Source organism: Oncorhynchus clarkii, chromosome 3, assembly GCF_045791955.1.
Source record: "Oncorhynchus clarkii lewisi isolate Uvic-CL-2024 chromosome 3, UVic_Ocla_1.0, whole genome shotgun sequence".
Lineage (NCBI taxonomy): Eukaryota > Metazoa > Chordata > Actinopteri > Salmoniformes > Salmonidae > Oncorhynchus > Oncorhynchus clarkii.
In genome coordinates, this window is record NC_092149.1 from 77679634 (window position 1) to 77751722 (window position 72089).

Consider the following 72089-nt stretch of genomic DNA (forward strand, 5'->3'; position numbering starts at 1 on the left):
AGAGCTTCTGGATATCAGGACAGTGATCACTCACCTCGGATTAGACAAAGAGCTTCTGGATATCAGGACAGAGATCACTCACCTCGGATTAGACTAAGAGCTTCTAGATATCAGGACAGAGATCACTCACCTTGGATTAGACTAAGAGCTTCTGGATATCAGGACAGAGATCACTCACCTCGGATTAGACAAAGAGCTTCTGGATATCAGGACAGAGATCACTCACCTCGGATTAGACTAAGAGCTTCTAGATATCAGGACAGAGATCACTCACCTCGGATTAGACTAAGAGCTTCTGGATATCAGGACAGTGATCACTCACCTCGGATTAGACTAAGAGCTTCTGGATATCAGGACAGAGATCACTCACCTCGGATTAGACTAAGAGCTTCTGGATATCAGGACAGAGATCACTCACCTCGGATTAGACTAAGAGCTTCTGGATATCAGGACAGTGATCACTCACCTCGGATTAGACTAAGAGCTTCTGGATATCAGGACAGTGATCACTCACCTCGGATTAGACTAAGAGCTTCTGGATATCAGGACAGAGATCACTCACCTCGGATTAGACTAAGAGCTTCTGGATATCAGGACAGAGATCACTCACCTCGGATTAGACTAAGAGCTTCTGGATATCAGGACAGCGATCACTCACCTCGGATTAGACTAAGATTTTTTCACCAACAAGCAAGACGCACTATCGCTCTCTGTATTTTTTTCTGTGCCTTTGTCCGTAGCATTTCTCCATCCTCCTTTTCGTTTCAGCCTACTTCTCCAGCCTACTTCTCCTCCTTTCTGAAGCCTATTCTTCTTCTGTGATGTATCCTCCCTTTTGAACTGACCTGAGTGTTCTTCCTGCTCATTTGCATTTGAGCTTCTGGCCCTGGCAGGATCTAAGTCACACGCTTCAATCACAGCAGTCAGCTACAGGTGACAGGCAAGTTGGGCACACAGGTTTGACAGTGATTGTCTGTCTGACTGTGTGTCTCTGTTCATTCAACAGATGTGGCTCAGTTGGTAGTGGGTTGCTGACTGAGGCTGGAGTTGGTGCTAAAGGGAGAGGACACTCCAAAATCTACAATTGATGAGCTCTCCTTGAGCACCGAAAACCGCCTCATGTCAAATTGGACCACAGACAAGCAGATGAAATGGACTCTAAAGCCGTTAGAGGAGGCCTCAGTGTTGTGAGCAGAGCTATGATTCTCAAGGCCAGAAATAAAGTGTGCAGAGGGATATTAGAAAAATAATGTAATAAGAGAGAGGGTGATGGTTGTTTCACCATAGTCACACCTTCTGAGAGAGAAAGAGGCACTCATGACATCGGGTGAGAAAATGGGGGGGAGAGCAACGTGTGTGTGTGTGTGTGTGTGTGTGTGTGTGTGTGTGTGTGTGTGTGTGTGTGTGTGTGTGTGTGTGTGTGTGTGTGTGTGTGTGTGTGTGTGTGTGTGTGTGTGTGTGTGTGTGTGTGTGTGTGTGTGTGTGTGTGTGTGTGTGTGTGTGTGAAAGAAATCAATTGTTCTAGACGTGTGTGTGTGTGTGTTCGGGACAAAGAGACCAAGGAGGGTGAAAGAATATGTAGTCAGCTTAAGGAACCACCAATCTCCCACATACACTGTTATATAGGGTGGGGCCTGATGTACATCTCCCTGTGTCCATCACTAATTACAATACAAGCCTAATTAGTGTACAAAGCTGGCTGATCGATCGTCTGCAAACCTGATAACACATACACAGCGTTACATAGACTCATAGAGACCACTAAAATATCTCCTCTCTCTCTCCTCCAGGTGTCCCTCAGTATGAGTGGAGATGGACGGAGGAAGAGAGACGTTGATGACAACGGTTGGGCTTCCAGGGTGAGTAACTTCCATTCTCCGTTGCAGTGGAGACGCATGAGCGTGGCACTGTCTGTTACATTGCACCATTTGCTCCCTTTAGCTCAGTGGGATAATATGGTCTTGGAATTGTGCAAACAACCCAGATTCCATACTTGTCAAATCAAATTTGACTGGTTGCACACACATATATTTAGCAGATGTTATTGCGGGTGTTGTGAAATGCTTGTGTTTCTTAGCTCCAACAGTGCAGTTATATCTAACAACAATACACACAAATCTAAAAGTAAAATAATTAAGAACTAACTATAGCTGTTTTAGGATGAGCGATGTCTGACTCCGGAGTATAAATATATATGTGTGTGTTCGGGACAAAGAGACCAAGGAGGGTGAAAGAATATGTAGTCAGCTTAAGGAAACACCAATCTCCCACATACACTGTTATAAAGGTGAGGTCGGGCACTGATGTTGGGCGATTAGGCCTGGCTCGCAGTTGGCATTCCAATTCATCCCAAAGGTGTTCGATGGGGTTGAGGTCAGGGCTCTGTGCAGGCCAGTCAAGTTCTTCCACAGCGATCTTGAAAAAACATTTCTGTATGGACCTCGCTTTGTGCATGTGGGCATTGTCATGCTGAAACAGGAAAGGACCTTCGCCAAACTGTTGCCACAAAGTTGGAAGCACAGAATCGTCTAGAATGTCATTGTATGCTGTAGCATTAAGATTTCCCTTCACTGGAACTAAGCGGCCTAGCCCAAACCATAAAAAACAGCCCCAGACCATTATTCCTCCTCCACCAAACTTTACAGTTGCACAATGCATTGGGGGCAGGTAGCGTTCTCCTGGCATCCTCCAAACCCAGAGTCGTCCGTTGGACTGCCAGATGTTGAATCATGATTCATCACTCCAGAGAACGCGTTTCCACTGCTCCAGAGTCCAATGGCGGTGAGCTTTACACCACTCTGAGTGTTGCAACCAAGGACAGACTATTTTTACGTCCTTCAGCAATTCTGTGAGCTTGTGTGGCCTACCACTTTGCGGCTGAGCCGTTGTTGCTCCTAGATGTTTCCACTTCACAATAACAACACTTACAGTTGACTGGGGCAGGTGTAGCAGGGAAGAAATTTGACAAACTGACTGAACTCTTCAGTAAGGTCATTCTACTGCCAATCTTTGTCTATGGAGATTGCATGGCTGTGCGCTCTAATTTATACACCTGTCAGCAATGGGTGTGGTTGAAATAACCAAATACACTAATTTGAAGGCGTGTCCACATACTTTTGTATATATAGTTTACATAGTGCAGCAGCCTCTTAAGGTGCAGGGTTGAGACACCGGGTGGTAGCCAGGGTGGTAGCCAGCTAGTGACAGTGACTAAGTTCAGGGCAGGGAGCTGTGTGGAGGCCGGCTAGTGATGGCTATTTAACAATCTGATGGCCTTGAGATAGAACCTGTTTTTAAGTCTCTCTGTCCCAGCTTTGATGCACCTGTCCTGTACTGACCTCGCCTTCTGGATGATAGCAGGGTGAACAGGCCGTGGCTCGGGTGGCTGAGGTCCTTTGATCTTTTTGGCATTCCTCTGACATCGGTTGCTGTAGATGTCCTGGAGGGCAGGCAGTGTACCCCAGGTGGTGATACAGCCCGACAGGATGCTCTCAATGGTGCATCTGTAAATGTTTGTGGGACAAGCCAAAGGGACAAACCAAATTTCTTCAGCCTCCTGAGGTTGAAGAAGTGCTGTTGCACCTTCTTCACCTCACGGTCTGTGTGGGTGGACCATTTCAGATCATCAGTGATGTGTACACTGAGGAACTTGAAGCTTTTCACCTTCTCCACTGCGGTCCCGTCGATGTGAATGAGGACATGATCTCTCTTGTCTCCTGAAGTCCACAATCAGCTTATTTTGTTGTGTTGAGGGAGAGGTTATTTTCCTGGCACCACTCCACCAGGGCCCTCACCTCCTTCCCGTAGACTGTCTCGTCGTTGTTGGTAATCAGAACCACTGTTGTGTCGTCTGCAAACTTGATGATTGAGTTGGAGGCGTGCCTGGCCACGCAGTCATGGGCGAACAGGGAGTACAGGAGGGGGCTGAGAACGCACCCTTGTGGAGTCCCAGTGTTGAGGATCAGCGTAGTGGAGGTGTTGTTTCCTACCTTCACCGCCTGGGGGTGGCCCATCAGGAAGTCCAGGACCCAGTTGCACAGGTGGGATTCAGACCCTGGGCCTCCAACTTAATGATTCGTTTGGAGGGTACTATGGTGTTGAATGCTGAGCTGTAGTCAATGAACAGCATTCTTACATAGGTATTCCTCTTGTCCAGATGGGATAGGGCAGTGTGCAGTGCGATGGCATCATCCGTGGATCTATTGGGGTGGTAAGCAAATTGAAGTGGGTCTAGGGTGTCAGGTAGGGTGGAGGTGATATGATCCTTGACTAGTCTCTCAAAGCACTTCATGATGACAGCAGTGAGTGCTACGGGGCGGTAGTCAGTTACTTCAGTTACTTGTGTGATTATATACACTGATGAGGAAGGATAGGTTAATACTATAAAGCAAGAGAGGACGTGCTCTGTGTGTCGGACATGATGAGAGGACGTGCTCTGTGTGTCGGACATGATGAGAGGACGTGCTCTGTGTGTCGGACATGATGAGAGGACGTGCTCTGTGTTTCGGACATGAGAGGACGTGCTCTGTGTGTCGGACATGATGAGAGGACGTGCTCTGTGTGTCGGACATGATGAGAGGACGTGCTCTGTGTCGGACATAATGAGAGGACGTGCTCTGTGTTTCGGACATGAGAGGACGTGCTCTGTGTGTCGGACATGAGAGGACGTGCTCTGTGTTTCGGACATGAGAGGACGTGCTCTGTGTGTCGGACATGATGAGAGGACGTGCTCTGTGTGTCGGACATAATGAGAGGACGTGCTCTGTGTGTCGGACATGATGAGAGGACGTGCTCTGTGTTTCGGACATGAGAGGACGTGCTCTGTGTGTCGGACATGATGAGAGGACGTGCTCTGTGTGTTGGACATGATGAGAGGACGTGCTCTGTGTCGGACATAATGAGAGGACGTGCTCTGTGTTTCGGACATGAGAGGACGTGCTCTGTGTGTCGGACATGAGAGGACGTGCTTTGTGTTTCGGACATGAGAGGACGTGCTCTGTGTGTCGGACATGATGAGAGGACGTCCTCTGTGTGTCGGACATGATGAGAGGACTCTGTGTTTCGGACATGATGAGAGGACTCTCTGTGTTTCGGACATGATGAGAGGACTCTGTGTGTCGGGCATGATGAGAGGACGTGCTCTGTGTGTCGGACATGATGAGAGGACGTGCTCTGTGTGTCGGACATGATGAGAGGATGTGCTCTGTGTGTCGGACATGATGAGAGGATGTGCTCTGTGTGTCGGACATAATGAGAGGACGTGCTCTGTGTGTCGGACATGATGAGAGGACGTGCTCTGTGTGTCGGACATGATGAGAGGATGTGCTCTGTGTGTCAGACATGATGAGAGGATGTGCTCTGTGTGTCGGACATGATAAGAGGACGTGCTCTGTGTGTTGGACATGATGAGAGAACGTGCTCTGTGTTTCGGACATGAGAGGACTCTCTGTGTCAGACATGATGAGAGGACTCTCGGTGTGTCGGACATGATGAGAGAACTTGCTCTGTGTTTCGGACATGATGAGAGGACGTGCTCTGTGTTTCGGACATGAGAGGACGTGCTCTGTGTGTCGGACATGATGAGAGGACGTGTTCTGTGTGTCGGACATGATGAGAGGACGTGTTCTGTGTGTCGGACATGATGATAGGACGTGTTCTGTGTGTCGGACATGAGAGGACGTGCTCTGTGTGTCGGACATGAGAGGACGTGTTCTGTGTGTCGGACATGAGAGGACGTGCTCTGTGTGTCGGACATGAGAGGACGTGTTCTGTGTGTCGGACATGAGAGGACGTGCTCTGTGTCAGACATGATGAGAGGACTCTCTGTGTCAGACATGATGAGAGGACTCTCTGTGTCGGACATGATGAGGGGACTCTCTGTGTCAGACATGATGAGAGGACGTGCTCTCTGTGTCGGACATGATGAGAGGACGTGCTCTGTGTGTCGGACATGATGAGAGGACGTGCTCTGTGTGTCGGACATGATGAGAGGATGTGCTCTGTGTGTCGGACATGATGAGAGGATGTGCTCTGTGTGTCGGACATGATGAGAGGACGTGCTCTGTATGTCGGACATGATGAGAGGACGTGCTCTGTGTGTCGGACATAATGAGAGGATGTGCTCTGTGTGTCGGACATAATGAGAGGACGTGCTCTGTGTGTCGGACATGATGAGAGGATGTGCTCTGTGTGTCGGACATGATGAGAGGACGTGCTCTGTGTGTCGGACATGATGAGAGGATGTGCTCTGTGTGTCGGAAATGATGAGAGGATGTGCTCTGTGTGTCGGACATGATGAGAGGATGTGCTCTGTGTGTCGGACATGATGAGAGGACGTGCTCTGTGTGTCGGACATGATAAGAGGACGTGCTCTGTGTGTTGGACATGATGAGAGAACGTGCTCTGTGTTTCGGACATGAGAGGACTCTGTGTCAGACATGATGAGAGGACTCTCTGTGTGTCGGACATGATGAGAGAACGTGCTCTGTGTTTCGGACATGATGAGAGGACGTGCTCTGTGTTTCGGACATGAGAGGATGTGCTCTGTGTGTCGGACATGATGAGAGGATGTGCTCTGTGTGTCGGACATGATGAGAGGACGTGCTCTGTGTGTCGGACATGATAAGAGGACGTGCTCTGTGTGTTGGACATGAGAGGACTCTCTGTGTCAGACATGATGAGAGGACTCTCTGTGTGTCGGACATGATGAGAGAACGTGCTCTGTGTTTCGGACATGATGAGAGGACGTGCTCTGTGTTTCGGACATGAGAGGACGTGCTCTGTGTGTCGGACATGATGAGAGGACGTGTTCTGTGTGTCGGACATGATGAGAGGACGTGTTCCGTGTGTCGGACATGATGAGAGGACGTGTTCTGTGTGTCGGACATGATGAGAGGATGTGCTCTGTGTGTCGGACATGATGAGAGGATGTGCTCTGTGTGTCGGACATGATGAGAGGACGTGCTCTGTATGTCGGACATGATGAGAGGACGTGCTCTGTGTGTCGGACATAATGAGAGGATGTGCTCTGTGTGTCGGACATAATGAGAGGATGTGCTCTGTGTGTCGGACATAATGAGAGGATGTGCTCTGTGTGTCGGACATGATGCGAGGATGTGCTCTGTGTGTCGGACATGATGAGAGGACGTGCTCTGTGTGTCGGACATGATGAGAGGATGTGCTCTGTGTGTCGGACATAATGAGAGGACGTGCTCTGTGTGTCGGACATGATGAGAGGACGTGCTCTGTGTGTCGGACATGATGAGAGGATGTGCTCTGTGTGTCAGACATGATGAGAGGATGTGCTCTGTGTGTCGGACATGATAAGAGGACGTGCTCTGTGTGTTGGACATGATGAGAGAACGTGCTCTGTGTTTCGGACATGAGAGGACTCTCTGTGTCAGACATGATGAGAGGACTCTCTGTGTGTCGGACATGATGAGAGAACGTGCTCTGTGTTTCGGACATGATGAGAGGACGTGCTCTGTGTTTCGGACATGAGAGGACGTGCTCTGTGTGTCGGACATGATGAGACGACGTGTTCTGTGTGTCGGACATGATGAGAGGACGTGTTCTGTGTGTCGGACATGATGAGAGGACGTGTTCTGTGTGTCGGACATGAGAGGACGTGCTCTGTGTGTCGGACATGAGAGGACGTGTTCTGTGTGTCGGACATGAGAGGACGTGCTCTGTGTGTCGGACATGAGAGGACGTGTTCTGTGTGTCGGACATGAGAGGACGTGCTCTGTGTCAGACATGATGAGAGGACTCTCTGTGTCAGACATGATGAGAGGACTCTCTGTGTCAGACATGATGAGAGGACTCTCTGTGTCAGACATGATGAGGGGACTCTCTGTGTCAGACATGATGAGAGGACATGCTCTGTGTGTCGGACATGATGAGAGGACTCTCTGTGTCAGACATGATGAGAGGACTCTCTGTGTCAGACATGATGAGAGGACGTCCTCTGTGTGTTGGACATGATAAGAGGACCCGTAGTTGTGCATGTTCATATCAGTCTGAAATGTGGGGCTGAGTATTCTTGCCAGAACAAATTCTAAGGTTGTTGTGTTTGGGTGTGTGTGCGCAGGGTGGATACATGGCTTCCAAGGTGTCCAAGCTGGATGAGCAGTTTAAGCTGGACGCCCCGAGAGAGAAGCTGAAAGATGGAGCCTGCTCCAGCATCTTCACTGGGGTGGCCATCTATGTCAAAGGGTACACAGGTGAGACAAATGGGCGTTAACCTATACCCCACCCTTACCCCACTGATCCTAGCGTGAGCCCTCATAAATTGCAATGTCTGTACTTTGAGATGCCTAAGACAGCGCTACATGGAGACAGGACGGACAGCTGATCGTCCTTTCAGTGGTAGACCACATGTAACAACACCTGCACAGGATCGGAACGCACAATCCCTCCAGACTGTCCGCAATAGGCTAAGAAAGGCTGGGGGCGTGTAGGCCTGTTGTCTGGTGAGGACCTGCCTTACATCACCGGCAACAACGTCGTCTATGGGCACAAACCCACCATCGCTGGACCAGACAGGACTGGCAAAAAGTGCTCTTCACTGACGAGTCGCGGTTTTGTCTCACCATGGATGATAGTCGGATTTGCGTTTATCATCGAAGGAATGAGCGTTACACCGAGGCCTATACTCTGGAGCAGGATCGGAGGATTTGGAGGTGAAGGGTCTGTCATGGTCTGGGGCGGTGTGTCACAGCATCATTGGACTGAGCTTGTTGTCATAGCAGGCAATCTCAACAGACCTCCACATCTGTCTTTTTCACCTGCGGGATAGTCAAATCAATGTTTATTTGTCACGTGCACCGAATACCACAGGTGGAGGTAGACCTTACAGTGAAATGCTTACTTACAGGTGGTATTAGGTGAACAACAGGTAAGTAGAGAAATAAAAACAACAGTAAAAAGACAGTGCGGCTATAACAGTAGTGAGGTTATATACAGTAGTGAGGTTATATACAGTAGTGAGGTTATATACAGTAGTGAGGTTATATACAGTAGTGAGGTTATATACAGTAGTGAGGTTATATACAGTAGTGAGGTTAAATACAGTAGTGAGGTTATAACAGTAGTGAGGTTATATACAGTAGTGAGGTTATAACAGTAGTGAGGTTGTAACAGTAGTGAGGTTATAACAGTAGTGAGTTTATAACAGTAGTGAGGCTATAACAGTAGTGAGGTTGTAACAGTAGTGAGGTTATAACAGTAGTGGGGTTGTAACAGTAGTGAGGTTATATACAGTAGTGAGGCTATAACAGTAGTGAGGTTATATACAGTAGAGAGGTTATATACAGTAGTGAGGTTATAACAGTAGTGAGGTTATATACAGTAGCGAGGTTATAACAGTAGTGAGTCTATAACAGTAGTGAGACTATATACAGTAGTGAGGCTATATACAGTAGTGAGGCTATAACAGTAGTGAGGCTATATACAGTAGTGAGGCTATATACAGTAGTGAGGTTATATACAGTAGTGAGGCTATATACAGTAGTGAGGTTATAAACAGTAGTGAGGTTATAACAGTAGTGAGGTTATATACAGTAGTGAGGTTATATACAGTAGTGCGGTTATATACAGTAGTGAGGTTATAACAGTAGAGCGGTTATATACAGTAGTGAGGCTATAACAGTAGAGAGTCTATAACAGTAGTGAGGCTATAACAGTAGAGAGTCTATAACAGTAGTGAGGCTATAACAGTAGTGAGGTTATATACAGTAGCGAGATTATATACAGTAGTGAGGCTATAACAGTAGTGAGGTATAACAGTAGTGAGGTTATATACAGTAGCGAGATTATATACAGTAGTGAGGCTATAACAGTAGTGAGGTTATAACAGTAGTGAGGCTATAACAGTAGTGAGGTTATATAAAGACACCGGTTAGTCAGGCTGATTGAGGTAGTATGTACATGTAGATATGGTTAAAGTGATTATGCATATATGATAAACGGAGAGTAGCAGTAGCGTAAAAGAGGGGGTGGCGAGACACAATGCAGATAGTCCAGGTTAAATGGCACCAGAAGAAATGGCAGCAGCTTTACAGGCGCCCACCAATTGTGCTATTATGTTTTTTTTGCGTTATTTGTAATTTATTTTGCACATAATGTTTCTGCAACCGTATCTTATGGAAAAAAAGAGCTTCTGGATATCAGGACAAAGATCACTCACCTCGGATTAGACTAAGAGCTTCTGGATATCAGGACAGAGATCACGCACCTCGGATTAGACGGATTAGACTAAGAGCTTCTGGACATCAGGACAGAGATCACTCACCTCGGATTAGACTAAGAGCTTCTGGATATCAGGACAGAGATCACTCACCTCGGATTAGACTAAGAGCTTCTGGACATCAAGACAGAGATCACTCACCTCGGATTAGACTAAGAGCTTCTGGATATCAGGACAGAGATCACTCACCTCGGATTAGACTAAGAGCTTCTGGATATCAGGACAGAGATCACTCACCTCGGATTAGACAAAGAGCTTCTGGATATCAGGACAGAGATCACTCACCTCGGATTAGACTAAGAGCTTCTGGATATCAGGACAGAGATCACTCACCTCGGATTAGACAAAGAGCTTCTGGATATCAGGACAGAGATCACTCACCTCGGATTAGACTAAGAGCTTCTGGACATCAGGACAGAGATCACTCACCTCGGATTAGACTAAGAGCTTCTGGATATCAGGACAGAGATCACTCACCTCGGATTAGACTAAGAGCTTCTGGATATCAGGACAGTGATCACTCACCTCGGATTAGACAAAGAGCTTCTGGATATCAGGACAGAGATCACTCACCTCGGATTAGACAAAGAGCTTCTGGATATCAGGACAGAGATCACTCACCTCGGATTAGACTAAGAGCTTCTGGACATCAGGACAGAGATCACTCACCTCGGATTAGACAAAGAGCTTCTGGATATCAGGACAGAGATCACTCACCTCGGATTAGACTAAGAGCTTCTGGATATCAGGACAGAGATCACTCACCTCGGATTAGACTAAGAGCTTCTGGATATCAGGACAGTGATCACTCACCTCGGATTAGACAAAGAGCTTCTGGATATCAGGACAGAGATCACTCACCTCGGATTAGACTAAGAGCTTCTAGATATCAGGACAGAGATCACTCACCTTGGATTAGACTAAGAGCTTCTGGATATCAGGACAGAGATCACTCACCTCGGATTAGACAAAGAGCTTCTGGATATCAGGACAGAGATCACTCACCTCGGATTAGACTAAGAGCTTCTAGATATCAGGACAGAGATCACTCACCTCGGATTAGACTAAGAGCTTCTGGATATCAGGACAGTGATCACTCACCTCGGATTAGACTAAGAGCTTCTGGATATCAGGACAGAGATCACTCACCTCGGATTAGACTAAGAGCTTCTGGATATCAGGACAGAGATCACTCACCTCGGATTAGACTAAGAGCTTCTGGATATCAGGACAGTGATCACTCACCTCGGATTAGACTAAGAGCTTCTGGATATCAGGACAGTGATCACTCACCTCGGATTAGACTAAGAGCTTCTGGATATCAGGACAGAGATCACTCACCTCGGATTAGACTAAGAGCTTCTGGATATCAGGACAGAGATCACTCACCTCGGATTAGACTAAGAGCTTCTGGATATCAGGACAGCGATCACTCACCTCGGATTAGACTAAGATTTTTTCACCAACAAGCAAGACGCACTATCGCTCTCTGTATTTTTTTCTGTGCCTTTGTCCGTAGCATTTCTCCATCCTCCTTTTCGTTTCAGCCTACTTCTCCAGCCTACTTCTCCTCCTTTCTGAAGCCTATTCTTCTTCTGTGATGTATCCTCCCTTTTGAACTGACCTGAGTGTTCTTCCTGCTCATTTGCATTTGAGCTTCTGGCCCTGGCAGGATCTAAGTCACACGCTTCAATCACAGCAGTCAGCTACAGGTGACAGGCAAGTTGGGCACACAGGTTTGACAGTGATTGTCTGTCTGACTGTGTGTCTCTGTTCATTCAACAGATGTGGCTCAGTTGGTAGTGGGTTGCTGACTGAGGCTGGAGTTGGTGCTAAAGGGAGAGGACACTCCAAAATCTACAATTGATGAGCTCTCCTTGAGCACCGAAAACCGCCTCATGTCAAATTGGACCACAGACAAGCAGATGAAATGGACTCTAAAGCCGTTAGAGGAGGCCTCAGTGTTGTGAGCAGAGCTATGATTCTCAAGGCCAGAAATAAAGTGTGCAGAGGGATATTAGAAAAATAATGTAATAAGAGAGAGGGTGATGGTTGTTTCACCATAGTCACACCTTCTGAGAGAGAAAGAGGCACTCATGACATCGGGTGAGAAAATGGGGGGGAGAGCAACGTGTGTGTGTGTGTGTGTGTGTGTGTGTGTGTGTGTGTGTGTGTGTGTGTGTGTGTGTGTGTGTGTGTGTGTGTGTGTGTGTGTGTGTGTGTGTGTGTGTGTGTGTGTGTGTGTGTGTGTGTGTGTGTGTGTGTGTGTGTGTGTGTGTGTGTGTGAAAGAAATCAATTGTTCTAGACGTGTGTGTGTGTGTGTTCGGGACAAAGAGACCAAGGAGGGTGAAAGAATATGTAGTCAGCTTAAGGAACCACCAATCTCCCACATACACTGTTATATAGGGTGGGGCCTGATGTACATCTCCCTGTGTCCATCACTAATTACAATACAAGCCTAATTAGTGTACAAAGCTGGCTGATCGATCGTCTGCAAACCTGATAACACATACACAGCGTTACATAGACTCATAGAGACCACTAAAATATCTCCTCTCTCTCTCCTCCAGGTGTCCCTCAGTATGAGTGGAGATGGACGGAGGAAGAGAGACGTTGATGACAACGGTTGGGCTTCCAGGGTGAGTAACTTCCATTCTCCGTTGCAGTGGAGACGCATGAGCGTGGCACTGTCTGTTACATTGCACCATTTGCTCCCTTTAGCTCAGTGGGATAATATGGTCTTGGAATTGTGCAAACAACCCAGATTCCATACTTGTCAAATCAAATTTGACTGGTTGCACACACATATATTTAGCAGATGTTATTGCGGGTGTTGTGAAATGCTTGTGTTTCTTAGCTCCAACAGTGCAGTTATATCTAACAACAATACACACAAATCTAAAAGTAAAATAATTAAGAACTAACTATAGCTGTTTTAGGATGAGCGATGTCTGACTCCGGAGTATAAATATATATGTGTGTGTTCGGGACAAAGAGACCAAGGAGGGTGAAAGAATATGTAGTCAGCTTAAGGAAACACCAATCTCCCACATACACTGTTATAAAGGTGAGGTCGGGCACTGATGTTGGGCGATTAGGCCTGGCTCGCAGTTGGCATTCCAATTCATCCCAAAGGTGTTCGATGGGGTTGAGGTCAGGGCTCTGTGCAGGCCAGTCAAGTTCTTCCACAGCGATCTTGAAAAAACATTTCTGTATGGACCTCGCTTTGTGCATGTGGGCATTGTCATGCTGAAACAGGAAAGGACCTTCGCCAAACTGTTGCCACAAAGTTGGAAGCACAGAATCGTCTAGAATGTCATTGTATGCTGTAGCATTAAGATTTCCCTTCACTGGAACTAAGCGGCCTAGCCCAAACCATAAAAAACAGCCCCAGACCATTATTCCTCCTCCACCAAACTTTACAGTTGCACAATGCATTGGGGGCAGGTAGCGTTCTCCTGGCATCCTCCAAACCCAGAGTCGTCCGTTGGACTGCCAGATGTTGAATCATGATTCATCACTCCAGAGAACGCGTTTCCACTGCTCCAGAGTCCAATGGCGGTGAGCTTTACACCACTCTGAGTGTTGCAACCAAGGACAGACTATTTTTACGTCCTTCAGCAATTCTGTGAGCTTGTGTGGCCTACCACTTTGCGGCTGAGCCGTTGTTGCTCCTAGATGTTTCCACTTCACAATAACAACACTTACAGTTGACTGGGGCAGGTGTAGCAGGGAAGAAATTTGACAAACTGACTGAACTCTTCAGTAAGGTCATTCTACTGCCAATCTTTGTCTATGGAGATTGCATGGCTGTGCGCTCTAATTTATACACCTGTCAGCAATGGGTGTGGTTGAAATAACCAAATACACTAATTTGAAGGCGTGTCCACATACTTTTGTATATATAGTTTACATAGTGCAGCAGCCTCTTAAGGTGCAGGGTTGAGACACCGGGTGGTAGCCAGGGTGGTAGCCAGCTAGTGACAGTGACTAAGTTCAGGGCAGGGAGCTGTGTGGAGGCCGGCTAGTGATGGCTATTTAACAATCTGATGGCCTTGAGATAGAACCTGTTTTTAAGTCTCTCTGTCCCAGCTTTGATGCACCTGTCCTGTACTGACCTCGCCTTCTGGATGATAGCAGGGTGAACAGGCCGTGGCTCGGGTGGCTGAGGTCCTTTGATCTTTTTGGCATTCCTCTGACATCGGTTGCTGTAGATGTCCTGGAGGGCAGGCAGTGTACCCCAGGTGGTGATACAGCCCGACAGGATGCTCTCAATGGTGCATCTGTAAATGTTTGTGGGACAAGCCAAAGGGACAAACCAAATTTCTTCAGCCTCCTGAGGTTGAAGAAGTGCTGTTGCACCTTCTTCACCTCACGGTCTGTGTGGGTGGACCATTTCAGATCATCAGTGATGTGTACACTGAGGAACTTGAAGCTTTTCACCTTCTCCACTGCGGTCCCGTCGATGTGAATGAGGACATGATCTCTCTTGTCTCCTGAAGTCCACAATCAGCTTATTTTGTTGTGTTGAGGGAGAGGTTATTTTCCTGGCACCACTCCACCAGGGCCCTCACCTCCTTCCCGTAGACTGTCTCGTCGTTGTTGGTAATCAGAACCACTGTTGTGTCGTCTGCAAACTTGATGATTGAGTTGGAGGCGTGCCTGGCCACGCAGTCATGGGCGAACAGGGAGTACAGGAGGGGGCTGAGAACGCACCCTTGTGGAGTCCCAGTGTTGAGGATCAGCGTAGTGGAGGTGTTGTTTCCTACCTTCACCGCCTGGGGGTGGCCCATCAGGAAGTCCAGGACCCAGTTGCACAGGTGGGATTCAGACCCTGGGCCTCCAACTTAATGATTCGTTTGGAGGGTACTATGGTGTTGAATGCTGAGCTGTAGTCAATGAACAGCATTCTTACATAGGTATTCCTCTTGTCCAGATGGGATAGGGCAGTGTGCAGTGCGATGGCATCATCCGTGGATCTATTGGGGTGGTAAGCAAATTGAAGTGGGTCTAGGGTGTCAGGTAGGGTGGAGGTGATATGATCCTTGACTAGTCTCTCAAAGCACTTCATGATGACAGCAGTGAGTGCTACGGGGCGGTAGTCAGTTACTTCAGTTACTTGTGTGATTATATACACTGATGAGGAAGGATAGGTTAATACTATAAAGCAAGAGAGGACGTGCTCTGTGTGTCGGACATGATGAGAGGACGTGCTCTGTGTGTCGGACATGATGAGAGGACGTGCTCTGTGTGTCGGACATGATGAGAGGACGTGCTCTGTGTTTCGGACATGAGAGGACGTGCTCTGTGTGTCGGACATGATGAGAGGACGTGCTCTGTGTGTCGGACATGATGAGAGGACGTGCTCTGTGTCGGACATAATGAGAGGACGTGCTCTGTGTTTCGGACATGAGAGGACGTGCTCTGTGTGTCGGACATGAGAGGACGTGCTCTGTGTTTCGGACATGAGAGGACGTGCTCTGTGTGTCGGACATGATGAGAGGACGTGCTCTGTGTGTCGGACATAATGAGAGGACGTGCTCTGTGTGTCGGACATGATGAGAGGACGTGCTCTGTGTTTCGGACATGAGAGGACGTGCTCTGTGTGTCGGACATGATGAGAGGACGTGCTCTGTGTGTTGGACATGATGAGAGGACGTGCTCTGTGTCGGACATAATGAGAGGACGTGCTCTGTGTTTCGGACATGAGAGGACGTGCTCTGTGTGTCGGACATGAGAGGACGTGCTTTGTGTTTCGGACATGAGAGGACGTGCTCTGTGTGTCGGACATGATGAGAGGACGTCCTCTGTGTGTCGGACATGATGAGAGGACTCTGTGTTTCGGACATGATGAGAGGACTCTCTGTGTTTCGGACATGATGAGAGGACTCTGTGTGTCGGGCATGATGAGAGGACGTGCTCTGTGTGTCGGACATGATGAGAGGACGTGCTCTGTGTGTCGGACATGATGAGAGGATGTGCTCTGTGTGTCGGACATGATGAGAGGATGTGCTCTGTGTGTCGGACATAATGAGAGGACGTGCTCTGTGTGTCGGACATGATGAGAGGACGTGCTCTGTGTGTCGGACATGATGAGAGGATGTGCTCTGTGTGTCAGACATGATGAGAGGATGTGCTCTGTGTGTCGGACATGATAAGAGGACGTGCTCTGTGTGTTGGACATGATGAGAGAACGTGCTCTGTGTTTCGGACATGAGAGGACTCTCTGTGTCAGACATGATGAGAGGACTCTCGGTGTGTCGGACATGATGAGAGAACTTGCTCTGTGTTTCGGACATGATGAGAGGACGTGCTCTGTGTTTCGGACATGAGAGGACGTGCTCTGTGTGTCGGACATGATGAGAGGACGTGTTCTGTGTGTCGGACATGATGAGAGGACGTGTTCTGTGTGTCGGACATGATGATAGGACGTGTTCTGTGTGTCGGACATGAGAGGACGTGCTCTGTGTGTCGGACATGAGAGGACGTGTTCTGTGTGTCGGACATGAGAGGACGTGCTCTGTGTGTCGGACATGAGAGGACGTGTTCTGTGTGTCGGACATGAGAGGACGTGCTCTGTGTCAGACACTCTCTGTGTCGGACATGATGAGAGGACTCTCTGTGTCAGACATGATGAGAGGACTCTCTGTGTCGGACATGATGAGGAGGACGTCTCTGTGTCAGACATGATGAGAGGACGTGACTCTCTGTGTCGGACATGATGAGAGGACGTGCTCTGTGTGTCGGACATGATGAGAGGACGTGCTCTGTGTGTCGGACATGATGAGAGGATGTGCTCTGTGTGTCGGACATGATGAGAGGATGTGCTCTGTGTGTCGGACATGATGAGAGGACGTGCTCTGTATGTCGGACATGATGAGAGGACGTGCTCTGTGTGTCGGACATAATGAGAGGATGTGCTCTGTGTGTCGGACATAATGAGAGGACGTGCTCTGTGTGTCGGACATGATGAGAGGATGTGCTCTGTGTGTCGGACATGATGAGAGGACGTGCTCTGTGTGTCGGACATGATGAGAGGATGTGCTCTGTGTGTCGGAAATGATGAGAGGATGTGCTCTGTGTGTCGGACATGATGAGAGGATGTGCTCTGTGTGTCGGACATGATGAGAGGACGTGCTCTGTGTGTCGGACATGATAAGAGGACGTGCTCTGTGTGTTGGACATGATGAGAGAACGTGCTCTGTGTTTCGGACATGAGAGGACTCTGTGTCAGACATGATGAGAGGACTCTCTGTGTGTCGGACATGATGAGAGAACGTGCTCTGTGTTTCGGACATGATGAGAGGACGTGCTCTGTGTTTCGGACATGAGAGGATGTGCTCTGTGTGTCGGACATGATGAGAGGATGTGCTCTGTGTGTCGGACATGATGAGAGGACGTGCTCTGTGTGTCGGACATGATAAGAGGACGTGCTCTGTGTGTTGGACATGAGAGGACTCTCTGTGTCAGACATGATGAGAGGACTCTCTGTGTGTCGGACATGATGAGAGAACGTGCATGATGAGAGGACTCTGTGTGTCGGACATGATGAGAGAACGTGCTCTGTGTTTCGGACATGATGAGAGGACGTGCTCTGTGTGTTGGACATGAGAGGACTCTCTGTGTCAGACATGATGACTCTCTGTGTGTCGGACATGATGAGAGAACGTGCTCTGTGTTTCGGACATGATGAGAGGACGTGCTCTGTGTTTCGGACATGAGAGGACGTGCTCTGTGTGTCGGACATGATGAGAGGACGTGTTCTGTGTGTCGGACATGATGAGAGGACGTGTTCCGTGTGTCGGACATGATGAGAGGACGTGTTCTGTGTGTCGGACATGATGAGAGGATGTGCTCTGTGTGTCGGACATGATGAGAGGATGTGCTCTGTGTGTCGGACATGATGAGAGGACGTGCTCTGTATGTCGGACATGATGAGAGGACGTGCTCTGTGTGTCGGACATAATGAGAGGATGTGCTCTGTGTGTCGGACATAATGAGAGGATGTGCTCTGTGTGTCGGACATAATGAGAGGATGTGCTCTGTGTGTCGGACATGATGCGAGGATGTGCTCTGTGTGTCGGACATGATGAGAGGACGTGCTCTGTGTGTCGGACATGATGAGAGGATGTGCTCTGTGTGTCGGACATAATGAGAGGACGTGCTCTGTGTGTCGGACATGATGAGAGGACGTGCTCTGTGTGTCGGACATGATGAGAGGATGTGCTCTGTGTGTCAGACATGATGAGAGGATGTGCTCTGTGTGTCGGACATGATAAGAGGACGTGCTCTGTGTGTTGGACATGATGAGAGAACGTGCTCTGTGTTTCGGACATGAGAGGACTCTCTGTGTCAGACATGATGAGAGGACTCTCTGTGTGTCGGACATGATGAGAGAACGTGCTCTGTGTTTCGGACATGATGAGAGGACGTGCTCTGTGTTTCGGACATGAGAGGACGTGCTCTGTGTGTCGGACATGATGAGACGACGTGTTCTGTGTGTCGGACATGATGAGAGGACGTGTTCTGTGTGTCGGACATGATGAGATAAGAGGACGTGTTCTGTGTGTCTCTGTGTCAGACATGATGAGAGGACTCTCTGTGTGTCGGACAGAGGACGTGCTCTGTGTGTCGGACATGAGAGGACGTGCTCTGTGTGTCGGACAGAGGACGTGTTCTGTGTGTCGGACGTGTTCTGTGTGTCGGACATGATGAGAGGACGTGTTCTGTGTGTCGGACAGGACGTGCTCGTGTGTGTGTCGGACGGACATGAGAGGACGTGTTCTGTGTGTCGGACATGAGAGGACGTGCTCTGTGTCAGACATGATGAGAGGACTCTCTGTGTCAGACATGATGAGAGGACTCTCTGTGTCAGACATGATGAGAGGACTCTCTGTGTCAGACATGATGAGGGGACTCTCTGTGTCAGACATGATGAGAGGACATGCTCTGTGTGTCGGACATGATGAGAGGACTCTCTGTGTCAGACATGATGAGAGGACTCTCTGTGTCAGACATGATGAGAGGACGTCCTCTGTGTGTTGGACATGATAAGAGGACCCGTAGTTGTGCATGTTCATATCAGTCTGAAATGTGGGGCTGAGTATTCTTGCCAGAACAAATTCTAAGGTTGTTGTGTTTGGGTGTGTGTGCGCAGGGTGGATACATGGCTTCCAAGGTGTCCAAGCTGGATGAGCAGTTTAAGCTGGACGCCCCGAGAGAGAAGCTGAAAGATGGAGCCTGCTCCAGCATCTTCACTGGGGTGGCCATCTATGTCAAAGGGTACACAGGTGAGACAAATGGGCGTTAACCTATACCCCACCCTTACCCCACTGATCCTAGCGTGAGCCCTCATAAATTGCAATGTCTGTACTTTGAGATGCCTAAGACAGCGCTACATGGAGACAGGACGGACAGCTGATCGTCCTTTCAGTGGTAGACCACATGTAACAACACCTGCACAGGATCGGAACGCACAATCCCTCCAGACTGTCCGCAATAGGCTAAGAAAGGCTGGGGGCGTGTAGGCCTGTTGTCTGGTGAGGACCTGCCTTACATCACCGGCAACAACGTCGTCTATGGGCACAAACCCACCATCGCTGGACCAGACAGGACTGGCAAAAAGTGCTCTTCACTGACGAGTCGCGGTTTTGTCTCACCATGGATGATAGTCGGATTTGCGTTTATCATCGAAGGAATGAGCGTTACACCGAGGCCTATACTCTGGAGCAGGATCGGAGGATTTGGAGGTGAAGGGTCTGTCATGGTCTGGGGCGGTGTGTCACAGCATCATTGGACTGAGCTTGTTGTCATAGCAGGCAATCTCAACCCTGTGCGTTACAGGGAAGGCATTCTCCTCCCTCATGTGGTACACTTCCTGCAGGCTCATCCTGACATGACCCTCCAGCATGATAATGCCACCAGCCATATTGCTCATTCTGTGTGTGATTTCCTGCAAGACAGGAATGTCAGTGTTCTGCCATGGCCAGCGAAGAGCCCGGATCTCAATCCCATTGAGCACGTCTGTGACCTGTTGGATCGGCGGGTGAGGGCTAGGGCCATTCCCCCCAGAAATGTCCGGGAACTTGCAGGTGCCTTGGTGGAAGAGTGGGGTAACGTCTGGCTAATCTGATGCAGTCCATGAGGAGGAAATGCACTGCAGTACTTAATGCAGCTGGTGGCCACACCAGATACTGACTGTTACTTTTGATTTTGACCCCCCCCCCCTCTTTGTTCAGGGACACATTATTCCATTTCTGTTAGTCACATGCCAGTGGAACTTGTTCAGTTTATGTCTCAGTTTTTGAATTTTGTTATGTTCATACAAATATTTACACATGTTAAGTTTGCTGAAAATAAACGCAGTTGACAGTGAGAGGACGTTTCTTTTTTTGCTGAGTTTACTTTGAACTCGCGAAAAGTGGAAGATGCTGTCAAGAAACACTGGCATGTTATATCATCAGACCCAGCTTTGCCTGCTGAAACCACCACTCATTGTATATAGGAGAAGTCGCAATTTACGCAATAAATTGGTCCATAGCCAACTGCCACAAAAGAAAATCAGCCAGGCTCTTTTACGCCCTCTCTTTTACGCCCTCCACCCACATACAGGAAAATGGTTCTAACTAAATGACATCAGTACGCCCTCCACCCACATACAGGAAAATGGTTCTAACTAAATGACATCAGTACGCCCTCCACCACCCATGTTATCTCCAATATTAAATGTCCATATGGGCTGTGCCATGTAGGTTCAACCTCTCGTTCTCTCAAACAGAGAATCGGTGAACGTAAAAGTTCAATTAGGAGAAACGACAGGGATTATCCAGTCGCAATACATTTTAATGACCTAAAGCATGACATTTCTACCTTTTAGATTTTGTGGCAGAGAGAAAGTTAAGATATCAGACAGGGGAGGTGATATAAATAATTATCTGAGTAAAAGAGAATGTTTTGGGATTTTCACCCTCCAGACATTATTTCCTAAAGGTCTTAATGATGAAATTCCTATGTATGTTATGTTGAAAATTTTAACATGAATTATGCCCCTATTCCAGATTACTCTGACATTTTTTTTGCACTGTACCCAATGATTTATGAAAACTTGCTTGTTAGGTCGATGTCCTCATTGTGATTTTACAGACGTGTTTAATACGTTTTATGTACACACTTAATTTGAATATTTATAAAATGCATATTGTTATATTTGGTAGCACTTATTTGTTTTTCCTTCGCCTCCAACCCCATTCGACGGTGGAACAGATGTGGGTGGGGCTAGGTCTATATAAGGGTGCTAATTAAAAAAACTCACAAAAACTCTGACGAAGGCCGTGAGGCCGATACGTAAGCTTATTAAAGATCAGTGATACTATCAAGATCAGTGATACTATCAAGATCAGTGATACTATTAGTGATACTATCAAGATCAGTGATACTATCAAGATCAGTGATACTATCAAGATCAGTCATACTATCAAGAGCAGTGATACTATCAAGATCAGTGATACTATCAAGATCAGTGATACTATCAAGTCAAGATCAGTGATACTATCAAGATCAGTGATACTATCAGTGATACTATCAAGATCAGTGATACTATCAAGATCAGTGATACTATCAAGAGCAGTGATACTATCAAGAGCAGTGATACTATCAAGAGCAGTGTGCAGGTTCCTTATTTTTTCTCCTCTTATTCAACTGTTTCCATGCACCTGCAAAAAAGAGCTTGGATGTGCGAGTGCCTTTAGAATTCTGAGATACTTACAGTAAGTATATTAAAAATCAAATACTTTTACTCAAGTAGTAGTTTACTGGGTGACTTTTACTTGAGTCATTTTCTATTAAGGTATCTTTACTTTTACTACAGTATGACAACTGGGTACTTTTTCCACCACTGCTCCTTGCCTTCCTCCTCCTTTCTCGCTCCTGCCTTCCTCCCTCCCCCTCTCCCTCCTCTCCTTCCTCCTCCTTTCTTCCTCCTCCTTTCTCCCTCCTTGCCTTCCTCCTCCTTTCTCCCTCCTGCCTTCCTCCCTCCCCCTCTCCCTCCTCTCCCTCCTGCCTTCCTCATCCTTTCTCCCTCCTGCCTTCCTCCTCCTTTCTTCCTCCTCCTTTCTCCCTCCTTGCCTTCCTCCTCCTTTCTCCCTCCTGCCTTCCTCCTCCTTTCTCCCTCCTGCCTTCCTCCCTCCCCCTCTCCCTCCTCTCCCTCCTGCCTTCCTCCTCCTTTCTCCCTCCTTGCCTTCCTCCTCCTTTCTCCCTCCTGCCTTCCTCCTCCTTTCTTCCTCCTGCCTTCCTCCCTCCCCCTCTCCCTCCTCTCCCTCCTGCCTTCCTCCTCCTTTCTCCCTCCTTGCCTTCCTCCTCCTTTCTCCCTCCCCCTCTCCCTCCTCTCCCTCCTGCCTTTCTCCTCCTTTCTCCCCCCTGCCTTCCTCCTCCTTTCTCCCTCCTGCCTTCCTCCCTCCCCCTCTCCCTCCTGCCTTCCTTCCTCCCTCCTCCTCCTCTCCCTCCTGCCTTCCTCCTCCTTTCTCCTTCCTCCCTCCCCCTCTCCCTCCTGCCTTCCTCCTTCCCCCTCTCCCTCCTCTCCCTCCTGCCTTCCTCCCTCCCCCTCTCCCTCCTCTCCCTCCTGCCTTCATCATCCTTTCTCTTTTTTTTATCCCATTTCTTTCCTCCTCTTCTGTCGAATCTCTCTTTGACCCACAGGAAAGATACAGTGGATATGTAAATTAACTTAAAAAATATCACAGGGAGTATTCTCTCTCTCTCTCTCTGTTGCACGCGTTAGGCTTGGTTATATCACATTACTCCTTAATCTCTCCTCGTCTCTTCTCCGTGGTGACCTCTGCTCTTAAAGAAGTATATCTGTAAAACCAATATGGATATACATCATGAATATTGGCCAGAAGACACGGCTGGATTCAGTGATAATATGTCCAGACGTAGATATGTCTGTCCCTGTTCTTACTCTCGACCCTGCTTGTGTGTGTGTGTTTGCACAGAGCCACAGACCCATAGGATTACAATGTGTAGAATCCGCATTTCAGATTTAGTTTTATTCATTCTAATTCTATGCCCAGAGCCCAGTGTGGAAGAGCTGCGCAGGCTGATGATGCTGCATGGGGGTCAGTTCCACGTGTACTACTCCCACTCTCACACCACCCACATCATCGCTAACAACCTGCCCAACAGTAAGATACAGGAGCTGAGGGACCAGAAGGTGGTCCGGCCAGAGTGGATCACTGACAGGTGTGTGTGTGTGTGTGTGTGTGTGTGTGTGTGTGTGTGTGTGTGTGTGTGTGTGTGTGTGTGTGTGTGTGTGTGTGTGTGTGTGTGTGTGTGTGTGTGTGTGTGTGTGTGTGTGTGGTGTCTAAGTGTAGTGTAATCTACATTATACTTAGTGTTTGAACATACCTCTTTCCCTCCAACAGTATCAAGGCTGGCCATCTCCTGTCCTACCTGCAGTACCAGCTCTATGCCAAGCAGAAAGGCCTGAGCTTCCCCAGTGTGTCTGTTCACCAGGGCCAAGAGCCTGCAGGACCCCTCCATGGGCGGCACCTACCCAGCCACAGCCTCAATAACCACAACCCAGCCCCTAGCCTTGGGCAGCCCCTATCCAGGCACCACACTCCTACATCCAGCCACAGTCATCTACACACAGACAATCTACACCCCGAACCCAACCACTATAACCACCTAGCTAGCCACCACAGCCCCCAGCCCAGTCACTCTCTCCCCAGCCACCTCAACCCCCAGCCCAGCCACTCTCTCCTCGGCCCCCAGCCCAGCCACTCTCTCCCCAGCCACCTCGGCCCCCAGCCCAGCCACTTTCTCCCCAGCCACCTCGGCCCCCAGCCCAGCCAATCTCTCCCCAGCCACCTCAACCCCCAGCCCAGCCACTCTCTCCTCGGCCCCGAGCCTAGCCACTCTCTCCCCAGCCACCCTCTCCCCAGCCACCTCGGCCCCCAGCCCAGCCACTCTCACCTCGGCCCCCAGCCCAGCCACTCTCTCCCCAGCCACCTCGGCCCCCAGCCCAGCCACTCTCACCTCGGCCCCCAGCCCAGCCACTCTCACCTCGGCCCCCAGCCCAGCCACTCTCTCCCCAGCCACCTCGGCCCCCAGCCCAGCCACCTCAGCCCCCAGCCCAGGCACCTCACTCTACGACCCAGCCTCCTCGGTCCCTTTTCCTCAAACCACTTTTACTCTGACCCAGGGCACATCACCCACGACCCACCCAGCCACGGGCAACCCAAGTTAGGCTGCATCCAGCCTCCTCCTTCAGCCTACACCCACCCACAGACCCCTGGTCCCGTCCCTGCAAACCCCAGCCACGAGCACTCTAAACCTGGACAGGCACAACCTCCTTCCATCCTCTGCATCTCCAGTCACCTCCAGCACAGCTACCGGGAGCTGGACTTCAGACTGTGAGTGTGTTTTAGGAGTATTTTGATATTTGCACAATGCCCTCCACTAATATTGGCACCCTTGGTAAATATGAGCATTACGGGCTGCTGAATTTTTTTTATTTGCTGTTTATCTTCTTGGTCTTTAATTCAAAATATTCACAAAAATCGAACCTTTAATTTAAGTAAAATTCTTGAAAAAATAAATGTGAATTAAATATTTTTCTACAAAACATGTATGCCACAATTATTGGCACCTCTAGAAATTCTTATGTGGAAAATATAACTGAATTCTATTTTTACCCATTCATATTTTACGGTTTTAAGTTCACCGGAGTAATTAGGAACACTTAAGTAGTAAGCCATGACTTCCTGTTTCACTGGGGTATAAATATGAGGTGACACACAGGCCCAGTTCCCATAGTCATCCATCACTGTGGGAAAGATCTGAGAAAACAGTAATGATGTGCGACAAAAGGTTATTGAGCTGCACAAGTCAGGAAATGGCTATAAGAAAATAGATCAATGGTTGAAAATGCCCATTTCCACTATCAGGGCAATAACTAAGAAGTTTAAAGCAACTAGAGATGTTAACAATCAGCATGGAAGAGGACGTGTGTCTATATTGACCCCACGCACAGTGAGGAGGATGGTTAGAGTGGCCAAAAAATCTCCAAGGATCACAGCTGGAGAATTGCAGAAGTTAGTTGTGTCTTGCGGTCAGAAAATCTCAAACTACAATCAGACGCCACCTATATAACCACGAGTTATTTGGGATGGTTGCCATAAAAAAGCCTTTGCTGTCATCAAACAACAAACACAAGCGCCTACAGTTCGCCAAACTTTACTGGAACTTTCAATGGGACCGGGTTCTATGGTCAAATGAGACCAAAATAGAGCTTCAATGGGACCGGGTTCTATGGTCAAATGAGACCAAAATAGAGCTTCGATGGGACCGGGTTCTATGGTCAAATGAGACCAAAATAGAGCTTCAATGGGACCGGGTTCTATGGTCAAATGAGACCAAAATAGAGTTTCAATGGGACCGGGTTCTATGGTCAAATGAGACCAAAATAGAGTTTCAATGGGACCGGGTTCTATGGTCAAATGAGACCAAAATAGAGCTTCAATGGGACCGGGTTCTATGGTCAAATGAGACCAAAATAGAGCTTCAATGGGACCGGGTTCTATGGTCAAATGAGACCAAAATAGAGCTTCAATGGGACCGGGTTCTATGGTCAAATGAGACCAAAATAGAGTTTCAATGGGACCGGGTTCTATGGTCAAATGAGACCAAAATAGAGTTTCAATGGGACCGGGTTCTATGGTCAAATGAGACCAAAATAGAGTTTCAATGGGACCGGGTTCTATGGTCAAATGAGACCAAAATAGAGTTTCAATGGGACCGGGTTCTATGGTCAAATGAGACCAAAATAGAGCTTCAATGGGACCGGGTTCTATGGTCAAATGAGACCAAAATAGAGTTTCAATGGGACCGGGTTCTATGGTCAAATGAGACCAAAATAGAGCTTCAATGGGACCGGGTTCTATGGTCAAATGAGACCAAAATAGAGTTTCAATGGGACCGGGTTCTATGGTCAAATGAGACCAAAATAGAGCTTCAATGGGACCGGGTTTTATGGTCAAATGAGACCAAAATAGAGTTTCAATGGGACCGGGTTCTATGGTCAAATGAGACCAAAATAGAGCTTCAATGGGACCGGGTTCTATGGTCAAATGAGACCAAAATAGAGCTTCAATGGGACCGGGTTCTATGGTCAAATGAGACCAAAATAGAGTTTCAATGGGACCGGGTTCTATGGTCAAATGAGACCAAAATAGAGCTTCAATGGGACCGGGTTCTATGGTCAAATGAGACCAAAATAGAGCTTCAATGGGACCGGGTTCTATGGTCAAATGAGACCAAAATAGAGCTTCAATGGGACCGGGTTCTATGGTCAAATGAGACCAAAATAGAGTTTCAATGGGACCGGGTTCTATGGTCAAATGAGACCAAAATAGAGCTTTTTGGAAACAAACACCAGAGGTGCGTTTGGCGTAGACTGAAAGATGGCCTTGCAGTACCTCATCCACACTGTGAAGTATGGTGGTGAATCAATCAATCAAGGACATGTATTTATAAAGCCCTTTTTACATCAGCTGATGTCACAAAGCGCTATACAGAAACTCAGCCTAAAACACCAAACAGCAAGCAATGCAGATGTAGAAGCACGGTGGCTAGGAAAAACTCCCTAGAAAGTCTGGAACCTAGGACGAAACCTAGAGAGGAACCAGGCTCTGAGGGGTGGCCAGTCCTCTTCTGGCTGTGCTGGGTGGAGATTATAACAGAACATGGCCAAGATGTTCAAATGTTCATAAATGACCAGCATGATCAAATAATAATAATAATCACAGTGGTTGTAGAGGGTGCAGCAAGTCAGCACCTCAGGAGTAAATGTCAGTTGGCTTTTCATAGCTGATCTTTAAGAGTATCTCTACCACACCTGTTGTCTCTAGAGAGTTGACAACAGCAGGTCTGGGACAGATAGCACGTCCGGTGAACAGATCAGGGTTCCATAGCCACAGGCAGAACAGTTGAAACTAGAGCAGCAGCACAGCCAGGTGGACTGGGGACAGCAAGGAGTCATCATGCCAGGTAGTCCTGAGGCATGGTCCTAGGGCTCATGTCCTCTGAGAGAGAGAAAGAGAGAATTAGAGAGAGCATACTTAAATTCACACAGGACATCAGATAAGACAGGAGAAGTACTCCAGATATAACAAACTGACCCTAGCCCCCGACAAATAAACTACTGCAGCATAAATACTGGAGGCTGAAACAGGAGGGGTCAGGAGACACTGTGGCCCCATCTGATGATACCCCCGGACAGGGCCAAACAGGAAGGATATAACCCCACCCACTTTGCCAAAGCACAGCACAGCCAAAGCACAGCCCCCACACCACTAATATCTTCAACCACCAACTTACCATCCTGAGACAAGGCCAGGTATAGCCCACAAAGATCTCCGCCACGGCATGAACCCAACCCGGACAGGAAGATCACGTCAGTGACTCAACCCACTCAAGTGACGCACTCTTCCTAGGGAAGGCATGAAAGAGCACCAGTAAGCCAGTGACTCAGCCCCTGTAAAAGGGTTAGAGGGAGAGAATCCCAGTGGAGAGAGGGGAACCGGCCAGGCAGAGACAGCATGGGCGGTTCGTTGCTCCAGATCCTTTCCGTTCACCTTCACACTCCTGGGCCAGACTACACTCGATCAAATGGCCAACTGAAGAGATGACTCTTCAGTAAAGACTTAAAGGTTGAGACTGAGTCTGCGTCTCTCACATGGGTAGGCAGACCGTTCCATAAAAATGGAGCTCTATAGGAGAAAGCCCTGCCTCCAGCTGTTTTCTTAGAAACTCTAGGGACAATTAGGAGGCCTGCGCCTTGTGACCGTAGCGTACGTGTAGGTATGTACGGCAGGACCAAAACGGAAAGATAGGTAGGAGCAAGCCCATGTAATGCTTTGTAGGTTAGCAGTAAAACCTTGAAATCAGCCCTTGCCTTAACAGGAAGCCAGTGTAGGGAGGCTAGCACTGGAGTAATATGATCAGATTTTTTGGTTCTAGTCAGGATTCTAGCAGCCGTACTTAGCACTAATTGAAGTTTATTTAGTGCTTTATCCGGGTAGCCGGAAAGTAGAGCATTGCAGTAGTCTAACCTAGAAGTAACAAAAGCATGGATTAATATTTCTGCATCATTTTTGGACAGAAAGTTTCTGATTTTTGCAATGTTACGTAGATGGAAAAAAGCTGTCCTTGAAACAGTCAAAAGAGAGATCAGGGTCCAGAGTAACGCCGAGGTCCTTCCCAGTTTTATTTGAGACGACTGTACAACCATCAAGATTAATTGTCAGATTCAACAGAAGATCTCTTTGTTTCCTGGGACCTAAAACAAGCATCTCTGTTTTGTCCGAATATAAAAGTAGAAAGTTTGCAGCCATCCACTTCCTTATGTCTGAAACACAGGCTTCTAGCGAGGGAAATTTTGGGGCTTCACCATGTTTCATTGAAATGAACAGCTGTGTGTCATCCGCATAGCAGTGAAAGTTAACATTATATTTTTGAATTACATCCCCAAGAGGTAAAATATATAGTGAAAACAATAGTGGTCCTAAAACGGAACCTTGAGGAACACCGAAATTTACAATTTGTCAGAGGACAAACCATTCACAGAGACAAACTGATATCTTTCCGACAGATAAGATCTAAACCAGGTCAGAACTTGTCCGTGTAGACCAATTTGGGTTTCCAATCTCTCCAAAAGAATGTGGTGATCGATGGTGTCAAAAGCAACACTAAGGGTTAGGAACATGAGGACAGATGCAGAGTCTCGGTCTGACGCCATTAAAAGGTCATTTACCACCTTCACAAGGGGTGGGGGTCTAAAGCCAGACTGAAGCATTTCATATACATTGTTTGTCTTCAGGAAGGCAGTGAGTTGCTGTGCAACAGCTTTTTCTAAAATTTTTGAGAGGAATGGAAGATTCGATATAGGCCGATTTTTTTGTTTTTTAAATATTTTCTGGGTCAAGGTTTGGCTTTTTCAAGAGAGGCTTTATTACTGCCACTTTTAGTGAGTTTGGTACACATCCGGTAGATAGAGAGCCGTTTATTATGTTCAACATAGGAGGGCCAAGCACAGGAAGCAGCTCTTTCAGCAGTTTAGTTGGAATAGGGTCCAGTATGCAGCTTGAAGGTTCAGAGAATTAAGATCTCCCCCGTGGCACGAACCCGTGGATCTTTTATGTTGTGGGGCTGTTTTTCTTCCAAGGGCCCTGGACAACTTGTTAGGATACATGGTATCATGGACTCTATCGAGTACCAACATCTAAACCTGACTGCCTCTGCTGGGAAGATTAAACTGGGCTGTAGGATGAGCTGAAGAGTAGAGTCCACAAGCGTGGACCTCGGAATCTGAAGGATCTAGAGATGAGTTCTACAACCTCATTATGCATTATAGGAGAAGACTCAGAGCTGTTATCTTGGCAAAGGGAGGTTGCACAAAGTATTGAATGAATATTAAGTGGGGGGCACTGCATGTTTGTGTATTGTCCTGGCATAATAACATACTAAAGCCAATCCATGTTGTGATTCTTAATTCTCACTTCTCTCTCTGTCCGATAGGAATGGATCATTACTGACCTCTTATGAAAAGACTCGGAGCGTCAAAATGAACGGGGTCCAAAACTTGGGTGGTGAGGACCCCTGTCCTGTCAAAACTCCCAGAGGGGTGAGGGACCCCACTCTGACCAACGGTCACACCCATCCTGTGAATGGTGCCATAAATCCTCTGGACCTCTCCACAATCCCCACACGACACACACCCACTCCAGACAGGGGGTTACTCCATACTCTCCAATCCATACCCTCACAGCCTGACAGCCCCTTATCCAAACATCCTATCCAACATGACACCCCCAGACCTCCCCCTGTCTCTCACCACAGACACCACGCACAACCGGCCAATGAACAGAGACCCAAGCCCCCTCTGCCCACCTATCAGGAGGCGATGGCTGCCTCGGCATCCCGCCCCCTGGATCTCCCGTCTCAATCAGATTTCCCTCCTGAGAAACCACTCCCCATTGCTAACCCAAACCCCTCCCCTTCCCCTGTCTGTCTGAATGGCAGCCACCACAATGTTTTTCCTTCTAACCCCACCCCCCTGGAAACCAACAGCCTATCAGCCAACACTTTTCCTTCTAACCCCACCCCCATAGAAACCAACAGCCTATCAGCCAGCACCTTTCCTTCTAACCCCACCCCCCTGGAAACCAACAGCCTATCAGCCGAAACCTTTCCTTCTAACCCCACCCACCTGGAAACCAACAGCCTATCAGCCAACCCCATTCCCTCAAAATACGCTCCTCCGCACCACGACCAACAATCAGCAAAGGTGAAGACCGGGGGGATCATCTCAGAGTTTTACTCCCACTCTCGTCTACACCATATCTCCACGTGGAGAAGTGAGTTCTCTGAGTATGTCAACATGTTGCAGAGCAGGATGAGGGCCACAGGGGGTGCCACCTTCCCCGGGAGAGACAGGCTCAGACGCCAGAGGAGAGAGGGTAAGGAGCTGTAGGGTGGGTGTTTGAAAGGGATGGATTGGATGGTCTCTGTCCGATGGTATGTGAATTCTGATAACTCAGTCCAGTCATGTCCGTCTGTCTGTCTCTCTCTCGATCACACTCCTCTCTTATCTCACTCACTATCTCACTCACACACACACACACACACTCCTCTCGCTCTCTTAAATGTCATAGGGAAATTTCTGCATGTTGTTAATAATGTCATCAGGGTTTGTTTGAGTGTGATGCATTTTGCAGACCATGAATAGCTGTGTACAGTGCCTTCAGAAAGATTTTGTTGTTACAGCCTGAATTCAAAATGGATGAAATACAATAAAATTCTCAGACAATACCCCATAATGACAGTGAAAACATGTTTTTAGAAAATGTTGCAAATGTATTGAAAATGAAATACTGAAGTATCAAATTTAAATAAGTATTCACACCCATGAGTCAATACTTTGTAGAAGCACCTTTGGCAGCGATTACAGCTTTGAGTCATCTTGGGTATGTCTATCAGCTTTGAGTCATCTTGGGTATGTCTATCAGCTTTGAGTCATCTTGGGTATGTCTGTGTCAGCTTTGAGTCATCTTGGGTATGTCTGTCAGCTTTGAGTCATCTTGGGTATGTCTGTCAGCTTTGAGTCATCGTGGGTATGTCTGTGTCAGCTTTGAGTCATCTTGGGTATGTCTGTGTCAGCTTTGAGTCACCTTGGGTATGTCTGTATCAGCTTTGAGTCATCTTGGGTATGTCTGTGTCAGCTTTGAGTCATCTTGGGTCTGTATTAGAGGTCAACCGATTATGATTTTTCAATACCGATACCGATTATTGGAGGACCAAAAAAGCCGATACCGATTAATCGGCCAATTTAAAAATAAATAAAAAAATGTATTTGTAATAATGACAATTACAACAATACTGAATGAACACTTATTTTAACTTAATATAATACATCAATTAAATAAATTTAGCCTCAAGGAAATAATGAAACATGTTCAATTTGGTTTAAATAATGCAAAAACAAAGTGTTGGAGAAGAAAGTAAAAGTGCAATATATGCCATGTAAGAAAGCTAACGTTTAAGTTCCTTGCTCAGGAAACTATCATCTCGAAAACAGGATGTTTATTCTTTCAGTGAAATACGGAACCGTTCCGTATTTTATCTAACAGGTGGCATCCATAAGTCTAAATATTGATGTTACATTGCACAACCTTCAATGTTATGTCATAATTACGTACAATTCTGGCAAATTAGGCATCCCAAACTGTTGCATATACACTGACTCTGCGTGCAATGAACGCAAGAGAAGTCACACAATTTCACCTGGTTAATATTGCCTGCTAACCTGGATTTCTTTTAGCTAAATATGCAGGTTTATACTATATATACCCCTGTGTATTGATTTTAAGAAAGGCATTGATGTTTATGGTTAGTTACACATTGGAGCAACGATACGCACCGCATCGATTATATGCAACGCAGGACACGCTAGATAAACTAGTAATATCATCAACCATGTGTAGTTAACTAGTGATTATGATTGATTTGTTTTTTTATAAGATAAGTTTAATGCTAGCTAGCAACTTACCTTGGTTCTTACTGCATTCGCGTAACAGGCAGGCTCCGCGTGGAGTACAATGAGAGGCAGGTGGTTAGAGCGTTGGACTAGTTTTTTTTTTTTAACAGTATTTTTATTGGAATTTTACAATTTTCACCCATATTAAGAGATACAACAACAGAGACAAAGCACACAGAAAGCTTCTCTCACCCCATCACCATCATTGCGTCTCTCAATACATACATTTTAAACAAACTTACAAACAGAAATTAAACAAAAAAGCTCAGTTTAAACCAAGAGGTTAGGTTCCACACATGGAACGTACAGTGTAGTTCTGAAATACATACATCCCCGTCATTCTACGAGAATCCTTGCAGCATTATAGCTGATACCTCAGGTTCTAGGTCATTTAGATAAGGTTCCCATACTTTGTAGAACTGGTCTGTTTTAGAGTGCAATGTACATGTCAGATATTCCAGAGGCACCCATTCAAATAGTATCTTATGCCAATCTTTAATAGAAGGAACCTTATCACTAATCCACTGTAAAAGGATGTTTTTCCTTGCTGCGAAGGTAAGGATGTTGTAAAGCCTTCTTTTACCCACAGAAGTAACCTGCCTACTAGGGAGACCTAACAGTAAAGAAACTGGGTCCAATTCTAGATCAACCCCTAGGATCTTTTCAATTTCTTGCAGAACACCAGACCAGTATTTTTGTATTTTGGTACATGACCATAAACAATGTGTTAGGGTGCCTGTATCAGTTTTGCATTTAAGACACTGAGGGGAAGAGGAGGTGGGGCTAAAAGCATGTCTGCGATTTGGGGATATATGCAATCTGTGTATTATTCTTAATTGGATTGCTCTAGTACGATTACATATAGATATTGTTTTTGCATATCTCCAAATGTCCTCCCACATCTCTTCGTCAATAGTAACAGACAATTCTTTCTCCCACACTTGTTTCACCCTCTGTGTGTTGACAGCATAAAGGGACCTTAAAGTATCATAGAACAGACTTACAGACATTTTCCTTTGTGGGAAAAAAAGCATTCTTTCAATGACAGACACATCAGGGTTACCAATTAAGGTGGTGCTCTTCAGGATATAATGTCTTACTTGTAGGAAGCGGAAAAAGTCCTGCTTTGGGAGTCGATATTTCTCGACCATCTGCTCAAATGACAACAAAATCTTATCAACAAATAAGTCATTTAGCCTGCGTATGCCCTTATTAAGCCAAGAGTTAAAGCCGGCATCCAGCAATCCTGGACTGAAATCTGGATTGTTAAGAATTGGGGTAAGAGCAGAGGTTAGTTTGGACCTTCCCAGGAAGCGTTGAACTGACCTCCATACTTTGAGTGTGTTAAGTGTAACGGGATTATTGCAGTGATCTTCTACAGACTTGAAGCTTCTGAAAAATAAAAGATCCTGTAAGGGGTATTTTGAAAGAGAAGTCTCAATGTCTAACCAAATAGAGGAGTCATCATTTGTGATCCAGTCAGAAATATAACAAAGGTGGGCACACCATTGATAGAACCTGATATTGGGCAGGTCCAAGCCGCCCATAGAACTTGGCAGCTGCAATATTGCCATCTTAAGTCTTGGTTTGCGTTTACTCCATATAAAGGAACTTAGCCATCCATTTACATCCTTTATTACCTTATTGGAGAGTAATACTGGGATCATTTGGATTGGGTAAAGTAGTCTAGGTAAAATGTTCATTTTCAAGAGAGATATTCTACCCAACCAAGAAATCGGGAGAGAGTTCCAGCGCTCCAGATCCTGTCTTATTGTATCAAACAAGGGAACAAAATTGGCTTTGTACATTTGCTGGAATTTAGGAGTTACAAATATACCCAGATACGTGAAACCTGAGGGAGACCATTTAAAAGGGAAGGGGGAGAAGTATTAGGTACAGAGTGCAGGCTACCAAGTGGCATAGCCTCTGACTTAGTTAGGTTAATCTTGTAGCCTGAGAATTCGCTGAATAATTCAATAATATTAATAAGAGCTGTAATTGAAGTCTCGGGACTAGAGATGAATATCAGGACATCATCAGCATACAAGCTTATTTTATGGTGAACATCACCAATGAGTAGCCCCTGTATAGCAGGCGTTACCCTGATGGCCTCAGCCAGTGGTTCCATAACGAGTGCAAAGAGGAGGGGGGATAAAGGACAGCCCTGTCTGGTACCTCTGTGTATAGAGAAGTTATTTGACCTTAGCCCATTAGTAAGGACAGCAGCCTGAGGATCATCATATAAAACTTTCACCCATTTTATAAAGTTGTCGCCCAGACCAAATTTATTTAGAGCAAATAATAGGTAAGACCACTCCACACGATCAAATGCTTTCTCAGCATCTAGGGAGAGCACCAGACCATCCACAGCACTTTGTTGGTAAGCTTGAATTACATTAAGAAGCCGCCTGACATTGTTGCATGACTTACGACCCTTAATGAAGCCAGTTTGGTCTCCTTTCACAATTAATGGCAGTGAGTCCTCTAATCTTGTGGCTAGAATTTTAGAAAGCAATTTTCTATCCACATTCAGAAGGGAAATTGGTCTGTACGAGGAACAAGACTCTGGACATTTTCCCTTTTTGAGAATAAGTGAAATGTTGGCTTCTCTCAGCGTTTGAGGGAGTTGGTCATTTGAAAATGAGTGATTAAACATATCACGCAATGGCTCAAGGATCAGGCCATGGAACTCTTTATAGAACTCACTACAAAACCCGTCTGGTCCTGGGGCCTTAGCATTTTGCAGATTCTTAATTGCGAACATTATCTCTTCCTTGGTAATAGGGGCATTAAGGAGGGACCGCTGCTCTTCGGAGATAGTAGGGAGCTCAATCTTACAAAAGAAGTTCTCCATTAATTTGGGTGCATCATTTGGCAGTTCTGAGGCATAAAGATTTGTATAAAATTTCTTAAATGAGTCACTTATCAATTTATTTTCATATAAATGATTACCATCAGAGTCAGTAATAGTAGCAATTGACTGAGAGTCAGCTCTCTTTTTAGCTAGGTATGCCAAGTACTTTCCTGGCTTATCGCCATGTTCATATAGCTTTTGCCTCACAAATCTCATTTTCTTTTCAGCGTCCTGTGTTAGGAGAGAGTCTAACGTTGATCTAATGACTGATATTTCCTTTAATAGGGCAGGAGTGGGCGTTTTAATGTAGTCCTTCTCTTTAGTTCCTAATTCACCCTCTAACATTTTTTGCTTTTCACGCTTTTTCCGTCTCTTAGTAGCTGTGTATGACATAATCAGACCCCTGGCATACGCTTTACAGGTCTCCCAAAGGAGCGAGGGGTTATCTGTTGATTGAGAGTTAATAGAGAAAAATGCTTTAAACTCTGTAATGAAATATGATGTGAATGTATGGTCTTTAAGAATGGTTGTGTTCAACCTCCAATGTCTTGACCGATTGAATGCCCCGTTGAGTTTTATGTCCAGGATCACCTCAGCATGATCAGATATGACTATGCTTCCTATCCTAGCGGATAGAACAGACTGCAGAGACGTCCTGGGCACAAAAAAATAATCTATTCTAGTCTGACATCCATGAGGTGCAGAGAAAAAAGTGAACTCTCTGTTGGAGGGATGAAAAGCTCTCCAGACATCCGCATACCCCAGATCATCACAAATAGCTTTAAGTGACTTAGCTTGAGGAGAGAGTGAAGCTATACCGCTGGGGAACCTATCAATAAGGGGGTTCAACAAGCAGTTAAAATCTCCTCCAACCACTGCAGTGTCCGAGTTTAATTCTGAAAAGTCTAGAAAAACCTTAGTGAGGAAATCAGGGGGGTGAGCAGGGGGGAAGTAAATATTCATTATAGAAATGTTCTGCCCTTGTAAAGTACCATTAATTATAACAAAGCGACCAAATTTATCTTTCACACAATTCAAGACCTTAAGTGGTAAGTTATTTTTCACCAGAATTGCTACCCCTCTACTTCTGGATGTAAATGATGAGAAAAACACTTGACCAAACCCCCCTTGTTGTAATTTCAGGTGCTCCTTATCATCCAAATGAGTTTCTTGCAACAGGGCAATATCAATATTTTCTTTTTTCAAAAAAGATAGTACCTTCTTCCTCTTAATGGGGTTATGGCTCCCTCTAATGTTCCATGTACATACACGCAGTCCGTTACCTGCCATTGTGTCTTGACCATTCAATATCCAGGCTGGATCCCACTGTAAAAGTGGGGTGGTACCTTTTTCCATGTGTTGAACTCTCCTCCATCTCACTGAGCATAAACAAACGATATGAACCCTGAACTCGAACTATACTAAACCCAAAAATTAAACATGTAAAGATCCAAAAGGGGGTTTTCCCACTAGCTAACATGCAGGGGATTTCAACTCTCCAATGTAGACTCTTAAGTCTGCATCGCCGCTCCATAGCCTCATCCTTTATATGTATGGAAAAGAAAATCAATAGGAGAAGATTGAGGCTCTTCCACCTAAAACCAAGCCTGGGCACCAATATGGATTCACACATATCTCAGCCTGAGCTATAGCGGCTATTACTTTAGCAAGAAAAATAATAAAGATACGAATATTACTGAGCCGGAGTACGTGAGGACTCACACCACTGTTTCAGGATCAGATTCAACCAAAAATAAACAAAGTTATCCAATGCTGCTGAGGTGCAGCTTAAAAGTTATTTACCCGAGAGAGTCAATAAACGCAGCAGCCTCTTCAGGTGTGTAGAGCTTTTTAGGTGATCCGTTGACCATAATCTTCAATGTGGCCGGGTACAACAGTGCGTAGTCCATCTTCATTCTCCTGAGTCGAGCCTTCGCCTCATCAAACGCTTTGCGTCTTCGTACAACCGCCGTGGAATAATCATTGAAGAATGAAACCTTAGGACTTTTACGTTGACTACCATCAGAGCCGATGTTTCTAGCCGCATCCATGACGCGCTGCTTGTCGGTGAAGTTGTGGAACTTTATAACCACCGGCCGTGGGCGCTGATTGGGACCGGGTATCGGTGCTTGAGAGCGATGGGCTCTGTCCAGCTTCACACGGCCAGCCTTAGTGTCCATTTGTAGGTAGCCAGGGATCCATTCCTCAAAGAATTTTACTGAGCGTGTCCCTTCAGAATTTTCCGGGAGTCCCACAACACGAATATTGCATCTGCGTCCTCGATTATCCAAATCGTCAATGTGCTCCGCCATTTCGCGCACCTGTTTCTCAAGTGCTTTTAGCTTAGCGTCCATAGATGTAGTTGAAGTTTCCACTGCATCAATTCTTCCTTCCGCCTCAACAACACGTTCCACAACCCTCTGTAGTTCAGCTGAATGGCCTGCTATTGCTTCCAAGACCGTTCTTATCTTAGCATCGATCACTTTAGTAATGTTATCAGTCATCTTTTGAATCACCAGGTCCATTGTGCCTGTATCCGCAATGGTGCTAGCCTCGCTAACGTTAGCTAGCTCCTCATGCACATCCACAGGGGTGGGGGTTTTGGTCGACTTCTTAGTAGTTCTGTTGGGCATGTTGTCGGAGATTTTTGCGAAAAAGTCTTATTTAGCCAATTCTACCACTTTTTCAAGCTAGGAGATTAATGTAAAAATATAAATTTACGAATGCCACGAGAGCTCGCTGAAACACCGTGTTCTCTCTACGGCGCCATTTTCATCCCCCGCGTTGGACTAGTTAACTGTAAGGTTGCAAGATTGAATCCCGGAGCTGACATGGTAAAAATATGTCGTTCTGCCCCTGAACAAGGCAGTTAACCCACCGTTCCTAGGCCGTCATTGAAAATAAGAATGTGTTCTTAACTGACTTGCCTAGTTAAATAAAGGTGTAAAAAAAAAATGGGGGGGTCCAAATCGTTGTCCAAAAATACCGATTTCCGATTGTTAAGAGAGCTTGAAATCGGCCCTAATTAATCGGCCATTCCGATGAATCGATCGTCCTCTAGTGTGAATACTTATGTAAATTAGATATTTCTGTATTTCATTTTCCAAAAATTCTAAAAACATGTTTTCACTTGGTCATTATGGGTTATTGTGTGTAGGGTGAGGGGGGAAAAAAACAATATAATCAATTTTGAATTCAAGTTGTAACAACAAAATGTGGAGTAAGTCAAGGGGTATTAACACTTTCTGTCTGATGGTCTGTCTGTCGGTCTGTCTGTCTCCTGGTCGGTCGGTCTGTCTGTCTCCTGGTCGGTCTGTCTGTCTGTCTCCTGATCGGTCTGTCTGTCTCCTGGTCGGTCTGTCTGTCTCCTGGTCGGTCTGTCTGTCTGTCTCCTGGTCTGTCTCCTGGTCTGTCTGTCGGTCTGTCTCCTGGTCTGTCTGTCGGTCTGTCTCCTGGTCTGTCTCCTGGTCGGTCTGTCTGTCTCCTGGTCTGTCTGTCGGTCTGTCTCCTGGTCTGTCTGTCTCCTGGTCGGTCTGTCTGTCTGTCTCCTGGTCTGTCTGTATCCTGGTCTGTCTCCTGGTTTGTCTGTCTGTCTGTCTCCTGGTCTGTCTGTATCCTGGTCTGTCTCCTGGTCTGTCTGTCTCCTGGTCTGTCTGTATCCTGGTCTGTCTGTCGGTCTGTCTGTCTCCTGGTCTGTCTGTCGGTCTGTCTGTCTCCTGGTCTGTCTGTCTGTCTGTCTCCTGGTCTGTCTGTCTCCTGGTCTGTCTGTCTGTCGGTCTGTCTGTCTCCTGGTCTGTCTGTCTGTCTGTCTCCTGGTCTGTCTGTCGGTCTGTCTCCTGCTCTGTCTGTATCCTGGTCTGTCTGTATCCTGGTCTGTCTCCTGGTCTGTCTGTCTCCTGGTCTGTCTGTCTCCTGGTCTGTCTCTCTGTCTGTCTGTCTCCTGGTCTGTCTGTCGGTCTGTCTCCTGGTCTGTCTGTATCCTGGTCTGTCTGTATCCTGGTCTGTCTCCTGGTCTGTCTGTCTCCTGGTCTGTCTGTCTCCTGGTCTGTCTGTATCCTGGTCTGTCTCCTGGTCTGTCTGTCTCCTGGTCTGTCTGTCTCCTGGTCTGTCTCCTGGTCTGCATGTCTCTTGGTCTGTCTGTCGGTCTGTTTCCTGGTCTGTCTGTCGGTCTGTCTCCTGGTCTGTCTGTATCCTGGTCTGTCTGTATCCTGGTCTGTCTCCTGGTCTGTCTGTCTCCTGGTCTGTCTGTCTCCTGGTCTGTCTGTCTGTCTGTCTGTCTCCTGGTCTGTCTGTCGGTCTGTCTCCTGGTCTGTCTGTATCCTGGTCTGTCTGTATCCTGGTCTGTCTGTATCCTGGTCTGTCTCCTGGTCTGTCTGTCTCCTGGTCTGTCTGTATCCTGGTCTGTCTCCTGGTCTGTCTGTCTCCTGGTCTGTCTGTCTCCTGGTCTGTCTCCTGGTCTGCCTGTCTCTTGGTCTGTCTGTCGGTCTGTTTCCTGGTCTGTCTGTCGGTCTGTCTCCTGGTCTGTCTGTCTCCTGGTCTGTCTGTCTCCTGGTCTGCCTGTCTGTTGACCAGGTTTGTCCACTGCTCCTGGCCCTCAGTCCTGTATCCTGCATGTGGACATGGACTGTTTCTTTGTCTCCGTGGGGATCAGACACAGACCAGACCTCAAAGGTATACACGCACACACTCAAGTATCTCTATCATATTTTCTATTCTAGTCCCAAGCGCCCACTAACCGCACCCCCCCCTCTCCTCCCCCAGGGAAGTCTGTAGCGGTGACCAGTAACCATGGTTCAGGCAGAGTGGCCCAGAGGCCTGGTGTTGACCGCCAGCTGGAGCTGCAGTGCTACCATAAAAAATACTCCTATCCAGCTGTGTCAGAGAGGAAGGATGGGGACCTGGAGGAAATGACATCATCAGAGACGGAGAGTCACATCTCCCATGGCAACAGTGTTGACCAGGATACTGCTGCCCTCTCTATGGCTGAGATCGCCTCCTGTAGCTATGAGGCCAGGTACAACACACATACGTACACACACACACGCACACACACACACGTACACTCTACCCTATAGTAATATGTGGTCTCTCTCTCTGTCTGTCAGGCAGGCAGGGGTGAGGAATGGTATGTTTTTTGGCCAGGCCAAACAACTGTGTCCCTCCCTGCAGTCTGTCCCTTATGACTTCCAGGCCTACAAGAAGGTAGCCCTGGCCATGTATGAGACTCTCGCCAGGTACGGATGGAGGGATGGATGAATAAATACTCACTCTCTCTCTCTATACCTGTCATCTATGACTATTAGTTACTTGGTAGGATTGTAGTACAATCTCATCTATTAGAGAACAAATTGATTTACCTTTTCTCTTTATCTTCTCTCTTCCTCTCTCTCTCTCTCTTTGTTTCTCTCTCTGTCTCTCTCTTTAGTTATTCTCACGATATCGAGGCCCTGAGTTGTGACGAGGCGTTGGTGGATAGCTCTGCCCTGCTGGCTGAGTTGAGTGTTACACCAGATGAGCTTGCCAGTGCCATCCGAGCAGATGTCAGGGAGAGAACTGGGTGCTCCGCCTCAGTGGGCATGGGTGAGTAGTGCCTTCCTCTGCCACCCCTGAGTCACATTGTGTATGCTGGCATACTGGACACCCCTGTAGACCCCTGCAATGCTTTTGGGGCCCATATGCCTGTCATCAATGTCTATTTTTTTTTTATATAAATAATTTATGCAGTAACCCTACAAAAAGTTATTAATTCACCTTTTTCATTTCTATATGGACTAGAAAGCAAAGTGTTTGTTTCTTGGTCTTCGGGAATGTGACTGAAATGTGCCTCAGGCCTTGAGAAAGAAAATGTTTAACTGATTGAAAGTGTAAAGAGATTTGGGTGAATAAAGTGGGGCTGACTTGGCTGTTCAAAAGGCATCAGACCGAGAGCCTAATGCTTCTTTAGTTAGTTAGGATTTCTTTGTTGAGAAAATCATTTCTCCTCAGAAGCGAAAGTTTCAGGGATGGTAAAACCAGCTTGATTGCCATAGCCGTATCAGGGAAACTGGACAGGAGGGAGGGGTGCTTCAAAATATAGCAGTTCTGTAACATATTTCATTCAGCCTCTCATTCTTAATTGCCGGCCTCAACACGTTACGGAAAGAGGCTGTATTGGAATCTGGGGACAGGTCGTCTGGATACTGGACAACCAATAAATTGGCAAATGCAAACATCTTTAGCGGACAACAGTTCTTCAGGGCTTGAACAAAAAAAGCGGTTTGCGATTTCGTTCATACTGGTGAACCGGCGTTTGAGTTGTGGGGTTGCAATAACAACAGTCCCTTATCTCTGGTATATCTTGGCATGCATCATTCAAGACTATGTTTAACTTGTGTGCAGCGCAATGGACATGTAACGCACAGTATCTCAGGAAAGACTGTCTGGGTTGACTCCGTATAGGAAACCAAAGAAAGATGAAGTGCATTATGCACAACAAGGGAGGAAGCATTTGGAAACGGAGGGGCAGCATAGTTTCCCTCCCACTGTATTACACCCTGTCTAACCTCTGTGACCTCTGACCTGTCCAGGGTCCAACATCCTGTTGGCGAGAATGGCTACCCGAAAGGCTAAGCCGAACGGACAGTACCTCCTGAGGTCAGAGGAAGTGGATGACTTCATCAGGGACCAGACGGTGACCAGCCTACCAGGTGAGGCACTACAGCACCACCTGCTGGCCACACACCAACCACACACACACACCACACACACAGTTACTCTGCAACTGATGATCATCTTTCTTGTGCATCTCCAAAATATAAACTGTCCTTCTCTACACCCTCCATTTCTCCTTCTCCACCCATCCCTGTATTTCTCTCCCCTCTTCTCCCTCAGGTGTGGGCCGTTCTATGGGTGGGAAACTGGCATCTCTGGGTGTGAGGTCATGTGGGGACCTGCAGCAGGTGTCTCTGCAGCGGCTGCAGAAGGAGTTTGGCCCTCGCACCGGTCAGACCCTCTTCAGGTTCTGCCGAGGTCTGGACGACCGGCCCGTCCGTAGCGAGAAAGAGAGGAAGTCCGTCTCTGCTGAGATGAACTACAACATCCGCTTCACACAGGTACCTGTTTCATCCAGTTTACACTGGTAAGAGCTTGTTTGATATGGTCCACGCAGGTCATAACTGGTTTATACTGATCAGAACTGGGGCTTATTCAAGGAGGCAGAATATTCAGATTGTTCCAAATGGGATATTTCCTGAAGAACAGACATTCTTCTTTGCTTGTTTAAAGTGACAGGCTTTTCTATCACTTTCTCCATTCTCTCTTTCTCTAAATTCTCTCTATCTCACCAGGTGGACGAGGCGGAGTCGTTCCTGACCCACCTGTCCGTTGAGGTGCAGAAGCGTCTGCAGGGGGCGGGGCTAAGGGGTCGCAGGCTGACCCTAAAGGTCATGGTCTGTAAGGCAGGGGTGGAGCAATCCAACTACAGAGGTCATGGCACCTGTGACAGTTTGGCTAGGTGAGCGAGACCAATGGACACGGTGGCCATGTCTGAATACCCATGAATAGTAGGCTCTTTGGTATGCGAAAATATAACATTTTATAGTATATAAAATGAGGTGTGCTTTAAATGCCAGGATGTCATACTCATTTCAGCTCGTCATCTAGTACATTTAGCTGCACACCTTTGAGGAAGAGCATCGTCTTTTCACCCTCGCGTGTGTTTGACAACAGCTGATAATCAGAATAGAGGACACGCATAAATAAACCAATGGCGTCAAATCAACGCAGTTGAACATTACGAGGCATTCTCAGGATGGACCAGCCTAGGATGTTATTTGTTGCTCTATCTCAGGATGGATCAGCCTAGGATGTTATTTGTTGCTCTATCTCAGGATGGACCAGCCTAGGATGTTATTTGTTGCTAGTTCTCAGGATGGATCAGCCTAGGATGTTATTTGTTGCTCTATCTCAGGATGGATCAGCCTAGGATGTTATTTGTTGCTAGTTCTCAGGATGGACCAGCCTAGGATGTTATTTGTTGCTAGTTCTCAGGATGGATCAGCCTAGGATGTTATTTGTTGCTAGTTCTCAGGATGGACCAGCCTAGGATGCTATTTGTTGCTAGTTCTCAGGATGGACCAGCCTAGGATGCTATTTGTTGCTAGTTCTCAGGATGGATCAGCCTAGGATGTTATTTGTTGCTCTATCTCAGGATGGATCAGCCTAGGATGTTATTTGTTGCTAGTTCTCAGGATGGATCAGCCTAGGATGCTATTTGTTGCTAGTTCTCAGGATGGATCAGCCTAGGATGTTATTTGTTGCTCTATCTCAGGATGGATCAGCCTAGGATGTTATTTGTTGCTAGTTCTCAGGATGGATCCGCCTAGGATGTTATTTGTTGCTCTATCTCAGGATGGATCAGCCTAGGATGTTATGTGTTGCTCTATCTCAGGATGGATCAGCCTAGGATGTTATTTGTTGCTAGTTCTCAGGATGGATCAGCCTAGGATGTTATTTGTTGCTCTATCTCAGGATGGATCCGCCTAGGATGCTATTTGTTGCTAGTTCTCAGGATGGACCAGCCTAGGATGTTATTTGTTGCTAGTTCTCAGGATGGATCAGCCTAGGATGTTATTTGTTGCTCTATCTCAGGATGGATCAGCCTAGGATGTTATTTGTTGCTAGTTCTCAGGATGGATCCGCCTAGGATGTTATTTGTTGCTCTATCTCAGGATGGATCAGCCTAGGATGTTATGTGTTGCTATTTCTCAGGATGGATCAGCCTAGGATGCTATTTGTTGCTAGTTCTCAGGATGGATCAGCCTAGGATGCTATTTGTTGCTAGTTCTCAGGATGGATCAGCCTAGGATGTTATTTGTTGCTAGTTCTCAGGATGGATCAGCCTAGGATGTTATTTGTTGCTAGTTCTCAGGATGGATCAGCCTAGGATGCTATTTGTTGCTAGTTCTCAGGATGGATCAGCCTAGGATGCTATTTGTTGCTAGTTCTCAGGATGGATCAGCCTAGGATGCTATTTGTTGCTAGTTCTCAGGATGGATCAGCCTAGGATGTTATTTGTTGCTAGTTCTCAGGATGGATCAGCCTAGGATGCTATTTGTTGCTAGTTCTCAGGATGGATCAGCCTAGGATGCTATTTGTTGCTAGTTCTCAGGATGGATCAGCCTAGGATGCTATTTGTTGCTCAATCTCAGGATGGATCAGCCTAGGATGTTATTTGTTGCTAGTTCTCAGGATGGATCAGCCTAGGATGTTATTTGTTGCTCAATCTCAGGATGGATCAGCCTAGAATGTTATTTGTTGCTCAATCTCAGGATGGATCAGCCTAGGATGTTATTTGTTGCTAGTTCTCAGGATGGATCAGCCTAGGATGTTATTTGTTGCTCTTTCTCAGGATGGATCAGCCTAGGATGTTATTTGTTGCTAGTTCTCAGGATGGATCAGCCTAGGATGTTATTTGTTGCTAGTTCTCAGGATGGATCAGCCTAGGATGTTATTTGTTGCTCTATCTCAGGATGGATCAGCCTAGGATGTTATTTGTTGCTAGTTCTCAGGATGGATCAGCCTAGGATGTTATTTGTTGCTCTATCTCAGGATGGATCAGCCTAGGATGTTATTTGTTGCTCTATCTCAGGATGGATCAGCCTAGGATGCTATTTGTTGCTCTATCTCAGGATGGATCAGCCTAGGATGTTATTTGTTGCTAGTTCTCAGGATGGATCAGCCTAGGATGTTATTTGTTGCTCTATCTCAGGATGGATCAGCCTAGGATGTTATTTGTTGCTCTATCTCAGGATGGATCAGCATAGGATGCTATTTGTTGCTCTATCTCAGGATGGATCAGCCTAGGATGTTATTTGTTGCTAGTTCTCAGGATGGATCAGCCTAGGATGTTATTTGTTGCTAGTTCTCAGGATGGATCAGCCTAGGATGTTATTTGTTGCTCTATCTCAGGATGGATCAGCCTAGGATGTTATTTGTTGCTCTATCTCAGGATGGATCAGCCTAGGATGTTATTTGTTGCTAGTTCTCAGGATGGATCAGCCTAGGATGTTATTTGTTGCTCTATCTCAGGATGGATCAGCCTAGGATGTTATTTGTTGCTCAATCTCAGGATGGATCAGCCTAGAATGTTATTTGTTGCTCAATCTCAGGATGGATCAGCCTAGGATGTTATTTGTTGCTAGTTCTCAGGATGGATCAGCCTAGGATGTTATTTGTTGCTCTTTCTCAGGATGGATCAGCCTAGGATGTTATTTGTTGCTAGTTCTCAGGATGGATCAGCCTAGGATGTTATTTGTTGCTCTATCTCAGGATGGATCAGCCTAGGATGTTATTTGTTGCTAGTTCTCAGGATGGATCAGCCTAGGATGTTATTTGTTGCCTAGGATGTTATTTGTTGCTAGTTCTCAGGATGGATCAGCCTAGGATGTTATTTGTTGCTCTATCTCAGGATGGATCCGCCTAGGATGCTATTTGTTGCTAGTTCTCAGGATGGACCAGCCTAGGATGTTATTTGTTGCTAGTTCTCAGGATGGATCAGCCTAGTATGTTATTTGTTGCTCTATCTCAGGATGGATCAGCCTAGGATGTTATTTGTTGCTAGTTCTCAGGATGGATCCGCCTAGGATGTTATTTGTTGCTCTATCTCAGGATGGATCAGCCTAGATGTTATGTGCTATTTGTTGCTAGGATGCTATTTGTTAGTTCTCAGGATGGATCAGCCTAGGATGCTATTTGTTGCTCTATCTCAGGATGGATCAGCCTAGGATGTTATTTGTTGCTAGTTCTCAGGATGGATCAGCCTAGGATGTTATTTGTTGCTAGTTCTCAGGATGGATCAGCCTAGGATGTTATTTGTTGCTAGTTCTCAGGATGGATCAGCCTAGGATGCTATTTGTTGCTAGTTCTCAGGATGGATCAGCCTAGGATGCTATTTGTTGCTAGTTCTCAGGATGGATCAGCCTAGGATGCTATTTGTTGCTATCTCAGGATGGATCAGCCTAGGATGTTATTTGTTGCTAGTTCTCAGGATGGATCAGCCTAGGATGTTATTTGTTGCTCTATCTCAGGATGGATCAGCCTAGGATGTTATTTGTTGCTCAATCTCAGGATGGATCAGCCTAGGATGTTATTTGTTGCTAGTTCTCAGGATGGATCAGCCTAGGATGTTATTCTCAGGATGGATCAGCCTAGGATGTTATTTGTTGCTAGTTCTCAGGATGGATCAGCCTAGGATGTTATTTGTTGCTAGTTCTCAGGATGGATCAGCCTAGGATGTTATTTGTTGCTCTATCTCAGGATGGATCAGCCTAGGATGTTATTTGTTGCTAGTTCTCAGGATGGATCAGCCTAGGATGTTATTTGTTGCTCTATCTCAGGATGGATCAGCCTAGGATGTTAGCCTAGGATGATTATTTGTTGCTCTATCTCAGGATGGATCAGCCTAGGATGTTATTTGTTGCTAGTTCTCAGGATGGATCAGCCTAGGATGTTATTTGTTGCTCTATCTCAGGATGGATCAGCCTAGGATGTTATTTGTTGCTCTATCTCAGGATGGATCAGCCTAGGATGTTATTTGTTGCTCTATCTCAGGATGGATCAGCCTAGGATGTTATTTGTTGCTAGTTCTCAGGATGGATCAGCCTAGGATGTTATTTGTTGCTCTATCTCAGGATGGATCAGCCTAGGATGTTATTTGTTGCTCTATCTCAGGATGGATCAGATAGGATGTTATTTGTTGCTATCTCAGGATGGATCAGGATGTTATTTGTTGCTAGTTCTCAGGATGGATCAGCCTAGGATGTTATTTGTTGCTCTATCTCAGGATGGATCAGCCTAGGATGTTATTTGTTGCTCTATCTCAGGATGGATCAGCCTAGGATGTTATTTGTTGCTCTATCTCAGGATGGATCAGCCTAGGATGTTATTTGTTGCTAGTTCTCAGGATGGATCAGCCTAGGATGTTATTTGTTGCTCTTTCTCAGGATGGATCAGCCTAGGATGTTATTTGTTGCTAGTTCTCAGGATGGATCAGCCTAGGATGTTATTTGTTGCTCTATCTCAGGATGGATCAGCCTAGGATGTTATTTGTTGCTAGTTCTCAGGATGGATCAGCCTAGGATGTTATTTGTTGCTCTATCTCAGGATGGATCAGCCTAGGATGTTATTTGTTGCTCTATCTCAGGATGGATCAGCCTAGGATGCTATTCTCAGGATGGATCAGCCTAGGATGTTATTTGTTCTCTCAGGATGGATCAGCCTAGGATGTTATTTGTTGCTAGTTCTCAGGATGGATCAGCCTAGGATGTTATTTGTTGCTCTATCTCAGGATGGATCAGCCTAGGATGTTATTTGTTGCTCTATCTCAGGATGGATCAGCCTAGGATGCTATTTGTTGCTAGTTCTCAGGATGGATCAGCCTAGGATGTTATTTGTTGCTCTATCTCAGGATGGATCAGCCTAGGATCTTATTTGTTGCTAGTTCTCAGGATGGATCAGCCTAGGATGTTATTTGTTGCTCTATCTCAGGATGGATCAGCCTAGGATGTTATTTGTTGCTCAATCTCAGGATGGATCAGCCTAGGATGCTATTTGTTGCTAGTTCTCAGGATGGATCAGCCTAGGATGTTATTTGTTGCTCTATCTCAGGATGGATCAGCCTAGGATGTTATTTGTTGCTAGTTCTCAGGATGGATCAGCCTAGGATGTTATTTGTTGCTCTATCTCAGGATGGATCAGCCTAGGATGTTATTTGTTGCTAGTTCTCAGGATGGATCAGCCTAGGATGTTATTTGTTGCTCTATCTCAGGATGGATCAGCCTAGGATGTTATTTGTTGCTCTATCTCAGGATGGATCAGCCTAGGATGTTATTTGTTGCTAGTTCTCAGGATGGATCAGCCTAGGATGTTATTTGTTGCTCTATCTCAGGATGGATCAGCCTAGGATGTTATTTGTTGCTCTATCTCAGGATGGATCAGCCTAGGATGTTATTTGTTGCTCTATCTCAGGATGGATCAGCCTAGGATGTTATTTGTTGCTAGTTCTCAGGATGGATCAGCCTAGGATGTTATTTGTTGCTCTATCTCAGGATGGATCAGCCTAGGATGTTATTTGTTGCTAGTTCTCAGGATGGATCAGCCTAGGATGTTATTTGTTGCTCTATCTCAGGATGGATCAGCCTAGGATGTTATTTGTTGCTCTATCTCAGGATGGATCAGCCTAGGATGCTATTTGTTGCTCTATCTCAGGATGGATCAGCCTAGGATGTTATTTGTTGCTAGTTCTCAGGATGGATCAGCCTAGGATGTTATTTGTTGCTCTATCTCAGGATGGATCAGCCTAGGATGTTATTTGTTGCTCTATCTCAGGATGGATCAGCCTAGGATGCTATTTGTTGCTCTATCTCAGGATGGATCAGCCTAGGATGTTATTTGTTGCTAGTTCTCAGGATGGATCAGCCTATGATGTTATTTGTTGCTCTATCTCAGGATGGATCAGCCTAGGATGTTATTTGTTGCTCTATCTCAGGATGGATCAGCCTAGGATGCTATTTGTTGCTAGTTCTCAGGATGGATCAGCCTAGGATGTTATTTGTTGCTCTATCTCAGGATGGATCAGCCTAGGATCTTATTTGTTGCTAGTTCTCAGGATGGATCAGCCTAGGATGTTATTTGTTGCTCTATCTCAGGATGGATCAGCCTAGGATGTTATTTGTTGCTCAATCTCAGGATGGATCAGCCTAGGATGCTATTTGTTGCTAGTTCTCAGGATGGATCAGCCTAGGATGTTATTTGTTGCTCTATCTCAGGATGGATCAGCCTAGGATGTTATTTGTTGCTAGTTCTCAGGATGGATCAGCCTAGGATGTTATTTGTTGCTCTATCTCAGGATGGATCAGCCTAGGATGTTATTTGTTGCTAGTTCTCAGGATGGATCAGCCTAGGATGTTATTTGTTGCTCTATCTCAGGATGGATCAGCCTAGGATGTTATTTGTTGCTCTATCTCAGGATGGATCAGCCTAGGATGTTATTTGTTGCTAGTTCTCAGGATGGATCAGCCTAGGATGTTATTTGTTGCTCTATCTCAGGATGGATCAGCCTAGGATGTTATTTGCTGCTCTATCTCAGGATGGATCAGCCTAGGATGTTATTTGTTGCTCTATCTCAGGATGGATCAGCCTAGGATGTTATTTGTTGCTAGTTCTCAGGATGGATCAGCCTAGGATGTTATTTGTTGCTCTATCTCAGGATGGATCAGCCTAGGATGTTATTTGTTGCTCTATCTCAGGATGGATCAGCCTAGGATGTTATTTGTTGCTAGTTCTCAGGATGGATCAGCCTAGGATGTTATTTGTTGCTAGTTCTCAGGATGGATCAGCCTAGGATGTTATTTGTTGCTCTATCTCAGGATGGATCAGCCTATGATGTTATTTGTTGCTAGTTCTCAGGATGGATCAGCCTAGGATGCTATTTGTTGCTAGTTCTCAGGATGGATCAGCCTAGGATGCTATTTGTTGCTAGTTCTCAGGATGGATCAGCCTAGGATGTTATTTGTTGCTAGTTCTCAGGATGGATCAGCCTAGGATGCTATTTGTTGCTAGTTCTCAGGATGGATCAGCCTAGGATGCTATTTGTTGCTAGTTCTCAGGATGGACCAGCCTAGGATGCTATTTGTTGCTCAATCTCAGGATGGATCAGCCTAGGATGTTATTTGTTGCTAGTTCTCAGGATGGATCAGCCTAGGATGTTATTTGTTGCTCAATCTCAGGATGGATCAGCCTAGAATGTTATTTGTTGCTCAATCTCAGGATGGATCAGCCTAGGATGTTATTTGTTGCTAGTTCTCAGGATGGATCAGCCTAGGATGTTATTTGTTGCTCTATCTCAGGATGGATCAGCCTAGGATGTTATTTGTTGCTAGTTCTCAGGATGGATCAGCCTAGGATGTTATTTGTTGCTCTATCTCAGGATGGATCAGCCTAGGATGTTATTTGTTGCTAGTTCTCAGGATGGATCAGCCTAGGATGTTATTTGTTGCTCTATCTCAGGATGGATCAGCCTAGGATGTTATTTGTTGCTCTATCTCAGGATGGATCAGCCTAGGATGCTATTTGTTGCTCTATCTCAGGATGGATCAGCCTAGGATGTTATTTGTTGCTATTTGTTGCTCTCAGGATGGATCAGCCTAGGATGTTATTTGTTGCTAGTTCTCAGGATGGATCAGCCTAGGATGTTATTTGTTGCTAGTAGTTCTCTCAGGATGGATCAGCCTAGGATGTTATTTGTTGCTCTATCTCAGGATGGATCAGCCTAGGATGTTATTTGTTGCTCTATCTCAGGATGGATCAGCCTAGGATGCTATTTGTTGCTCTATCTCAGGATGGATCAGCCTAGGATGTTATTTGTTGCTAGTTCTCAGGATGGATCAGCCTAGGATGTTATTTGTTGCTAGTTCTCAGGATGGATCAGCCTAGAATGTTATTTGTTGCTCTATCTCAGGATGGATCAGCCTAGGATGTTATTTGTTGCTCTATCTCAGGATGGATCAGCCTAGGATGCTATTTGTTGCTAGTTCTCAGGATGGATCAGCCTAGGATGTTATTTGTTGCTCTATCTCAGGATGGATCAGCCTAGGATGTTATTTGTTGCTCTATCTCAGGATGGATCAGCCTAGGATGCTATTTGTTGCTAGTTCTCAGGATGGATCAGCCTAGGATGTTATTTGTTGCTCTATCTCAGGATGGATCAGCCTAGGATGTTATTTGTTGCTAGTTCTCAGGATGGATCAGCCTAGGATGTTATTTGTTGCTAGTTCTCAGGATGGATCAGCCTAGGATGTTATTTGTTGCTCTATCTCAGGATGGATCAGCCTAGGATGTTATTTGTTGCTAGTTCTCAGGATGGATCAGCCTAGGATGTTATTTGTTGCTCTATCTCAGGATGGATCAGCCTAGGATGTTATTTGTTGCTCTATCTCAGGATGGATCAGCCTAGGATGCTATTTGTTGCTCTATCTCAGGATGGATCAGCCTAGGATGTTATTTGTTGCTCTATCTCAGGATGGATCAGCCTAGGATGCTATTTGTTGCTCTATCTCAGGATGGATCAGCCTAGGATGCTATTTGTTGCTCTATCTCAGGATGGATCAGCCTAGGATGTTATTTGTTGCTCTATCTCAGGATGGATCAGCCTAGGATGTTATTTGTTGCTCTATCTCAGGATGGATCAGCCTAGGATGTTATTTGTTGCTTACTGCATTTGTTTGTTTTTTAAATAAAAATAGTATGTTCTAAATAGTTTGTAGTACAATTAGTACACAGTATGTAGTTTTAGTAAATAGCAGGCAAGACAGATTTCAGACACTTCCTGGAACACACTGAGGGGACATAATTGAGTGTCTTCCTCTTCTCTCCCCCTCTCTCCTCTCTCAGGTCAGTGACCCTGGCCCAGCTTACAGACTGTGGTCATTTGATAGCCAGTGAGGTCATCAAGCTGTTCCACACAATGAGGCTGAAGGTGCAGGACATGAGGGGGGTGGGCCTCCAGGTGCAGCTCCTCGAGGGGCCCCACTCCGTCCTCAAGGACCCCTCGGGCCCTAAAACATGCTACGTCAGAGACAAGCTGCTGGTCCAGCGCCCCCCCGCCCAACCTAACTATACAGGTAGGTGTGTGTGTGTGTGTGTGAGAGCTCTTGTTAGTGGTTACCTCAAGGAGCCAGTCATCGAGCCATAGAACAACCTCTGCTGTCTCTCTCCCTGCAGATTCGCTACCTAATACTGACACATGCACCAGTCAGGAAAATAGTTCCTCTGCCAGAGTCCTGTCCCCCTTCTCTACTCCCCGCCCTACATCGCCTGCTGAGCCAATCCCAGGGACAAGTAAAGGAGAGCTGCCACGCACACCTAACCATGTTGATAACCGCCTTAACCTCAGCATCAAGGTCTCCCCTCCCTCACAGGTACTTCACCCCTAGATCAACAGTGCATTGCTCTCATTGAAAAAACATTCGGTTGGCTATGTTTTTGAAGCATAATTTCAAGTCCAATCAAATGTTATTTGTCACATGCTCCGAATACAACAGGTATAGATAGACCTTACAGTGTAGCAGCAGTGTAAAAACAAAGGGGGGGGGGGGGGGGGGGTCGGTCAATGTAAATAGTCCAGGTGGCCATTTGATGAATAGTTCAGCAGTCTTATGGCTTGGAGGCTTGGAGGTAGAAGCTAGAAAGGAGCCTTTTGGGCAGGAAAATCACCCTCACACACAGGTTTCCCAGGATACATGTTGTATGTGTGTCCATGTGTGTCTGTGTCCATGTCAGGTGGACCGGTCGGTGTTGGAGGCCTTGCCTGCAGAGTTGAGAGAACAGGTGGAGCACTCCTGGACCCACAGAGACACAGAGAGAACCCACAACGGGTCACACCAACGCCCCCTTCACCCTGGCCCCTCTTCTCCTCTCTCTTCCTGTTCATCTTCCCCTCTATCCTCCTCTCCTCCTCCCCCCACTGCCCCTCCTGTAGGAGCACTGGTGCTTCAGATCCCCAAACAGTCTGGACAGACCGGCTCCACAGGCATCATACTGGAACTGCCTGACTTCTCCCAGGTACACACACACACACACACACACCCACAAACATTCTCATTAACGGCAACATCCCCTATAAACACGCACATATTGTTTCTCTGTGTCTGTCTCTCTCTCCGTGTGTGTGTGTGTGTGTGTGTGTGTGTGTGTGTGTGTGTGTGTGTGTGTGTGTGTGTGTGTGTGTGTGTGTGTGTGTGTGTGTGTGTGTGTGTGTGTGTGTGACTCCAGGAGGAGCTGCATTCAGTGTACGGCCGCAGAGAGAACACGCAGGGGATCATGGGTAAGAATGCAGTATATCTATCCAATAATATACACTGAGTTTACCAAACATTAAGAACACCTTCATAATAAGAATGGTCCCCTCAGTTTGTCGTGCATGGATGGACTCTACAAGGTGTCCAAAGCGTTCCACAGGGATGCTGGCCCATGTTGACTCCAATGCTTCCCACAGTTGTGTCAAGTTGGCTGGATGTCCTTTGGGTTGTGGACCATTCTTGATACACACGGGAAACTGTTGAGTGTGAAAAACCCTGCAACAATGCAGTTCTTGACACAAACCAGTGCGCCTGGCACCATACCCCATTCAAAGACACCTAAATATTTTGTCTTGACTATTCACCCTCTGAATGGCAAACATACACAATCCATGTCTCAATTGTCTCAAGGCTTAAAAATCCTTCTTTAACCTGTCTCCTCCCCTTCATCTACACTGATGGAAGTGGATTTAACAGGTGACATCAATGAGGGATCATAGCTTTCACCTGGATTCACCTGGATTCCCCAGTCAGTCTGACATGTAAAGAGCAGGTGTTCTTAATGTTTTGTACGCTCAGTGGATACTAATAATATAATATAGAACACTGGAAAGAACCATAGAACCGACTAATGATCAAATTAAACTTTCATTGCATTGCCCCCTTTCTCTCTCTTTCCTTCTCTACCTTTCACTCCTTCCCTCGCCTCGCTTGTCTCCCCCTCCTCTTTCTCTGTAGCAGACCAGAGGAACCCCCTGTTGCATCTGAAGCATGTGGGGGTGGGTCGGATGAAGCGCGGCTACAAGAAGAATCCCAACAACAGCCCTGCCAAGAAAGGCCCCTCCCCTCTAAAGAGGCCCCGCCCACCAGGAAACACCCCGGCCAAAGACCTACCACACGTGCTCAGACCCAGGGACCTACCCAATGGCCTCAAGGTGAGCCCCTAAACACTTTTCCAAGTTAAGTTGTCTGTTTTATTAATGATGCATAGTGATTAAACTGGCCTGAACTGACCCCCATCCAGCTGGAGAATGGACCTTCCACCTCCCCCCTACAGCAGGACGACCCAGAGACTCTGTCTAAGTTCACCCCTTGCCCTGAACCCACCCTGGCTGGAGCCTGTGATTTCAAGGACATCCGAACACTACTCAGAGAATGGATCACTACCATCTCAGGTACAGAATGGGGAGTGGGTTGTTTACTACCATCTATGGAAAAAGGGGGACATTTGCTGCCATAGTTCAGTCGTGGCCAAAAGTTGAGAATGACACAAATATTAATTTTCACAAAGTCTGCTGTCTCAGTTTGTATGATGGCAATTTGGCAAGGATATTGCTACCAGTAATATTGCACCTCAAACAACCATTTATCGGATCATCAAGAACTTCAATGAGAGTGGTTCAATTGCTGTGAAGAAGTCTTCAGGGTGCCCAAGAAAGTCCAGCAAGCGCCAGGACCGTCTCCTAAAGTTGATTCAGCTGCGGGATTGTGTGAGGCGAAGACTTTTGGAGGATGACCTGGTGTCAAGAAGGGCAGCAAAGAAGCCACTTCTCTCCAGGAAAAACATCAGGGACAGACTGATATTCTGCAAAAGGTACAGGGATTGGACTGCTGAGGACTGGGGTAAAGTCATTTTCTCCGATGAATCCCCTTTCTGATTGTTTGGGGCATCTGTAAAAAAGCTTGTCCGGAGAAGACAAGGTGAGTGCTACAATCAGTCCTGTGTCATGCCAACAGTAAAGCATCCTGAGACCATTCATGTGTGGGGTTGCTTCTCAGCCAAGGGAGTGGACTCACTCACAATTTTGTCTAAGAACACAGTCATGAATAAAGAATGGCACCAACACATCCTCCGAGAGCAACTTCTCCCAACCATCCAGGAACAGTTTGGTGACGAACAATGCCTTTTTCAGCATGATGCAGCACCTTTCCATAAGGCAAAAGTGATAACTAAGTGGCTCAGGGAACAAAAAATCAAATCAAATTTTATTTGTCACATACACATGGTTAGCAGATGTTAATGCGAGTGTAGCGAAATGCTTGTGCTTCTAGTTCCGACAATGCAGTAATAACCAACAAGTAATCTAACTAACAATTCCAAAACTACTGTCTTGTACACAGTGTGAGGGGATAAAGAATATGTACATAAGGATATATGAATGAGTGATGGTACAGAGCAGCATAGGCAGATACAGTAGATTGTATCGAGTACAGTATATACATATGAGATGAGTATGTAAACAAAGTGGCATAGTTAAAGTGGCTAGTGATACATGTATTACATAAGGATACAGTCGATGATATAGAGTACAGTATATGTATGTACGTATGCCTATGAGATGAATAATGTAGGGTAAGTAACATTATGTAAGGTAGCATTGTTTAAAGTGGCTAGTGATATATTTACATAATTTCCCATCAATTCCCATTATTAAAGTGGCTGGAGTTGAGTCAGTGTCAGAGTGTTGGCAGCAGCCACTCAATGTTAGTGGTGGCTGTTTAACAGTCTGATAGCCTTGAGATAGAAGCTGTTTTTCAGTCTCTCGGTCCCAGCTTTGATGCACCTGTACTGACCTCGCCTTCTGGATGATAGCGGGGTGAACAGGCAGTGGCTCGGGTGGTTGATGTCCTTGATGATCTTTATGGCCTTCCTGTGACATCGGGTGGTGTAGGTGTCCTGGAGGGCAGGTAGTTTGCCCCCGGTGATGCGTTGTGCAGACCTCACTACCCTCTGGAGAGCCTTACGGTTGAGGGCGGAGCAGTTGCCGTACCAGGCGGTGATACAGCCCGCCAGGATGCTCTCGATTGTGCATCTGTAGAAGTTTGTGAGTGCTTTTGGTGACAAGCCGAATTTCTTCAGCCTCCTGAGGTTGAAGAGGCGCTGCTGCGCCTTCTTCACAATGCTGTCTGTGTGAGTGGACCAATTCAGTTTGTCTGTGATGTGTATGCCGAGGAACTTAAAACTTGCTACCCTCTCCACTACTGTTCCATCGATGTGGATAGGGGGGTGTTCCCTCTGCTGTTTCCTGAAGTCCACAATCATCTCCTTAGTTTTGTTGACGTTGAGTGTGAGGTTATTTTCCTGACACCACACTCCGAGGGCCCTCACCTCCTCCCTGTAGGCCGTCTCGTCGTTGTTGGTAATCAAGCCTACCACTGTTGTGTCGTCCGCAAACTTGATGATTGAGTTGGAGGCGTGCGTGGCCACGTAGTCGTGGGTGAACAGGGAGTACAGGAGAGGGCTCAGAACGCACCCTTGTGGGGCCCCAGTGTTGAGGATCAGCGGGGAGGAGATGTTGTTGCCTACCCTCACCACCTGGGGGCGGCCCGTCAGGAAGTCCAGTACCCAGTTGCACAGGGCGGGGTCGAGACCCAGGGTCTCGAGCTTGATGACGAGCTTGGAGGGTACTATGGTGTTGAATGCCGAGCTGTAGTCAATGAACAGCATTCTCACATAGGTATTCCTCTTGTCCAGATGGGTTAGGGCAGTGTGCAGTGTGGTTGAGATTGCATCGTCTGTGGACCTATTTGGGCGGTAAGCAAATTGGAGTGGGTCTAGGGTGTCAGGTAGGGTGGAGGTGATATGGTCCTTGACTAGTCTCTCAAAGCACTTCATGATGACGGAAGTGAGTGCTACGGGGCGGTAGTCGTTTAGCTCAGTTACCTTAGCTTTCTTGGGAACAGGAACAATGGTGGCCCTCTTGAAGCATGTGGGAACAGCAGACTGGTATAGGGATTGATTGAATATGTCCGTAAACACACCGGCCAGCTGGTCTGCGCATGCTCTGAGGGCGCGGCTGGGGATGCCGTCTGGGCCTGCAGCCTTGCGAGGGTTAACACGTTTAAATGTCTTACTCACCTCGGCTGCAGTGAAGGAGAGACCGCAAGTTTTCATTGCAGGCCGTGTCAGTGGCACTGTATTGTCCTCAAAGCGGGCAAAAAAGTTATTTAGTCTGCCTGGGAGCAGGACATCCTGGTCCGTGACTGGGCTGGATTTCTTCCTGTAGTCCGTGATTGACTGTAGACCCTGCCACATGCCTCTTGTGTCTGAGCCGTTGAATTGAGATTCTACTTTGTCTCTGTACTGACGCTTAGCTTGTTTGATAGCCTTGCGGAGGGAATAGCTGCACTGTTTGTATTCGGTCATGTTACCAGACACCTTGCCCTGATTAAAAGCAGTGGTTCGCGCTTTCAGTTTCACACGAATGCTGCCATCAATCCACGGTTTCTGGTTAGGGAATGTTTTAATCGTTGCTATGGGAACGACATCAATATTTTGGGTCCATGGCCAGGAAACTCCCCAGACCTTAATCCCATTGAGAACTTGTGGTCAATCCTTAAGAGGCGGGTGGACAAACAAAAACCCCAAAAATTCTGACAAACTCCAAGCATTGATTATGCTATAATGGGCTTCAGTCAGGATGTGGTTCAGAAGTTAATTGACAGCATGCCAGGGTGGATTGTAGAGGTCTTGAAAAAGAAGGGTCAACACTGCAAATATTGACTCTCTGCATCAACTTCATGTAATTGTCAATAAAAGCCTTTGACACTTATGAAATGCTTGTAATTATACTTCAGTATTCCATAGTAACATCTGACAAAAATATCTAAAGACACAGGAGCAGCAAACTTTGTGGAAATTAATATTTGTGTCATTCTCAACATTTTGCCACAACTGTAGTTGTGTTTTTGGACTGTGTTAAAGATGTGTTTTTGACTGTGTTAAAGATGTGGTTTCGACTGTGTTAAAGATGTGGTTTTGACTGTGTTAAAGATGTGTTTTTGACTGTGTTAAAGATGTGGATTTGACTGTGTTAAAGATGTGGTTTTGACTGTGTTAAAGATGTGTTTTTGACTGTGTTAAAGATGTGTTTTTGACTGTGTTAAAGATGTGTTTTTGACTGTGTTAAAGATGTGGTTTTGACTGTGTTAAAGATGTGTATTTGACTGTGTTAAAGATGTGTTTTTGACTGTGTTAAAGATGTGGATTTGACTGTGTTAAAGATGTGTTTTTGACTGTGTTAAAGATGTGGATTTGACTGTGTTAAAGATGTGGTTTTGACTGTGTTAAAGATGTGTTTTTGACTGTGTTAAAGATGTGTTTTTGACTGTGTTAAAGATGTGTTTTTGACTGTGTTAAAGATGTGGTTTTGACTGTGTTAAAGATGTGTATTTGACTGTGTTAAAGATGTGTTTTTGACTGTGTTAAAGATGTGGATTTGACTGTGTTAAAGATGTGGATTTGACTGTGTTAAAGATGTGGATTTGACTGTGTTAAAGATGTGTTTTTGACTGTGTTAAAGATGTGGTTTTGACTGTGTTAAAGATGTGGTTTTGACTGTGTTAAAGATGTGTTTTTGACTGTGTTAAAGATGTGGTTTTGACTGTGTTAAAGATGTGGTTTTGACTGTGTCAAAGATGTGTTTTTGCATTTACTTTTCCCCCCTCAGACCCCATGGAGGAGGACATTCTGCAGGTAGTCAAGTACTGCACTGATCTGATCAATGACAAAGACCTAGAGAAACTTGACCTGATCATCAAGTACATGAAGAGGTACGGTCCATTCGTGGTCTAACTCTCCCCTCTTCACCTCTGTCTCAGTGAGGGACCACTCGGCCATTGTCAAATAGGACCTGTTTGGGGATAGAGGATCATTCTACCCCTGTTGTTGAGATTCCATTTCAATTAGTGTTTTTCTCTTTTTCTCATGTGTGTTTAGTTTAGTAGATATTCAAGTGTGTTAGGCCTAAGGCATGTGTGTTTAGTTTATTAGATATTCAAGTGTGTTAGGCCTAAGACATGTGTGTTTAGTTTATTAGATATTCAAGTGTGTTAGGCCTAAGGCATGTCTTATGTCATGGCAGGTTGATGCAGCAGTCTGTGGAGTCTGTATGGAGCATGGCCTTTGACTTCATCCTGGACAACGTGCAGGTGGTGGTACAGCAGACCTACGGCAGCACTCTGAAGATCACGTAGGAGAGGGCAGCACTCTGAAGATTACGTAGGAGAGGGCAACACTCTGAAGATCACGTAGGAGAGGGCAACACTGAAGATAACATAGGAGAGGGCAACACTGAAAATCACGTAGGAGAGGGCAGCACTCTGAAGATCACGTAGGAGAGGGCAACACTCTGAAGATAACATAGGAGAGGGCAACACTCTGAAGATCACGTAGGAGAGGGCAGCACTCTGAAGATCACGTAGGAGAGGGCAGCACTCTGAAGATCACGTAGGAGAGGGCAACACTCTGAAGATAACATAGGAGAGGGCAACACTCTGAAGATCACATAGGAGAGGGATACACTCTGAAGATCACATAGGAGAGGGCAACACTCTGAAGATCACGGGCAGCACTCTGAAAATCACGTAGGAGAGGGCAACACTGAAGATTACATAGGAGAGGGATACACTCTGAAGATCACATAGGAGAGGGATACACTCTGAAGATCACGTAGGAGAGAGCAACACTCTGAAGATCACGTAGAAGAGGGCAGCACTCTGAAGATCATGTAGGAGAGGGCAGCACTCTGAAGATCATGTAGGAGAGGGCAGCACTCTGAAGATCATGTAGGAGAGGGCAGCACTCTGAAGATCACGTAGGAGTGGGCAAAACTCTGAAGAACACGTAGGAGAGGGCAGCACTCTGAAGATCACATAGGAGAAGGCAGAACTCTGAAGATCACGTAGGAGAGGGCAGCACTCTGTAGATCACGTAGGAGAAGGCAGAACTCTGAAGATCACGTAGGAGAGGGCAGCACTCTGTAGATCACGTAGGAGAGGGCAGCACTCTGAAGATCACGTAGGAGAGGGCAGCACTCTGAAGATCACGTAGGAGAGGGCAGCACTCTGAAGATCACGTAGGAGAGGGCAGCACTCTGAAGATCACATAGGAGAGGGCAGCACTCTGAAGATCACGTAGGAGAAGGCACGGCAGGCTCTGGCCAAGTCTCAAATCACACCCTATTCCCCATATAGTGCACAGGTCAAAGGTATTATACTAATATGTGGAGGATAGAATGCCATTTGAGATCCAGTTTTGCTCCTCCTGCTCCTGTTTGTTGTGCCACTGTTACATCATCCCACTATTACATCATGATCCTGTGGGAGGAGCTGGGTCAAATCTGGGTCAAATCTGGGTCAAATCATGATGTCTGTGATCTTCAGCATGGAAAGTCAGTTCTAGAAGAGTTAGAGAGTTCTAGAAAGATGCCAGAGTTTTAGAGTTGGATGACCATTCAAAACTATTTTTCCCATTTTCCAGATGTCTTGAAGGCACTGAAGTCGGAGGTCAGAGTTCCCATTTCCCAGTTGTCTTGAAGGCACTGAAGTCGGAAGTCAGAGTTCCCATTTCCCAGTTGTCTTGAAGGCACTGAAGTCGGAAGTCAGAGTTCCCATTTCCCAGTTGTCTTGAACACGACAATAACCTGGACACGTGTTCTCTCCTTGTGTCATCACAGTGAAAGAGTTCTGTGTCATTGTGACATCAGCACAACAACCCTCTATCTCTCACTTTGACATCAGCAGAGCCCAACCTGCCTTCTGTTGTGACATCGTCATAACACACGTCAGCAGAACAGTGCACAGATATCGGCTGCGCTACACTTTGAAAAATCTATCGCACAATGTCCAACTTTCCATGGGTCGGAGGGGGAGGGGCAGGAACCCTCCTCCTGTAGCCCCTATTGGTCAGGACCCACTGAAAGTCATGAGTAATGGCAGAGTTGGCCACTAGGTCTGTGAATATGCCAATCGTCCCAGTATAGGACAGACTGAGACATAGAGATGGCCATGGAATCTCCTTGCTGTCTCCACTGCATTCTTCCTCGTTCTTTGACATGCAGGGTTTGGAAGCAGAAAGCAAAGACCTCTATTCCACTCTTCTGTATTCTGTTTCTTTTCACTCTCTCTGCTTTGCACCAGTTGTTCTGTTACTCTGCTTTGCACCAGTTGTTCTGTTACTCTGCTTTGCACCAGTTGTTCTGTTACTCTCTGCTTTGCACCAGTTGTTCTGTTACTCTGCTTTGCACCATTTGTTCTGTTACTCTCTGCTTTGCACCAGTTGTTCTGTTACTCTCTGCTTTGCACCAGTTGTTCTGTTACTCTGCTTTGCACCAGTTGTTCTGTTACTCTGCTTTGCACCAGTTGTTCTGTTACTCTCTGCTTTGCACCAGTTGTTCTGTTACTCTCTGCTTTGCACCAGTTGTTCTGTTACTCTGCTTTGCACCAGTTGTACTGTTACTCTGCTTTGCACCAGTTGTTCTGTTACTCTGCTTTGCACCAGTTGTTCTGTTACTCTCTGCTTTGCACCAGTTGTTCTGTTACTCTGCTTTGCACCAGTTGTTCTGTTACTCTCTGCTTTGCACCAGTTGTTCTGTTACTCTGCTTTGCACCAGTTGTTCTGTTACTCTCTGCTTTGCACCAGTTGTTCTGTTACTCTCTGCTTTGCACCAGTTGTTCTGTTACTCTGCTTTGCACCAGTTGTTCTGTTACTCTGCTTTGCACCAGTTGTTCTGTTACTCTCTGCTTTGCACCAGTTGTTCTGTTACTCTCTGCTTTGCACCAGTTGTTCTGTTACTCTCTGCTTTGCACCAGTTGTTCTGTTACTCTCTGCTTTGCACCAGTTGTTATGTTACTCTCTGCTTTGCACCAGTTGTTCTGTTACTCTGCTTTGCACCAGTTGTTCTGTTACTCTGCTTTGCACCAGTTGTTCTGTTACTCTACTTTGCACCAGTTGTTCTGTTACTCTGCTTTGCACCAGTTGTTCTGTTACTCTCTGCTTTGCACCAGTTGTTCTGTTACTCTGCTTTGCACCAGTTGTTCTGTTACGCTCTGCTTTGCACCAGTTGTTCTGTTACTCTGCTTTGCACCAGTTGTTCTGTTACTCTACTTTGCACCAGTTGTTCTGTTACTCTGCTTTGCACCAGTTGTTCTGTTACTCTCTGCTTTGCACCAGTTGTTCTGTTACTCTGCTTTGCACCAGTTGTTCTGTTACTCTCTGCTTTGCACCAGTTGTTCTGTTACTCTCTGCTTTGCACCAGTTGTTCTGTTACTCTGCTTTGCACCCGTTGTTCTGTTACTCTCTGCTTTGCACCAGTTGTTCTGTTACTCTCTGCTTTGCACCAGTTGTTCTGTTACTTTCTGCTTTGCACCAGTTGTTCTGTTACTCTCTGCTTTGCACCAGTTGTTCTGTTACTCTGCTTTGCACCAGTTGTTCTGTTACTCTGCTTTGCACCAGTTGTTCTGTTACTCTCTGCTTTGCACCAGTTGTTCTGTTACTCTGCTTTGCACCAGTTGTTCTGTTACTCTGCTTTGCACCAGTTGTTCTGTTACTCTCTGCTTTGCACCAGTTGTTCTGTTACTCTCTGCTTTGCACCAGTTGTTCTGTTACTCTCTGCTTTGCACCAGTTGTTCTGTTACTCTCTGCTTTGCACCAGTTGTTCTGTTATTCTGCTTTGCACCAGTTGTTCTGTTACTCTGCTTTGCACCAGTTGTTCTGTTACTCTGCTTTGCACCAGTTGTTCTGTTACTCTCTGCTTTGCACCAGTTGTTCTGTTACTCTCTGCTTTGCACCAGTTGTTCTGTTACTCTCTGCTTTGCACCAGTTGTTCTGTTACTCTCTGCTTTGCACCAGTTGTTCTGTTACTCTCTGCTTTGCACCAGTTGTTCTGTTACTCTCTGCTTTGCACCAGTTGTTCTGTTACTCTCTGCTTTGCACCAGTTGTTCTGTTATTCTGCTTTGCACCAGTTGTTCTGTTACTCTGCTTTGCACCAGTTGTTCTGTTACTCTGCTTTGCACCAGTTGTTCTGTTACTCTCTGCTTTGCACCAGTTGTTCTGTTACTCTCTGCTTTGCACCAGTTGTTCTGTTACTCTCTACTTTGCCACCTCCTCTGCCTCAGAATTATCTGCAAACTGACACAGACTCAAAAACACCCTGTCTGGGACATTGGTTTGTTTTTCAAAAAGCAAGACATTTTTTGTACCTTTCCTCTGCAAAAAAAGTGCCATTGTAAATAGCATGTAAATAGTTTTCAACGCCGCCTCTTGTTCATTTTACAAAGAAAAGGCTTGTTTTTTTAAATATACATTTTTTTCCTTTTTTCTTGTATGGTTTACAAGTAGTGTGTTATTAACGGTTAGTCCTTGTGTGTGTGGTGGGTGGGTGGTTGGGTGGGTGTGTGGCGGGCGTGACAGCAAGGAAACCAGAAGCTGGCCAAATCCCTTACGTTCATTTTTGATGTAACTTGTATTTAGTTAAGACATGGAATATCAAGGGTTTGAAGTGTCTTCCTGTCCTTCAACTACACTGATGAGAGAATACTGGAGAAAGCAATACCAGATTTCTGAAAGGAGTTGAGGAAGCTATTTCAGACTATTGTGATGCACCCAGACTCTCCTGTCAATGCTTTCTGTGACATCACATAAAATGGTAATTCTCTCTTGTGACCTCACATCGTCACACCTATTTCTGACATCACATAAATCTGCATTTGTTGCAACCCAAAAAAAGAACTGACAGTTCTCTCATTGTGACATACACAGAGTGGGTTTGAAATGGTTCGTACTGTACCCTATCCATGATCATATAACAGTTAGTATACTGGGGAAATGAATGTAGTTGTAAACACGGGAGACACAGACAACCCTTGATTCTGAGTTCATTATATCCACATTTGTATGCTGTGGTCTCTGAGTGACTGTAAAAGACTTTTCCTGTCATCTGTCATAACTCTTCGAAAGCTAAGGGCCAGAAGAAAATATCTAATTGGTCAGTCTACCTGTCTATCATGACTGACCCGTGCCTGAAGACCTGAAGCTGTGACATCATTTGTATGTTTTCTAAGAACTTGATAATAAACTTGGAATTAATAAAAGCCTTGATCAAATCAAATTCTATTGGTCACATACACATAATTAGCAGTTGTTATTGCAGGTGTAGCGAAATGCTTGTGTTCCTAGCTCTAACAGTGCAGTAATATCTAACAATTCACAACAATTCACACAAATCTAAAAGTAAAAGACTATAATATATAAATATTAGGACGAACAATGTCAGCACGGCATTGACTAGAATACAGTATATACAGTACATACAGTACATATGAAATTAGTCAAACGGTATGTAAACATTTATTAAAGTGACTAGTGTTCCATTATTATAGTGACCAGTGATTCCATGTCTATGTATAGGGGGCAGCAGCCTCTAAGGTGCAGGGATGAGTAGTCGGGTAGTGATGGCTGTTTAACAGTCCGATGGACTTGAGATTGAAGCTGTTTTTCAGTCTCTCGGCCACAGCTTTGATGCACCTGTACTGAAAGGAAAGGATGATTAAAGTAGACTGAGCTTATTGCAGTTAGGTGGTCACACAGACAGATTTTAGCCAAACTGGACAGTGGCTAGCCCATTGTGAACTGTCAATAAATACTAACTAATAATATGCTAGCATTTGGTGCCTGGTTCAAGATGGGCTTGCTTATAAACTTTTTGGTTGTTACATAATAAAAATACAATAGCAATGTAATGAAAAAGTATCCTAACTAAGCAACAACAGTCTCATTGGTGGTAACTAGACTTTATTTACCTGTGACTTTTTTTAACAAATTCAAATTTCAAATTACCATAACAAATAAACCTGACATCACTACAAGTATATTTTAAACATTAAAGTAAAGCAAATAAATAAAAATTCCTACACATTAATTGCCAGTTACAACAATTTAATAAAATAAACGGAAAAAGGTCTGGGGCTACAATTGTAGAAACCTATGATGTAAGAATACTTTTGTTATTGACTAATCCTAGACATTTTATAACATATTTGGCATTTGGGGACATGTTTCAAATATTAGTTTTCCCACCATTAATGTTTTGGTGTGATTGGTGTGACCTTACCTTGGTGTGACCTAACCCTGGTGTGACCTAACCCTGGTGTGACCTAACCCTGGTGTGACCTAACCCTGGTGTGACCTAAACCTGGTGTGACCTAACCCTGGTGTGACCTTACCCTGGTGTGACCTTACCCTGGTGTGACCTTACCTTGGTGTGACCTAACCCTGGTGTGACCTTACCCTGGTGTGACCTAAACCTGGTGTGACCTAACCCTGGTGTGACCTAACCCTGGTGTGACCTAACCCTGGTGTGACCTTACCCTGGTGTGACCTTACCCTGGTGTGACCTTACCCTGTTGTGACCTTACCTTGGTGTGACCTAACCCTGGTGTGACCTAACCCTGGTGTGACCTTACCCTGGTGTGACCTTACCCTGGTGTGACCTAAACCTGGTGTGACCTAACCCTGGTGTGACCTAACCCTGGTGTGACCTAACCCTGGTGTGACCTAACCGTGTAAATCTTTCTAGGACAAGGTAACCTTTATCAATATATTTGCCTGTATTTACCCCCCAAAAATGTAACGCTAATTAGCTGCTAATATGGCTATCATAAAGAACAACTGCCATGCTGATCTGGACGAGACTGCCGAACCAAGGCAAAGGTAACAATCTCTGGATTAACTATCTGATGTTAACTAAATGTAGTAGTGAATATATTGGCTGCATTTCTTTAAATGGATCATTCTGTGAACTGTCTTGTGCAAGTTTTAAACGGACACAAAACCTGTTAGCAAAGGTGTCAGCTAGAGATGACATGCAGGAGCTTGCAGGGATTTACAGTTTTGCATGATGTCTACTTTATCTGCGAGTGAATAGAGCCAAATATATTGATAAAAGTCACCTTGTCCTAGAGAGATTTACATGGTTATCAAAACCTCACACCAGGGTAAGCCTACATGAAACATTTCCCTGTTTGGCCGCTAGGTTTTATGGGTGTTATAGAGCCCCACAGTAGAGGTGTCATAAGGCACAAGATGCAGTGCTGTATCATGAATACAGCCACAGGTAAATGGTGTTGTTTGGCCGACACAATAGCGGCCACTGATGCTCTCCACACCATGTATCATTCACATCATCAGGCCCCATGTGCTGAGAGTTTGGAGCTAAGCCAGCTACAATGCCATCCACACCACCCTCCTACATTCCCTACACAACCTCCCTCCCAGGTTAGTTTTGGTTACCCTCCCTACTCTCACCTGGGACCCTCCTGCCCCCCATGGCTGCCCCAACCCTACAACAGGAGCCACACCAAGATCTCCTCTGCACACCCAGAATGGAACGTTGGCAGCAACTCTGGTCCCCTGCAGCAGCTCCACTCCTTTGGCGGGAGCTTCATCAGGGTGGATGGACTGAGCTCGGTCAACATTGATCTCCCATTTCCCACCCCAGCCCCTGCATCCAGCGATTTGAGGGAAGTCTGTCAAATGCTCAGTCTGCTCTGCTCTCACGTGGTTGGCCAGGGACCGTGGAAAAGTCTCAACTCACTCAACAAATAGCTGCAGATGACCCTATGCCTGTTAGCTCTTATGGCAATGAGGTACATTTTTTTTATCTCAAAACCCACACGGCTAAATGTGAAAACCCCTGTTAACTCTTCATTGCTTGATTTCATTCTTACTAATAACCCCCATAAATATTTGTCTAGTAGAGTATTTGCATATGATCTCAGTGATCATTGTCCCATAGTATGTATTAGAGATACGAAACAGCAAAATACTAATCCTTGTTTAATTAAGGAGATACATATTTTTTGGTTTTCTGCTCAATGGGTTTTCCATGCCATTTAGCCACTGTCTCCTGTATTACTGACCCTGAGTTGGATCTAGAACATGTCTCATTTATATTAATTCCTCTGGCAGATAAACACGCCCCTTTTAAACAGTGTCAGAAATATCTAAGCTCATTCAGTTGAGAAATCAGGCATGGGCCAAAGCAAGGAAAACTATATATGTAGTGGACTGGCAATCTTTCAGACAATTGAGAAACCGATGCACTATCTCGATGATGAAAGCTAAATCAAGCTACTTTTTTTTTGTGTGTGAATTTTACCCCCTTTTCTCCCCAATGGTATCTCGTGGTATCCAATTGTTAGTAGCTACTATCTTGTCTCGTCGCTACAACTCCTGTACAGGCTCGGGAGAGACGAAGGTTGAAGGTCATGCGTCCTCCGATACACAACCCAACCAAGCCGCACTGCTTCTTAACACAGCGCGCATCCAACCCGGAAGCCAGCCGCACCAATGTGTCGGAGGAAACACCGTGCACCTGGCAACCTTGGTTAGCGCGCACTGCGCCCGGCCCGCCACAGGAGTCGCTGGTGCGCGATGAGACAAGGATATCCCTACCGGCCAAACCCTCCCTAAACCAGACGACGCTAGGCCAATTGTGCGTCGCCCCACAGACCTCCCGGTCGCGGCCGGTTACGACAGAGCCTGGGCGCGAACCCAAAGTCTCTGGTGGCACAGCTAGCGCTGCAGTACAGCACCCTTAACCACTGCGCCACCCTGTGAAAAGTAAAAATTCCACTTCTTCACTGTCTAAGCAAGTTCTGTCTGACTGCCGTCATAACTGAGAAGAATGGGATAAGTGACGCTTTGAATCATATTTTTATCTCAGCAGGCTTTCTACTTGAGATAAACGGTGGTGTAGTTGATCCTTGTCAGTCAATCGACTGCTCTTCCCTCTGCCAGCCTCTAGCTGACTCAATGGTTAACCCGTCAACTTATAGTGAATCTTTGTTTTAATTTCAACAATTTACTATCTGTGATGTATTAGATACCTTGCTGAAGATTGATGTAAAACAAATTGTGCTGATATGCTTGATCCATTTTTTCTGATGCTCCCTGATTGTTGAATTATTAACCCATTTGTTTAACCTGACAATTATATCTGGTATCCCCAAGGTTTGGAATGTGGCCCATGTACTACCCCTTCACAAAAGTGGTGACCCTTGTGACCTAAATAATTATCGGCCTATTTCTAAACCTTCTTGCCTAGCTAAAATATTAGAATCTTTGATTAATTCTCAGTAAAGATGAATGATCTTTTTTATCTTTGAAATGTATTCTAAATGTACATCAGTCGAGTTTTAGACCAGATCATAGCACTATCTCTGCTGCATCCCTAGTTATACATCATGTGGTTAACTGTATGGATAAAAGGCAACATTGTGCTGCCCTGACCTGTCCAAGGCTTTCGATACTGTTGATCATTCACTGCTAATTCAGAGGCTTTCCTCAATTTGCCTAGACCAGGCTGCATGTAACTGGTTTAAAAATGACTTGACAGATATAACTCAATGTGTATCTACTGATGGTATTAAATCACGTTTTCTGGACATAACGAAAGGTGTCCCACAGGGGTTGATTCTGGGTCCTGTACTTTTTACTGTTTACATTAACAATATCGACTTGTCTGTAAAAAAAATTGTAACCTGCACTTCTATGCCGATGATACTGTTGTGTATGCTATTGCCCCCATGGTGGACCAGGCTCTATCTGAACTACAGCCTGCCTTCATGGTTGAACTGAAAGTTATTTACTTGAAATTATTATTGAATACAGGTAAAACTAAGTATAAGTTGTTCTCTAGAGCACATAAAAATAACTCCGATAATTTAAGCATATGTACTCTGGTTGGTGACAATATTGATCATGTCTGTGCTTCTAGATATCTGGATAGATGAAAAACTGTCTTTTAAAAAGCATATTGATGAGTTAGTTAAGAAGCTGAGAATAATAATTGGCTTCTTCTATAGAAATAGGTCCTGCCTCTAACTAAATAGTAGAAAGCAGATTATTCAGTCAACCTTCCTAGCGGCCCTTGACTATCAAATCAAATGTATTTATAAAGCCCTTCGTACATCAGCTGATATCTCAAAGTGCTGTACAGAAACCCAGCTTAAAACCCCAAACAGCAAGCAATGCAGGTGTAGAAGCACGGTGGCTAGGAAAAACTCCCTAGAAAGGCCAGAACCTAGGAAGAAACCTAGAGGAGAACCAGGCTATGAGGGGTGGCCAGTCCCCTTCTGGCTGTGCCGGGTGGAGATTATAACAGAACATGGCCAAGATGTTCAAATGTTCAGAAATGACCAGCAAGGGTCAAATAATAATAATCACAGTGGTTGTCGAGGGTGCAACAGGTCAGCACCTCAGGAGTAAATGTCAGTTGGCTTTTCATAGTTGATCATTCAGAGTATCTATACCGCACTTGCTGTCTGTAGAAAGTTGAAAACAGCAGGTCTTGGACAGGTAGTACGTCCGGGGAACAGGTCAGGGTTCCATAGCCGCAGGCAGAACAGTTGAAACTGGAGCAGCAGCACGGCCAGGTGGACGGGGGACAGCAAGGAGTCATCATGCCAGGTAGTTCTGAGGCATGGTCCTAGGGCTCAGGTCCTCCGAGAGAAAGAAAGAGAGAAAGAGAGAGAGAATTAGAGAGAGCATACTTAAATTCACACAGGACACCGGATAAGACAGGAGAAATACTCCAGATATAACAGACTGACCCTAGCCCCCGACACATAAACTACTGCAGCATAAATACTGGAGGCTGAGACAGGAGGGGACAGGAGACACTGTGGTCACGTCCGACGATAGCCCCGGACAAGGCCAAACAGGCAGGATATAACCCCACCCACTTTGCCAAAGCACAGCCCCCACACCACTAGAGGGATATCTTAAACCACCAACTTACCATCTTGAGACAAGGCTGAGTATAGCCCACAAAGATCTCTGCCACAACACAACCCAAGGGGGGGCGCCAACCCAGACAGGAAGATCACGTCAGTGACTCAACACACTCAAGTGACGCACCCCTCCTAGGTACGGCATGGAAGAGCACCAGTAAGCCAGTCACTCAGCCCCTGTAATAGGGTTAGAGGCAGAGAATCCCAGTGGAGAGAGGGGAACCGGCCAGGCAGAGACAACAAGGGCAGTTCGTTGTTCCAGTGCCTTTCCGTTCTCCTTCACACTCCTGGGCCAGACTACACTCAATCATAGGACCTACTGAAGAGATAGATAAGTCTTCAATAAAGACTCAAAGGTTGAGACCGAGTCTGCGTCTCTCACACGGGTAGGCAGACCATTCCATAAAAATTGAGCTCTATAGGAGAGCAAGCCCATGTAATACTTTGTAGGTTAGCAGTAAAACCTTGAAATCAGCCCTTGCCTTAACAGGAAGCCGGTGTAGAGAGGCTAGCGCTGGAGTAATATGATCAAATTTTGGGGTTCTAGTCAAGATTCTAGCAGCCGTGTTCAGCACTAAATGAAGTTTATTTCGTGCTTTATCCGGGTAGCCGGAAAGTAGAGCATTGCAGTAGTCTAACCTAGAAGTGACAAAAGCATGGATTAATTTTTCTGCATAATTTTTGGACAGAAAGTTTCTGATTTTTGCAATGTTACGTAGAAGGGAAAAAGCTGTCATTGAAACAGTCTTGATATGTTCGTCAAAAGAGAGATCAGGGTCCAGAGTAACACCGAAGTCTTTCACAGTTTTATTTGAGACGACTGTACAACCATCAAGATTAATTGTCAGATTCAACAGAAGATCCCTTTGTTTCTTGGGACCTAGAACAAGCATCTCTGTTTTGTCCGAGTTTAAAAGTATAACATTTGTAGCCATCCACTTCCTTATGTCTGAAACACAGGCTTCCAGCGAGGGCAATTTTGGGGCTTCACCATGTTTCATCGAAATGTACAGCTGTGTGTCATCCGCATAGCAGTGAAAGTTAACATTATGTTTCCGAATGACATCACCAATAGGTAAAATATATAGTGAAAACAATAGTGGTCCTAAAACGGAACCTTGAGGAACACCAACATTTACAGTTGATTTGTCAGAGGACAAACCATCCACAGAGACAAACTGATATCTTTCCGACAGATAAGATCTAAACCAGGCCAGAACTTGTCTGTGTAAACCAATTTGGGTTTCCAATTTCTCCAAAAGAATGTGGTGATCGATGGTATCAAATGCAGCACTAAGGTATAGGAGCACGAGGACAGATGCAGAGCCTCGGTCCGACGCCATTAAAAGGTAATTTACTACCTTCACAAGTGCAGTCTCAGTGCTATGATTGGGTCTAAAACCAGACTGAAGCAATTCATATACATTATTTGACTTCAGGATGCTAGTGAGTTGCTGCGCAACAGCTTTTTCTAAAATGTTGGAGAGGAATGGGAGATTCGATATAGGCCGATAGTTTTTTTTATATTTTCTGGGTCAAGGTTTAGCTTTTTCAAGAGAGGCTTTATTACTGCCACTTTTAGTGAGTTTGGTACACATCCGGTGGATAGAGAGCCGTTTATTATGTTCAGCATAGGAGGGCCAAGCACAGGAAGCAGCTATTTCAGTAGTTTAGTTGGAATAGGGTCCAGTATGCAGCTTGAAGGTTTAGAGGCCATTATTTTCATAATTGTGTCAAGAGATATAGTACTAAAACACTTGAGTGTCACCCTTGATCCTAGGTCCTGGCAGAGTTGTGCAGACTCAGGACAACAGAGCTTTGGAGGAATACGCAGATTTTAGGGGAGTTAGAGCCCTGTCTATGTTCGTAGAAAAGATGAGAGCACCCCTCCAGCTAGGATGGAGTCAAACACTCCTCAACAGGCCAGGCCTGGTTCTGTTTGTGGGTGAGTCCCAGAAAGAGGGCCAATTACCTACAAATTATATATTTTGGGAGGGGCAGATAACAGTTTTCAACCAGCGATTGAGTTGTGAGACTGCTGTAGAGCTCATCACTCCCCCTAACTGGGAGGGGGCCAGAGACAATTACTCGATGCCGACACATCTTTCTAGCTGATTTACACGCTGAAGCTATGTTGAGCTTGGTGACCTCTGACTGTTTCATCCTAACATCATTGGTGCCGACGTGGATAACAATATCCCTATACTCTCTACACTCGCCAGTTTTAGTTTTAGCCAGCACTGTCTTCAGATCAGCCTTAACGTCGGTAGCCCTGCTCCCTGGTAAACCGTGTTTAATCGCTGGATGATTCGTTTTAAGTCTAATACTGCGGGTAATGGAGTCGCCAATTTGTCAGAGCTAATGGTGGGAAGCTTCGGCATCTCAGACCCCGTAACGGGAGGAGTAGAGACCAGAGAAGACTGGGCCTCTGACTCCGACTCGCTGCTTAATGGGGAAAACCGGTTGAAAGTTTCTGTCGGCTGAATGA

General features: G+C 45.9%; 1 protein-coding gene across 1 annotated transcript; it reads left to right on the forward strand.

Annotated features, from left to right (window-relative positions):
• The first annotated feature begins 12821 nt into the window (after window positions 1–12821).
• On the forward strand, window positions 12822–59028 carry LOC139404888 (DNA repair protein REV1-like). The gene is made up of 21 exons (XM_071147428.1): window positions 12822–12886; window positions 19405–19537; window positions 23315–23483; window positions 23666–23854; window positions 24326–24658; window positions 29823–30763; window positions 39767–39865; window positions 39956–40208; window positions 40300–40428; window positions 40620–40774; window positions 41761–41880; window positions 42065–42285; window positions 42520–42686; window positions 51623–51852; window positions 51953–52149; window positions 52511–52850; window positions 52995–53054; window positions 53770–53963; window positions 54053–54203; window positions 58479–58581; window positions 58893–59028. Exons 1-21 carry the CDS (start codon window positions 12830–12832, stop codon window positions 59002–59004), a joined length of 4353 nt encoding a protein of 1450 aa, XP_071003529.1. The 5' UTR covers window positions 12822–12829; the 3' UTR covers window positions 59005–59028.
• The last annotated feature ends 13061 nt before the right edge of the window (window positions 59029–72089 follow it).

Bases quoted from the DNA above. Each gene is read 5' to 3' on its own strand.
- LOC139404888 (XM_071147428.1), top strand. From the start codon at position 12,830: ATGAGTGGAGATGGACGGAGGAAGAGAGACGTTGATGACAACGGTTGG. The intron at 19,538-23,314 runs GTGAGACAAATG...TTCTATGCCCAG, and splicing joins CTATGTCAAAGGGTACACAG to AGCCCAGTGTGGAAGAGCTG. The intron at 39,866-39,955 runs GTATACACGCAC...CTCCTCCCCCAG, and splicing joins ACACAGACCAGACCTCAAAG to GGAAGTCTGTAGCGGTGACC.